The sequence below is a fragment of the Caenorhabditis remanei genome, chromosome X (genome assembly GCF_010183535.1).
Source record: "Caenorhabditis remanei strain PX506 chromosome X, whole genome shotgun sequence".
NCBI classification, from domain to species: Eukaryota; Metazoa; Nematoda; class Chromadorea; order Rhabditida; family Rhabditidae; genus Caenorhabditis; species Caenorhabditis remanei.
The window spans coordinates 9,154,163-9,207,049 of NC_071333.1; the positions used below are offsets into that span (position 1 = coordinate 9,154,163).

At 40.4% G+C, this 52,887-nt stretch overlaps 7 protein-coding genes across 7 annotated transcripts; 5 read left to right on the forward strand and 2 right to left on the reverse strand.

Moving 5' to 3' along the window:
* Positions 1-5,424: 5,424 nt before the first annotated feature.
* Positions 5,425-6,634, forward strand: GCK72_023794 (uncharacterized protein; the record flags this gene model as incomplete). Its single annotated transcript, XM_053735557.1, has 2 exons — positions 5,425-5,486; positions 6,469-6,634. The coding sequence occupies 2 exons, from the start codon at positions 5,425-5,427 to the stop codon at positions 6,632-6,634; spliced, it is 228 nt and encodes a 75-aa protein (XP_053579123.1).
* An 11,274-nt stretch (positions 6,635-17,908) lies between these two features.
* GCK72_023795 (uncharacterized protein) lies at positions 17,909-21,640 on the forward strand (the record flags this gene model as incomplete). Its single annotated transcript, XM_053735558.1, has 10 exons — positions 17,909-18,096; positions 18,208-18,431; positions 18,859-19,059; positions 19,936-20,015; positions 20,455-20,634; positions 20,684-20,792; positions 20,839-21,054; positions 21,105-21,270; positions 21,316-21,472; positions 21,521-21,640. 10 exons carry the CDS (start codon positions 17,909-17,911, stop codon positions 21,638-21,640), a joined length of 1,641 nt encoding a protein of 546 aa, XP_053579124.1.
* Positions 21,641-23,821: 2,181 nt separating this feature from the next.
* GCK72_023796 (uncharacterized protein) lies at positions 23,822-24,188 on the forward strand (the record flags this gene model as incomplete). Its single annotated transcript, XM_003109525.2, has 2 exons — positions 23,822-23,977; positions 24,027-24,188. The coding sequence occupies 2 exons, from the start codon at positions 23,822-23,824 to the stop codon at positions 24,186-24,188; spliced, it is 318 nt and encodes a 105-aa protein (XP_003109573.2).
* Positions 24,189-25,463: 1,275 nt separating this feature from the next.
* Positions 25,464-26,446, forward strand: GCK72_023797 (uncharacterized protein; the record flags this gene model as incomplete). Its single annotated transcript, XM_003109419.2, has 3 exons — positions 25,464-25,712; positions 25,783-26,208; positions 26,264-26,446. The coding sequence occupies 3 exons, from the start codon at positions 25,464-25,466 to the stop codon at positions 26,444-26,446; spliced, it is 858 nt and encodes a 285-aa protein (XP_003109467.2).
* Positions 26,447-28,139: 1,693 nt separating this feature from the next.
* Positions 28,140-36,130, reverse strand: GCK72_023798 (uncharacterized protein; the record flags this gene model as incomplete). The annotated part of the gene is made up of 31 exons (XM_003109767.2): positions 28,140-28,164; positions 28,214-28,411; positions 28,458-28,556; positions 28,604-28,797; positions 28,844-29,035; positions 29,083-29,255; positions 29,300-29,747; positions 29,795-29,905; positions 29,951-30,108; positions 30,153-30,269; positions 30,335-30,770; positions 30,820-31,037; positions 31,082-31,237; positions 31,287-31,455; positions 31,503-31,597; positions 31,641-31,793; positions 31,842-32,468; positions 32,517-32,714; positions 32,766-32,857; positions 32,912-33,014; positions 33,064-33,463; positions 33,511-33,789; positions 33,834-33,965; positions 34,014-34,672; positions 34,718-34,778; positions 34,826-34,895; positions 34,963-35,032; positions 35,085-35,220; positions 35,500-35,743; positions 35,786-36,020; positions 36,070-36,130. 31 exons carry the CDS (start codon positions 36,128-36,130, stop codon positions 28,140-28,142), a joined length of 6,309 nt encoding a protein of 2,102 aa, XP_003109815.2.
* A 2,703-nt stretch (positions 36,131-38,833) lies between these two features.
* Positions 38,834-43,220, forward strand: GCK72_023799 (uncharacterized protein; the record flags this gene model as incomplete). The annotated part of the gene is made up of 20 exons (XM_053735559.1): positions 38,834-38,973; positions 39,021-39,106; positions 39,155-39,357; positions 39,625-39,744; positions 39,794-39,850; positions 39,898-39,966; positions 40,029-40,151; positions 40,205-40,318; positions 40,365-40,583; positions 40,628-40,845; positions 40,891-41,111; positions 41,157-41,323; positions 41,377-41,549; positions 41,819-41,915; positions 41,959-42,202; positions 42,251-42,402; positions 42,471-42,556; positions 42,601-42,809; positions 42,852-43,007; positions 43,057-43,220. The coding sequence occupies 20 exons, from the start codon at positions 38,834-38,836 to the stop codon at positions 43,218-43,220; spliced, it is 3,018 nt and encodes a 1,005-aa protein (XP_053579125.1).
* A 2,039-nt stretch (positions 43,221-45,259) lies between these two features.
* Positions 45,260-52,557, reverse strand: GCK72_023800 (uncharacterized protein; the record flags this gene model as incomplete). The annotated part of the gene is made up of 18 exons (XM_053735560.1): positions 45,260-45,379; positions 45,435-45,476; positions 45,520-45,627; positions 45,676-45,944; positions 45,994-46,051; positions 46,102-46,239; positions 46,507-48,690; positions 48,739-50,471; positions 50,517-51,099; positions 51,147-51,254; positions 51,313-51,414; positions 51,465-51,599; positions 51,644-51,871; positions 51,915-51,980; positions 52,028-52,108; positions 52,285-52,338; positions 52,384-52,472; positions 52,530-52,557. 18 exons carry the CDS (start codon positions 52,555-52,557, stop codon positions 45,260-45,262), a joined length of 6,126 nt encoding a protein of 2,041 aa, XP_053579126.1.
* Between the last annotated feature and the right edge of the window lie 330 nt (positions 52,558-52,887).

Below are 52,887 nucleotides of genomic sequence, written 5' to 3' on the forward strand. Positions count from 1 at the left end.
GGCTCTGCGCGTCCCTCTCATCCTCATAGTTTTTCTTTTCCGCCGTCGCTTCTCGGTCTAACGAAACGAATGAATGTTAGAGTTTTGAGTCATAAAATGATGGATGTTTGAAACGTACACATGGTGAGCCACCGCCCAGAGTCTATACGCTCCTCCGTTTCTCCAGGGTGCAGCTTATGAGGGTGACATCGAGTTGTTCTTCTCGTTTTTCTTTATGACACTCGGACACCAACCACGAAAAGCAGAAAAACGAAGAAAACCCGAAGAAAATCTCTTGTGTGTACTTGGCGACGTGCCGAGAAAGAAGGGCGGCCGACGGTGTCGAAAATTTGAATGCGAATATGAATACCGTAAATGTTGCAAAGCAGAGTGTCTAGTTTTTCCGGTTTTGCTGAACGCTACGTCTACACATAACTATGTATTTTAGGACATCTGATGTTTTGGCCTGAAATAGAAAGGAAGGGTAAAACAGCTTAGTTACAACTTGTTCTTTCTTCACTGATTCTTTCATCTTTCATGACATGAGTGCGCCCTCCGGTCGGTCCCCCGACTTTTTCAAATGACACAATTCAAATTCATTCTAATTCACAATCAGCATCGAAACAGCTGACCGCGTAGGGGCGCGTGTTTCAAGTGAAGAAAACGCATTGCCGAGAAGTCGCTTTTTGTGCCCACCTCTCTAATTGAACACAGACAGACATTGAAACTGAGTGTAATGGATTAAAATGCAGTGGGGGATTGCAAAATGAATCGGTGTTGCGACGGGCGTCGATTGCACAATCTCCAGGATCTTGAAAGAGTCTCATGATGAACGGCTTGCGGGGAAGATGGACAACTGTTCTTCATCTTTTCAGAGAAGTACAAGTGTGTGGGATTGGCGAGAACATCTATCTCTCCATCATATATCGGAGCATCCGATGCATTCCATTCGGTGACTGGTCGTTCAGTTTTCTCGACGTCCTTTGGCTGTTTTTTCAATCTTCATTTTTGCTTCCCACAATTTTTTCCCCCGCTTTTCCTTCCTCCGGTTTGATTTTGTTCTACGATTCCCCAAGTCTCCCGCCTTATCAGGCCTGCGCTTTCGGTTCGATTTCTCGTTCAGGCTACGACGACTATCATCATGCAAGCTGTGCCGAAACGTAAAAAGAAGCGAGTCTCAATTAATATTATTATATGCAATTCTCTTTTCCAACACAATCACTCCTTTTTCAAATATTCTACAGTTCCAAACAGTTTCACATATGTAAAGTGCGTGAGACTGAGAGAAATGAGTGGGCGTTGAAGGACTGTCGTGAATTTTCTTGCCGAGCCAACTGCTTATCAGTTCTTAATTTGAATTTTGGCGAGTGTTACGTTTTCCCGCACTGATAAGTGCATTGTGTCGTTGAATCGGGTGAATCGAACTGAAATGGCGTCTTCGTTTTTCTTATCGGTCCCTCGTGTTGCGCGCCATTTCGAAGTGTAGGAAATTGAAGGAACTAGTGCAAATGTTCATCATCACATGGTTGGACAGCACAACAGAAAACAAGTGAGAGACAGACAAAAATAAATGGTCCTGTTTCTTGTCCCCCCATCTCCGTTTCTTTCTTCTCATCACCAAATGGCTCTAGAACCTCTTAAAAGCACATGCACACTTTCAATACTTTTCTTCATTTTCTTCTTCTGCTCCATTATTTCTTCTTCTCATCATCATCATTATTTTCTATCCTTTCTTCACACGTCCCCGCACCACTGACAAATGTTCTGGGAGGGAGGAAGAAGATCCAGAGAGAAAGAAGTCTCATTGTGAAAAGTGCGTCACAAGAACAAAATCATGGAGGCAAAATGAAACAGAATGAGAATGTGTAATGAAAAATTCGGATGAAGGAAATCTAGGAAGTGCAATGGGAGCTACCCATACGCATCCCATGACCTAACCCAGCAAAGGCTAATGTACACCTATATGTCCTTGAAAAGACGTTCTAGGGTTACGGTAGATAGATACCCACGACAGGTAATGGCAAACGTGTCCTTATTTCTTCCAAAGAAAGTAGTCCTCAAATCTAGATGAAGCTCCCTAGAGACAATGAAATGACAGCTTCTCGACAAGATATCCATCCGAAACTCGTAATTTTTTTGTCCGACGTCGGGTCTTTTTTATGTACGCACTTTTTTTTGAATGTGTGTTTGTATGTTTCTTTTTTCTCAGTGACGAGAAAAGGAATAGCAGCCGAAACGCAACATCGTGCCGATTGTCGTTGATCGGGGCTGGTTGAGGAGAAAAAAGAAGAAAAAGAATCGAAGAGGGAGCGGCGGCAAAAGATGCGACTGTCGTTTTTGTCTCTATCGCCTCCTGATCTAGCGTGATGTTTCAAACATTGCCCGCCGCGGTCCGTTCTATATGTTCTTTCTTTTTTATTTTTGACAGAGGCGCAGGCATGGGTGGCGAAAAATAGTATAAACAAACGGGGAGAGTTGCCCAACCTCGCGGCCGTTTCTCAAATTCTCCTTGAATTCAGCATTGGCTTCGGGCGCTGGGAGGTCTCTCCGTCTCTTCAGTTCATTGTATATTTGGCAAATAGCAATATATCTCTGCAGGGGAGTGCGTCTCGTCGTCGGGCGCCTCTCTCCGCTTCTATCGAAGTACCGCGTTCGTGCGCTTTCTGCAGTTAGTCGTCTATTCCACGCTGGTGTCCGCCGGGCATTCTTCCATTCCCAGATCTGACAAATCTGCAATTATTTTGGTAAGTACGGTATTCATGAAAAGTAATTGAATTATGAACATCGAATGAACGTTCTCAATTATCATACAGTATTCTTTTTTAAAATTCAAAAAAACTTGTAGTTCGAACATCAGAAGGTTTAGGTATACAGTTCAAAAGTTGAATATGAATTCCATGATTAAGAAACCGTAAAAGTTGAAGATATCATTTATGCCGAACATGATCTAGTTTTTCTTCGCACTCGCCCTTTTTTTCATTCTCACATGATTCCCCTCCGCATTCAATTTTTCCGAATTTGAAATATTTGCATCTTTCGTTTTACTATTTCTTTCTTCCTTCCACCATCCGTGTTTCTACTTTTTCTTCTAGTGATACCTTGCTCTCCGTTCTGTTTCTGATATTTGATTTCTCCTAATTCGTGAGAAAAAATTGCATTTCAATTGTTTAACAACTAGTGTTAGAATGATAAGTTGGTTGGCAAAGCAAATATTAAGTTTATGAAAAGGATGGTTTAATGTATATGAAGAACAGGCTTTTATCAGTATTTTGATGCACACAGACGCGTTTCGCTCGCTGGAATCATAAGAGTTCAGTTGTAAGTGCGCCGCGGAAACATTATCATTCTCCCGTACCGATCGTTAACTGCCACCGGGCTCGTCGTGCCATGCTCTTCATGTTACGTTTTTTCGATTTTCGTATGAATTTTTTTACAACTTTCGAAATTTTCTTCTTCGTCGTAAAAACGTCACATGCATTCCGATTTTTTGTACTTTTTTTAGCCTTTTTCAAAAATAATGCTCAACTTTGTCTCTTCATAGTTTCTTTTTGTTTAAATTTTTTAAATTCCGTATTCGACCTTTTCATATGTTCGTTTCTCCCAGTAAGATGCGTTTTTTCTCCGTTATTGTTTACAAACTAACCTAGCTGAGCAAATAAGGCCCACAAAATCGTTCGGACAACTCAAGAACATAAAAATTTGCGCAAGGGAACGTAAGGTACTTTTTTCTATTTTTCGACCTTTTTTTCCGTCCGAATCTAAGAATAGTTTTTTGATACTGTCAATACTATTAAATACAACTTCCTTCTTTATTTACAAACACGGGATTTGTTTTTTTTTTCCGAATGTGCTTGTACTCTCTACTCATCTCATTTCCTGAATTTCTATAAAAAAAGAGAAAAGTCGAAGTGCACTTTGCTCCGAACATTTTTAATGCTAGATTTTTCTTACGACAATCAGATCATTTTCACGTTTCGATCGAACTAATGTGACTTGACTGTCCAAATTTTATCGTTTCAACACAGTACTTTCAGTGCACTTACAATCAGGCGCCGTTGCGACGATTATATGTTCTGTTCAAAAGTTAATGACATAGTCTTCCCATCAAATTTGATAGTCAAACGTTTTCATTCATGTTCCGGAACTTTCCAGAACACGTCAGTTTTTTGATAACATTTCTCTTTTTTTGCTCTCTCTTTCTCTAAAAAAAGAACTATGCTCGGATAAGTTCGCCTGTCCTTTGAGCACTCAAAATTTTCCTCCGCTTCTCACCTTCTTCATGTTTATTCTTTTGAAACTTCCAACTATGGCATGTTCTGTGCCCAGGTCTCTATACCACCCATTTATTTAATGCATGCAAACTTGCATTCGCCCCGGCGCTGTCTGAATAGTACGAATAGCAATGGCAGCGTACGACTGCCGCCCGGAGAGGAGCGTGAGCAAAAGAGCACACTTTTCTTCGAAGCGTTTTCTCATTTTCTCTCATGCGGTCGCTTGCCCTTCCCCTTTTCTTCGGTTTTCTCTCATGCTCTATGTGTATGTGTTGCATTTTTGCTTTGGCACCCCACACGTTCTTCTCATTTCGAATGGTGCCGCAACAACATTGCGTTGCGCCATCGTGGAATTTGTGGAAATGGGAGAAAAGAAGAAGAAGAAAACGAAGAAGAAGAAAACGGGAAGCGACTGAGCAAAAATAGTGTGCAGTAGACGGGATGGCTACTACTACTGCTAGTGGCACTCGGCTATTAGGTTGCGCAACAACTCTGGATGTAGAAACATATGGAAATAAGAGAGTAAACGTATTAAAACATTCGGATGATGGGACGCGGAAGCAGACCGGAAAAGGGAATAGGAAAAAGTATCCGGAAGTTCATATATGTTGCACTCTTTGTCTTGAACTTTTGAACTTTTTCACATCTACAGTAAGCCAAGTAATAAGAACTCATATCTTATTTTCCTTTCATTCATTTCAAAAAACACAAATCAGTTTAACAGTTTTCTGATCTCCACTAATTCAGATTTCAAATTTTGAACTCATCAGCTGTTTTTTTTTCTTTCAGATTAGGAATTAAATGACCTCAGTGTAGAAAAAGGATTAGAGAGTCAGAGAATGTCAATCTCTCCTGAAACATAAATAATCCTAATCCTCGGATCAGCTGCAAGTTTCTATGTTAATATCCGTTATGCGAGAGGCGGACATGTTTCTATAATTAATTGAGAGCGTGTGAAAACGTCATAATATTAAAAAAAGCCAGATGTTCTTTTCCACGTGTTTTTTTAATGAAAAAAAGGGAACACCTGAAAAAAAAGCAAAGTATTTGAAACTACCGTAACCCGAGAGTGTCTCAAATAGGGTTTCTTCTTAACCTTAGTTCCGTTTGTCTATGTTTTTCGGGCTCTTAATGACCGTAGTCCTAATTGTACTTTTCCAGACTACCGTTGATTATGGGCAAAGGTCAACCAAAAGAGCCCAATATCGAACAGTCGTTGGTCGATTTGTGTAAAAGGTATCTTTAATTTTTTCTTCTTGTTATCATACTTCTATCTGCAAGCTCGTATAAGTATTCGCCAGCACCTCACGAAAAGGACATTTGGCAGTTGTTTTGAATCACTTCACATTTTCACAACCGCAAATTTTTATTCTGTTTATTTCAGCATTTTCACTTGCCATATGTCCTCTGTGATTGGGTTTCTTTTTTACTGATCATTGTTTACTTCAGTCCCTTGTATAGTTAATAGTGTGTTAGTCGCCAATCCCTTGTCTCATATTCTAAAAGTTCGGGCCACATATTCTTTTTTGCATGAGCCGTCCTGAAAAAGTCCCTCGAAACTTGGTTGAGCGACGAATGTTTTTGCGATTCTTTTAGACGTTACGTTGCTCATACTTCTGCTCCTCGAGCAGGAGCACGCGCTTTTTCCTTCTTCTGAATATTCACTCGTTGTTTCTTATTCTGTGTTCGTCGTACACTTTGCCAATCGTAAAGGTCCGTTGCTCGCGGAGTGGGCGTGTCCTAATACATACAAACATAGCAAAAAGAGAAGGAAAAAAGAGAGCAACTCTAGGAGAATTGCTTGAAAAAGCTTGAAAAAGAGGAAGAACGAATCAAATACATACCCAAACATACACATGTATACGTTTTGAACCTACATGACACAAATACGTGAAGGCATCTAGTCGAGAAAACATATGAACAACGAGGAGGAAATTTGATTATAGAATAGTGAAGAACCGGTGTGTATGAATGCTTTAAAGCCTAAATTGACGCTTCCGATATTCACAGATGCCGCGGCGCGTGAAGGTGACATAAATGGAGATGATGAATGAAAAAGGACTGTAACTTTGCATATGAACTGGCTGAATGAAAACAAATGTCGTTTTACTTACCGCTAGTCACAGCACTTGTCTGTTTCAATTTTTGCTTGACGAACAATACAACCTTTTTTTCTTCATTTCGAGACATTCAAATAATCTTATTTTCTTATTTTCAGAACTGTGGCAATGAACTTGCTACAGTGCTACCCTACACCAACGGTAGATGAAATGAGTTGCGAGGAATGGGGAAACGGAACGGAAAGAACGCAGTCTGTTACTGCGTGTCAAGGATGTGTTGAGCTAAGGAAGTACGTTTATTTTATTTGTTTGAATTTCAGATAAGAAAAATAGTTAATCTATGAAAATTGATAAATAAGAAGTGAGAACATCAAACTTCAAAACTATTGAACATCCGAAAGAATCAACTATGAAGAAGTTTTCTTACATTCTTGTTGTTTGTGATGTTCTTGTGTTCTGTTATGTTGTGTAGTCCCTTTTGCTCTCACGTGCAGTTGTCTATGTTGTTTTTTAAGTTTTCCTTTTTTTTGGACGCCCCTTTTCAGGTCTTGAGACGACCAGTCATATGAACTCAAATGTCTGGGCGCTATCAAGTTGTAATTCGAACTACTCTATGTATCTCTGACGAATAACAAACCAACATAGCATAACAAAAAAGCCAATTAAGCGAGTCCGTGTGCCGACACTTATGGGGGAGGCATTTCTTGAGACGTTTTAAGAATAGTACATCATTTTTCATTGCTCTATATAAAGTAGTACAATATAAAAGTCATATATATTTTATACTAAGAAAAAGATGAGAACTGAACACTTTGTAATATTCTATCTAAAACATAAGCTCCCTCATCTCATCGTCTTAGTTGGCTGAATTTTGAATTTTCGATGCTTTTTAGTTATTTTTAGAAATGCGATACTTTTGCCCTTTTCGTATATACTAGAACGCACTATCTAGCCTTTGCTCATGCTGTGAACCCCTATTTGTTTGTTTATTTTTCTCGGAAATGAATTGGGCGCTTGAGCCAACGGCACCTCTCCTTCCAATGTTTTTCTAATCACGTGATCCTTGAAATTCGAAACATATGATATTTGACTGGTGTTGACTGAAGCGTCCGTAAACATTCACATTATCCAGCATTCGTTCTGTTTAGTACAGCTCATCACGTTAAGCCCTCCTTCACTTTTTTCATCTCGTCTTGTTTTATTAGTTTCGTGTTCTTTTTGGTCTTATTTCTTGATCTCTTTTCTCGTTTTCTTCAAAACTCTTGTCCTTTCCTATAACAATGCCTAGGAACGAGCCACGCCATCTAGGAACTCACTATTCAGCACACACACGAAGAAAAGAGCTCTGAAGGGCAGTCGAAAATATTAGGGTGCCGGAAACGTGTCACTCTTCGGTTTTTACGTCCCTTTTTTCTGAAACTTTTTGGAAACATTCCGCTTTTCTGAGTCCCTGAATTTGTTATAGGCGCGTGTAGACCTTGAATCCTTATTTTGCTTCTTTTCTTTTTTCTTTTCAGTAGTATGCGGACATATGACGGACACCAGTCCAAAAACTGATTTGAAATTCTAAACCGCATTGTTGAAAATGAAACAGTAGTTATTTTCCCCCATATTTTTCTTCCGCTTGACTACTAGACAAAAAAGGGGACATGTTTAGAATTAGAGATTAGGTTTTCTGATATTCTTACGAAAGAACAGATTAACGGATTATGTAGTAGAGGAGATATGATAAGAAAATATTTTTGTATAGATGTGTTCTAGCAACGTAGTCCCTGCTCAAGCTCTTGAAAACATCCCGAAACACACTTGAAGAAAAACACAACTCGGCGCTATACGACTACTTAGGATAGGGCATTCTACTTTTAGACGTTCTTTTCTTCTTTTCTTCTTTTTTCCTTTTACATCTTTTTTTTGCTTTTTCTCTTCCCCTTCCATTTCCGGAATAAAGTTTGCATTTGCGGATGTGTGTAAGGCTTAGATTAGAAAAACTAATCTCATTTGCATCGTTCGTGAGCCCTTCTTTTCTTATTGCGTCAGGGTCCGTCGTATCTTCTCTGAAAAGGTTAGGGTGCTCCAAAACTTTATTTTTCTTCTTTTCATCCCGAACTTTCTTCGGAGAGTGCTCCCTCTTTTTACTTTTTTTTTCAATTTACTCACTCTCGTGATATCACTTTTAGTGAGTGTTCGGAACGTGACCATCATCAGACAAAAAAAGAAGAATTTAATTTGGTCTACAACGATAGGCGATCAACACCAGGAGGTTTCTGTATTATAGATGTATTGTCACATGACGAATTCACGTTTTGGCAATTTTCGTTTTCTTTTTTTTTCACTCCGAAAATGTAAACACTGAAAAAGTTCGCCGTTCGGCGATTTACCCTCCTCACCCCACACATCGTTTTTTTTTCTGTTCTTATTCTCTTTTTTTCCTTTTCTTCTCCTCCCACCGTCCCCTCCGAAAATTTTTGAGTGTTTGAATGTGAATGGCGTAGCGTCGCAAAAAAGTTCGTTGGAACGAGAGTTTATTATACATTATAATACATATTCGGAAAAGTGCGAATAAGGGAGAGGCTGCGCAAAAACTCGTTTGTTCTAGTGTTGCAACTAACCGCGACGTAAAACGCACTATAGTTGTCTTCTGAAGAACTACTACTATGTTCTCTTTTTTTTGTTGGAAAGTTGCCAGTAAATAGCCCCCCGACGTGTTGCTACGCCTGGTGGCCCACGTTGAGAGTAGGAGGAAAAAATTGAAGTGTATTTATGTGAGTGTATTTGTGTGCTTGGCAAAGTGTATGTTGCGGCGCGTGTTCCGTTGTTCAACTTGTCGTCACATGCCCACGGAGTTGTCACATGCCCTTCTAGTCCCCTCATCTTCCTCTTTTGACGCGGCGGCTGCTTTCTCCAGGATGAGCTAAAAGAGTGCATCATTGCTGAACACTGACGCTCACTTGAAAAAAAGAAAGGGAGAAAAAAGAAGGAGAAGAAGAACTCAACCTCATTCATCAAAAAGTTGTTCCCCAAGAAGACGAGCACGTTCCTCTGACAAATCCCTTTTGAATTCCCAAGTGTCAGTCAAGTCTGAACTTTTTGCCCGAGTTCCGTTCTGCAAACAAACCTCCGGACGCTCATCAATAATGGGAGAGTGAAATGTCGGAACGTTGGTCTATCTTTAACTTACTGTAGGTTTTTCGGGTTTGCCTTTCTTTCTTCAAATTGATGATTGAAACTGTCTTTCACTTTTTCCAGTTACGGTAGATTAGAAGGGAAATGTTGAAGGTCGTAAACGAGTAAACGAAAAAAAGTTCGGTCTTAAACTAAATGAAAAATCAGAAGAAAGTAAAAATAATGGGTGACTATTGATCATATGACCATTTTCTCTATGTTTCACTTCTTGTCCAATCGTAGTCAATTTTTACTATTGAGTCCCGCCTCTCCGACGAGAGACCATGATGCCATCGCATAGACGCAGAGACTCCGTTCGTTATGTCCACTCTTGGTTATGAGCTATTCTGTGGCTAATATTAATAGGGCAGGGTGTCGAGAAGATGTATTTTTGAATAATGCTACAACTACTATCGCGTTTGAAGATTGATGGAACCAATGAACTGAGCAGAAAGGAAATTGAGTCTTCAAACGCACAGAAATACTTCTCCCTCGTTTTAGTTTTACTGGTATCGTCGTATTTTAGATTCTTTCAAATCGGAACAAAAAGTGGGCGTCACAGTGTTTAAAGGCATTCCAAAGAAACGAGGCGTTCTCGCAATTAGTCCCTCTTTTTAGCCGAACTTTGTACGCACTACCATCCCGCGTGATGTTCGAATCATGGCTTTCACTTATGTTTCACTTCGAAATGGTGGCGTCATACCAACCATTCTTTCTGATTAAGTCTTTTTTTTAGTGCACTTATGCAAATCAGTGCTCGGGTTCACGCAGTTCCATACAGCCTGCGGGCAACTACTTTATGTATTCGTACAAGTGTGCCAAAAACTTTTTCGAGCAAGTGAGAGAGAGGGAGAAACAGAGTTTCTAGAAAAAGCACATATCCAAAAAGAGAGCGTACATAGGCAATTCAGTAAAAGTCTCTAGTGGACGTAGAAACTGAGCACAAGGGCATTCAACATTCCGCGCGATTTCGTCAACGTCGCCGCGGGTCCGTCATCTTTCTTCTTCCTTCTTCTTTCTTTTCTTTTTGCAACGAAGGGCACCAAAAGAGCCGGCCACTGGTCGCCATCGCCCTTCGTTCCAGAAGTGACTACTACGACGAGGACCAGCGAGCAAAAGCAAGACCGAGCGCCTAGTCTCTGGAGCGAGCGCAAAAGCAGTCGGGGGGCAAGAGTTGGTCGTAGGTCACATGCATTGGAGCCGCCCTCAAAGTGCTCGGCTTCTGAAGCGCCCTGGGGGTGAGGAGCGTTTGTGGGTGAGACAGAAGGAAAGAAGAAGAAGAAGGAAAAAAGAAGGGATAGAAAAAATAGACATACAACACAACATTCGCACTAGTGCCCTGGGGGAGAGGGACACGCACAGAAAAAAGAGCAATTCGCCTATAAACATTCCCCTCCCCCTCTATGTCACTTTCCGTCTTTTCCTGCTTTTTCTCACATGCATACATGTAGCCCACGACCCGTGGTCCCATTCAGCTGCTCGAACGTTTCAGAATTTTTTGTTCACCTGCTTTCGAACCGACCAAAAAACTTGGCTCAGAGCCAAACCAACATTTCCAGATGAATGACTACACTAATGATAGGTTGTGATATGGCAACCTATTCCCAATGGCTACCTAGGCACACCTTCTGATTTACAACTTCCACTATATAAAGTTAATGCTACCGTATCTATCAGGTGCGTCATTCTATCATCCATACTTCTTATAACTCTATCTCCTCCCCACTTGATCTTCTTGTCTATTTTTTGTGTCTGTCTGTCTTGGAAACTGTTCTCGAGTGAACTTCTCTCTCGCGCTTCCTTCCGAACAAGACCACCCGTGGCGGGGCGCCAAGTTTGCCGACATCGGGAGTCTCCTCGTTCAATCATTTTGCGGCAGAGGTCGCACTTTTTCTTTGCTTTTCATTTTTATGTTTTCCATGCGTCGAACCGAAAGATCACAACGATCGGAAGCGGTAAAAAGCATCGCGGCGTTCTTTTTCTACTGTCTCTTTTTGCCACCTTCTCATTTTTCTTCCTCCTCCCGCCTCTTGCTTCCTCATCTTCTCCAATTTCCAACCACCCATACTTCTGCCCTCTCCAGCCTCTCTTACAGTTTCCATCTGCGTTTCTGTACGAGATTGGCATCACTATGCTTTGCCGCAAAGCTCTCGATGATGATCGGCAACCGGTTGTCAATATGCTACCGAACTGGCCAAAAACGCAAATTTCGCGCGATGGTGTACATGGAAGGTGAATGGAAATTGTGAAAACAGTGCGGTATGGTGCGGTATAAGAATGAAAGCGCAGAGATAAAAATGAAAATTCATTTTGGAGAAACGAATCGAAAGCCGTCCTTTCCCTATACACCCCTGGCGGCCGAACAATAATAGCAGACAATGGCAAAGTTGATTCAAATCGGTTGGACCGCCACCAACGGCATCGGCAACCTTTTTTCTTCCTCTTCTTCTCGTTTTCGTTTCTTCTTTTTTCCACTCATTTCAATTTTGACGAGGGTCGAGTCTTGAGTAGAAAAGTCGTCGCAACATGAGAAATAAGACGGGAACATGTGATGTCTGCGATTCCACTATCGCCAGGATTCTTTTCCTGGGATCCCGACGTCGGAGGCGTACGTGAAGAGAACAACTGCTCAGTACCCGTCAATACGAGATTGCACTTTATCAGATAATCACTGCTCTCCTTCTAGTTTTTCTTCCCTTGAACCACGAAACACATTGATTTACACATAGAGACATCCACACATCCACATTACAATACCGTAATCTGTTCTCATTCATTCACACGTTTTTTCTAGAAAAATCTACTACTACTACTACTTCTACTTACAATCAGAATTGAGCTTGACCAATCTAAATAGAAACATGTTTACAAGTTTCTATTCAATTCTTCTCTATCTGTCCTTATTCAGGACAAGCAACTCCCTTTTTCTCATCTTTTTCTACTGCTCCTTATTCTCTACGAGGAGCTAATGAACACTCGAGTCCTCAACTTCTTTTTTCTTTTCTTCTTCTTTTTTTGCTGTGTACGTTTCTAGTGTTTCTAGGACTTGGCATCATTCCAAAACGTAATAGACAGAAAATAAAAACGGACGCAAACATTTTTTCGCAGTAAACAATGAAAATCGCTTAACAGAGTTCTAGTGTCCGTCTCTTGGAATGCGGTACTGTCTGAATTCGGTTTTTGAAACAAACAGCAGTTGCATTACCTGATGTTTCCGGTTTTGTCTTTTTTCGATTCTCTCCAATTTCTTTTCGTACACCAAACTTTTGTTGCAAACATGTGTAAGGTAATCAAACCTACTCTCCTGTGGCAACACCGAATTACTTCTCAGTATAACGGGCCAAATGCCATAAAACGTTAAACAGTTAATTGAAAAAGCAGCACACTTGAAAGCAAAGCTGATTAAGTTTTTGGGGGCGAAAGGAATTGGCAGGAAAGGGCGCATGGGTCCAGAGCCAAACATGCTCCATCCGGAGGAGACCCTTCACTCTTTTCAGCTTGACCACTTTTTGGTTTGGTTAAAACAAAAACGTGTCTGGACTCTAATATATTGAACCATCCGCGAATAAAGAGTGAGTTGACGGACTTGTCGACGCCACTCTCCTGGGAGTCAACTTCTTCGTCTTGGGTGGCTGACGTTGCGCAACCACTCCTGCCTTCATAGCTCAATGCCAATTTTTTCGCCCGTCTTTATTTTCGCCCTATATACTGGTGCGAATCGGTATTGAAGCGAATTTCCGGACTTGAATACACTAATGCGGATTTGTACTTTTCTTCGCGATTCGCCGAGAGAATCTGTTTCCTTCCTTCCGCCCCGTTCCCTAATTCGACATGCATGCTCGCAAAATTTTTTTCTCTTTTCCGTGATGAGTACATGTAAAAAGAAAATCCACCCCTAGGCTGCTACTATGAACTTATATACTGAATACGTCTTTTTTTCTAGCCAACGTCCGGCGCGTTTTTCGAATTGCCATGCTATCAAGTTTCAGTGATGTTGTCTAACTAATGAATGTCAAAGTGAACAAGGTTCCAGTTTCACAGCGCACTTTCTATGTATAGATCTTTTTGAACCCCCTAGAGAACATAGTAGTCCAAAGTAGTCATGTAGTTGTGTTGCTGTTCTTCTTTTCCTTTTTGTTGAACAGAACAACGCAATGGCAGTCGAGTCCCGCCCAGAGAGTTTTGCAATCTTTTTGCAAATAGACACACTGTTCGAAATCCGTTCTCTTATGTGCTCTGTCTAAGGTTTCGGACTCTGACTTTGACCTCATTCGCAACATTTTTTTCTGGATATTTTTATGTCTTCTGGTTTCTGAACACCTCGTTAGAACCTTTTTGTTGAGGCGAACTTTCGGAAATAGAAATAACCAATGATCAACATGTTTCTATATAGAGCCACTTTTTTCTCTTCCTCTCCTTCCTGAATAAAGAATAAAATAGAATGTTGGTCCTAGAAAAAAGTGGAACCCGTGTGCACATAGTGTATGCCAAGTGCGGTCCAATGAGCCTAAACCAATTGCTCTTTTTGTGTGCACGCGTGCGCATCTAGAGGAATGTTTCATCATCGTCATCATTTTATTCCAGAGAGCTTGATGGGAGCCCTTTTCTCCCGAAAACTGACATATCCACACACAGACACATACATAAAAACAAGTACATCCATAAACCCGGAATGTGTGCTACTATTTTAGCGCTCGTTTTTCTCATTCTTTATTTTATTCTCTTTCTTTTAATCCATTCCACCATGTTACATTTGAATTTGGGTCCCTCCTGTCTATAGTGGCGCAAGCGGTCCCACCACCCTCAGTCTTCCCAAATGCATTCATTTATTTTTTCTCCTCCCACCGCAAGTTATTCCATTTTCATTCCAATAGACTCTCGACAACGTCTATCCAATCTAGAAGTGCTCTTCGGAGCTCTATCCAAGAAAAGTGCAATGCACGTCTTTACGTTCGAATACCAGGAAAATATATGAACGTTCGTCATTCGGTGTCCACGTGATTTTTTATCAGAACCGGATGGATGCGTTGCTAGTTCACTGATATTCAATATGAGAGGGAATGAGAGAGACTCGTCTGGAAAAAGGGGGAAGAAAATAAAACCAAAATCCAAAAAAGAAAAGATCACGCGAGCCTGGCACATGCACTTTTCCGTCAATATCGGATTTCCGAACGCTATGCCGTTTTCAGTTTCTATTGCAGCTGTTAATCCTACCCACGGATCAGCAGAAAAAACATTTTCCGAACATAGGATTTGTCTGGAAGGATCAGAACAAAAGTTCATTGAAGATTTCTAGTTTCTCCTCTACAAAAGAATTATATCTCAGGAAATCGTAGTCAGAAAGCTCAAACATCCTAATTTGAGTCCAAATTCAGCATGCGTCTCTTGCTAAGAAGCCGATCACCTGCTAGGCTTGTCTGTTGTTGCTGTTCTCAATCATGAATCATTCAGGTTACATTTAATTTTGGCTAACCTTGTCTGAGAACTCTAATTTTGTTCTGCTTCTTAGAATACGTATTTAGTTGCCCTTATAGTAGTCGAGCCTGGGGGAGAGAACAATTAGAACAAAAAAGAGACAGAGACAAAAAGTGAAATGCACACAAAGAGCGAACATTTCCTCAATGTGGAGGGAGCTTCTCGCGGGCTCCGCGTAGCTCCCGTCGAGCATTAGAACAACATAAATTTTTTACGCAATTTTGCCAAGAGACGCTCATCTGTCCCTCTTAACCCTCTCTCTCTCTCTGTTTCTCATACAGTCCGCATAGGCATAAAAACCAGCTTTTTTATATTTTATGCCGTTTGTCTCGTTGCGCGCCTGGCGAGATGAAACAAAAAAGAACAGACAGGGCGAGCGTAAAGACTGTCGACAAAACACACAAAAATTGCGAGAGGAGCGCGAGATCAAGCAAAAAAAAAATTCACCCCTGGGAGCAGTCTGCAGAGCTTCTTTGCCCTCGTGCACTTTTTTTCGCGGCATATTAATAACCAATTTGTTCGTTCTGATCACTGTGTTCTCTTCGTTCCTTTTGCGACCTTGAAAGCACTTTGCCGATAATTGCAGGCGTGACCAGTAGAACACCACAAGTTTCAGAACCGAACCTCATTTGCAAAAAGTGCGTGTGTAGTTCTGTGAACCTCCTACTCATTCTTTCGCTTTTCTTATTCCTGCATTTGTTTTTCTCAGAACTAAGGCATATTTTAACTAAACCAATTTCTATGTTGAGAAAGGAAAAAATAGATGAAAAAGGTTCAGGATTCCGTGGTTTTCGGAGAGAGATTCAGAATCGTAAACTTTGAATTTCTTTTAGCCATCTTTTTTTCCCACCGGCTTCAGCGCTGCTTCCTCAAAATTAGTTTGATTTGAGCCAAGTTGATGAATAATCTAAGAAGACGTGAGGGTGCGTCGCGGCGCCTTCTGCGATCCATCCGCCTTTTTCTATTCAGAAAGTACATCCGTGCAAGAATGTGCTCGAGCTTTCAGTGCCAGTGTCTTGTGCCATTCTTTCTTCTTCTATTCGTTCGTTTGCCATCCTTTTCGTAAAGAACTTTGTGGTAAGCCTCTCTCAGTCATTTTCGGAAAAAGAGAACTCGAATAAACTTTTGATCAGATAAAGTAAAGAGTGTCTCGTCGTTCCGCCCAAAGAACTTGGTTTTCGATCCCGTGCGCGGCGACAGCAAACGGAGAGCGCTTATCTGAAAGTACGAGGAACGGCGAACGACGATGGCCTGTCACAGAGTGTGTCAGACGACGTGAGACATCGTTGAGAGTCTACTGAAGAGGGGACGACTCGTCCGAAATTCTGCCTTTTCGGCAATCGTGTTGCCTCATGATAGATCTTATGGCATAGTGCAGATGCACTTTTTCAACCAATCCGTTCGCACACACACACAGACTAACATACACATCGAGTCAGACGCACACCCGAACTTTTCCGATTACTCGTCTCACCCCCAGGTCCTCAACATGTAGTTGAGTCGCCATTTTTCCACTCTCTTTTTTTTCGTTTTCTTCAATCTCATAGTGCACGGAGGTTTTGTCAAGATGATCACCAAATGACGCGTCTCATGTTCGAAGGTTCTACTCTTTTTTTTCTCTTCTCGATATTCTTAGAACCTCTCATCTTTTCACATTCCTCTGTTATCCTTGTTCTTATTCTTCTGTCTGGCCATATCTAGACACTAAGGAAATCTACAACCAAAAAGGTGTGAGATCAAAGAGTCAATCTATAGTAGTGCACTTCTTATCAACCTTTTCCGTGTTCAGTCCTAAAATTGCCTCTCATTTCCTTCTTTCTTCTTGGCAATAAGTTTCTTTCTTGCCCTAACTAGTTTCAGTAAATGCGTCGGGAGCGCAGCATTCCAATCACGCTAGCGGTGGCCCTTTTCTCTTTTTTTCTTCTTCTGCCAACCTTTTGAAACAATCAAGGTAGTAAGTATTAGTGATCAAATATAGAGATACCTAACTGTCCGAGAAAAAACGTTTGTGTGTTCCCCGCGGCTACCGTATCTCACTTTCTATCTCTTCTTATCTATCAGTATCGCCACTTGAACTTCAGAATTCCGAATTCGTTTCTTCTTCATCGTTTTCGCGGAACTTTGCGAAAGCGAAAAAAATTGATAACGCTGTCGGCGACGAACTGCTTCAAGAAATGATGATATGCTTTTGTTGACCTTCAACAATTACCATCGCACAGCAATTTTTGCGGTGGTCTATATATTGAAACTTTCGTTTCGCATGACAAAGAAAAGTCTTCAAATTTAAAACATGGTCTGTAGGCATGGCGCCGCCAAGGTCTACTACGTTCGAGAAAGGAAAGAAATGCGCTTTACAACAAAGGTCTTTGAAACAAACCCTGAGGTTGAAGTTAGTTAGAAAACAGAAGAAGAATTGAGATATGCATCTGATATGCACTTGAGTTCCCATTCCACTGATTCTTCTTCTCGTTTTTCTTTTCTGTTCAAACAGTCATTTGTTATTCAAGTATCTCGCTTTACATCTCACTCCATCTCGTTATAATTCCTATGGTACATGTATCCGATGTCCGTAAAGCCCATTAATCTTTTTCCACTTACCATTTTTTTCTTGGGGGCACCGCTCCCGAGCATTCCATCTTTTCTTTTTCATTGTGCCCTTCTCTTTTTCTCTTGTGCACCGCGCCACCTGACATAAAATTCAGCTTGTGGTGGAAAGTGGGCGTGGCATCGCACAATTCGTTCTGATAAAGTTCTTTCCATAACGTTTTGTCGCCGTTCTTCTATTATTTTATCTATCAGTCTACCAACCGACCATTTTCCGGTATTACAACAAACCATTCAACTCCAACTCTGCACCACGTCACATTGACACCCATTCCGCTCCAGAATTATCTGGAACCTGAACAATCCTTCGATCTGCCAAGTTCGCTCTCCCTGCCCAGTCAAGCCTTTCTATTTGTTATGGATCTACCCGGAACGTCATCAAACGACGATCTCGTGCACCCCCTACAGACATTTTACCAGCCTCCAACTTCCCCATTGCTTCTACAACAGACTCCAGTCATCTCGGCACTCACAGCCATGTACCCACACCTCCTACAGATGCAGAAACCTGACTACCTAATCAGATCAGACCTGAGTGCTTTCAAGTTGGTTCTTTCGTATGTTCAGTAGTAATTTAGTTAAACAAATCAAACATCAAATCAATTTTGATAGTGTTCCAAAAACATACACCATCATCCTAATTAATTGATTTTCAGGGAGGTTCAAGATCTTCGAACAGCAGTGAACCTGATACTGCCGATGCTACCCTTGTATCCACCCATAGGAAATGGATTCAATACAGCAGCAGGATTAGCAGGCCAAACCACCCTACACCATGTAATGCAGCAGAGTTTGTTGCGAAACAAACGGCCTATAGCTCACACACCAACCGTTCCACAGCCCGAGTGCCCGGGCCAACTACGGACAGTTTTAAGCTCTCGTAAGTATCAATGTTCACTTCATTATACTGCACTTTGGCCCCATAATATGACGTAACATTGTATAGTCGCTGTTGAAATTGTGTGCCACCTTATCTTTACTGTTCCACAGAGTGTTCGAAGCCGGTGGCACCACGCGATTCTTCTGATATTAATGGTTTCAAAGTGTCATGAGTGACAGTTGCGTTGATGATAAGAAGTTTGAGCGCTAGAAGAGCAAACCGACAAGAACACTGAAAGTCGATGATAGGGTGTGATAGAGTTCTTGCGAGATGTTTAGTAGAGACCAACTGTTGACCTGACTGATGCGAAAAGCAAAAAAAGAAAGATAGGATGAGATTAGTTGCGAAGCGCACAAAAAGAGCACCACTTGTTCTTCAGCCATGCATCGATACATCCATTATCCGATCAAAAGTGTAAATCTTTCAGCCGCTTCAGCATTGCAAAACGCTATTTTGATGAACCACTTGATGATGCCAGGGAAGCCAGTCTCACCGACCTTGCCAAACGGACACATCCAACCGGCAGTTGGTGGTGAGGCATCGCTCCAGAATACAGATGAACAACCAGTGAAATGGAGCAGTCCATCCAGCGTGGATAGTAACGGACAGAAAACCGACAGTTCAGCAGGTGAGATACAGAACGGGAAGGAAAAGATTAAACACGGAAGAGAGCGGCGGCGCCGAAGTGCATGAACATTCGACGGCAAGTGCATGGATATGAAAAGTGCATTTCAGAGGCGAACTCTGCAAAAGAGAGTCGTTTTGTACTTTGGTCATAAACTTTGCCTCCTCTTTTTTTCTGCCTCACGTGATCTTAGCATCGGTTGAATTCAGGGGTTCTGGCATCTCAGTTAGACGGAAAGTAATTAATTACTGGACGAGAGAAGGACACCGGTACTGCCCTTTTTCTTGCCTATCCCTTCTTTTTTTTTCGAAATTTCCGTGGCAGTAAGTAGAACATTTTCTTGAGACGCAAGAAAGATTATTTCCGATATCTTTTCGTTTTTCTTACACAATTGGACTATGATGAATTCCTTTTAGTTGTTCAAGAATGGGGGCGTCTATTCATCATTAGAATGTGATTCAAATGAAGATAGAGATCCGACATAGTCACGCGCATTGCACTTTCATGTATAACTAGCAATTTCAATAAAATAGAGCACGCTAGAATTCATTATCCTGGGTGCCGGCTCGTTCCAGCAAAATACACATTTACAAAACCCATGGCTGTCCTTGAAAATGGCGCAGAATTCTGTTCCTCTCGCGCTCGCCTGGTTTCCGCTGCTCCAGGAAGCAGTGTGATTCGATTAGAATGTACGAGTCGGCACGACGGCTGAAAAAGTGCAAAGTAAGGACACGCGCTCGATTGGTCGACCAACATTCGGTCACAAGTTGCGAACGAAAGGATCAGAATTGTTCAGTTCAGGGGGCCTCCTTCTAATAGCCCTCATTTTTCATTGTGCTCCATTGTTCCCATTGCATTTATGAAATTTTTTACTTTCAGCATCTGCGGGCGACAACCAGAACATCGACGTGATTGGCGACGGCAGCGAATCACCAACTTCCTCGAATCACAGTGCACAGGTAAAGATGTTGACAGAAAGAAATGAAAAAGAGAAAGAGGCGAAAGTTGGCACACTTCCAAGAATTTTTTTTGGCCGTTCTATTTACTCTGAAATCAGAGGAGAGCAGCCGAGAGTTTTGTTTGCTTTGTTGAATTTTTCGTCACTTTTCTTTTCCTCACTGCGCTTTGTTCCAACACTCTCAGTCCAAGATTGAACGCGGCGCTCTATGCGATGCCACAGACAATTTTCGCTTATCGTTGTTTGATCATATGTAGTGAAGTAGCGAGAGGGAAAGAGCTAGCGAAAAAAAGTGAGGGGTTGAGAATTCGAAACTTTTTGTTTCCGTTTTTGTCATTAAAATGAAAACGAATCACTGATAACAGAAAGAAAAAAAGAATAACGACACACCAAACACTATGACGTTTTGTATTTGAAGTTCAAAAGTTGAACATTTTTAGGAACTTGCTCTCTTGACTACTCACCAAAGTATATTGAACGCTTTCAAGGACTCACAATTCATGTTCAATCAAGTCCAACCACAACAAGAAGGAGCAGCCCCACTCAGAGTTGCTCCAGTAGTCAACGGAAACAATGTCAACGGAGCTTCTAAAATCGGTGGTCCAGAAAGAAAACCAAGGGTAAGACTAACACCATCACACTCTCAAATCTTATGTCATCAATTTATAGAAGCCAGTTAATGATGATATTGTCAAAATCGTTCGTAATCAAGATCTAAGCGAAGAGAACATCAACACATTCGAAATTCCTGTGCCCAAAGCATTTACTGCTGATCCAAGTATGATTTCGATAACTGGTACAATTTTGAATTTATCGTTTTTCAGCATTCCGACCAGTCTCAGAACAGCAGATTATTCAGCAGATCATCCAAGGCAAGAAATACGAAGAAATGGAAGTTGGAGAATGCATGATTCAACTCTCCAAGAAATTGGCAGAGAAACGAGTATTCGGACCAAGACTTATGTCTCAAACGACAGTAGCTGGTCTCAATCATTCTAACTACTCTAATCTTCCAATCAAAGGAATCTGTTACATCCAACGTATGCATTCAAATGTTTAGAAGCTTGTAACAAACTGTCCCATTTTTCAGACGTCTGCAGAAAAGTTCTAGGAGACAAGTTCGAGAATGAAGAAGACTTCTGGGACAAGTTCCGTGAGGCAATGCGCAAGTTGGCTGCTCGATGCCGTAGAGTCCGACACGCCAAAAAGACAAAACACAACAGAGAAGAAGCTCAGGCTGAAATGTTGAGCAAACGGTATAGTGATTTTTTATTCTTACTCTGTATAACGTTCTCTTTCAGATTTGGAGAAGATATGCCATTCAATCTAAACGGAGCAAACGGTTTGTTGAAACCAAAGATTGAGCCACCACAAGAATCTCCAACACCAGCCAACGGAGACATGAGCATGATGACAATGGGTCAGCTAGGGAACTTGCTAACTAACTTACAACAAGACGTAAGTTCAGAGCATAATTGAAATAGTGTTCTATTTGTTTTATTTCAGCGAAAACCACTACAAGGCTCTGAATTTCTTCCTCAAGAGTTGATTACCAACTTTTTCAACTATTTGAGCACCAGAGCAAAGCAAGAAGTTCAGTCTCCTCCGCCACAAGCACAACAATAGAATGTCAACATGTCAGCCAATGAGCAGCAGTGTTTATGTCCCACCACCATCACCATCTTACTCTGTTGTACTTGAGCGTGTTTCAATTTCAATTTCGTCGGGTACAGCGTTGAAACGCAATTTCAACTTTCTGCTTGAGAGAGCTGAACCCAATTTGATTGGAATTGCAACATGCTGTCTTTTTTTAATTATAACGCTGCGCCAACTGGATTGACTTTTCTCTCTGTTTCATTGAATTCTGTAAAACGCACCCAAGCTCATTCCAAATTATCCCGTCCCATTCTGTCCCGGATCGAAATTTTCCCCAAATCACCGATGTATACTTCATTTTGCGTGCGGCATGTTTTTTAATTAACCCACCCAGCATTTAGCGCTTTCGGCTTCAGATTTCTAACCGCTGTTTCTTTTCTGCTTCGCTCCCGTTTTGCTAACCCCTAAATTTCGTTAATATGCAACAATTCTACCTCAAATTGTTTGATATCTCCCCTCTGTTTTAACTTTATTGACTTTTGATTGTTTTCCTAGATCTGAAATTCTACAACTAGGCGCCACTGAAATGTATCTCTTTCCCCTGTAGTATCTCTCAACTAGGGAACTATTCAATACCTCTATTGTTAGGATTGATGAGAGATATTGCTTTGTCCTGCACTCACTTTACCTCAGTCTCACCTCAAATTTTGCTCTCAGGAACATTCAAAACTCAGGAATTTGTCACCTTGGTCTCTCATCTATATCTTACCTCTTGTCACACCCCTCTCGTCCTCAAGTGTTTTTTCTTTTTATTGTTTTATATTCCAAATTGTCTTTTAAATTCCGATTAGTGTGCCCAATTCTCGTCATTTCGATTACTCTATCCAACTCAGGGAACTTTTCTTTTTTTCTCATTTGAACTCAGGAACTTTTTCTTCTACCTCAGGGAACTTACCTCATCCACTTTTCAGTTGTTTGGGGCCAAATTTATATATCCAAATGTGCTAGTGCACACTTCTAGTATTTTATTATTACCCAACCTTCTAGCTTTTATTGTCAATTCAGAAACTTTTGAAAATGATCACCTCCTTTCTACAGACGGTGGAATTCAGATGACATTTTCAAACGATTCTGAATACAAACACTTCTGTCAAAACTCACAACCAACTCAGGGACCTTCTTTTTTCTTCTGTATCACACAAATGATTATATTTCTGATGAATGTTGCTCTGTCATATGAATCTTTTATTTTTGAACCGAAAGCCGTAATGTGTTTCCGTATTTCATTATTCCTCTACACAAACCACCTCTCGCCAGACGTTTTCTCATGTAATCTACCTCAAAACTTCCTCCCTCACGTTTTTGTATTTTGATGTCATTGCGACGAGAACTTCAAATTGCCCTAAAATTCTGTTCTTTCCATATGTCTACGAAAGATGTTCCCCCCGCCCGCCCCCACTTTTTATGTATTGTCCCGTTTTTGCCCCAGTTTACTTTTTTGTACCCTGTGAGCGTTCAAATTACCTCAGCCTTCAACACTCTTTCCAACTACCATTCATCCAATTTTACCTCTAAATCTTGCTTCGCTGACCTCTATTTCAATCGGCTTGAAATTTAATAAATCATTTACCAGAAACATCATGTATATTGAAAAGAACATGACATAGTAACAACAAAGAAACTGAGAAGTAATTGCTGAAAAAATTGAAAAACTGTGTAATTAAAGTACTTTGTGATTGTATGTTCTACACAAAAACTAAAAATTAAAAGCAATGATCTGAAGTTTAATTTAGTGTTAACAAAGCAAAGAAAAAAATCATGAAGAACTTTTACAAAAAATTCAGTGACAGCCGGATTCAAATTGAAGAAACGACTTCCAATACCAAATGGCTCAAAAAAAAGATCAGACTGATTATTTTTACTCAAAACAGGAAATGAAGCACAGTTTCATACCAATAAATGATATCAGCGTAGGCTACATTTCCTGCTCCGCGTCCTGGTACGAGCACAAAATCGCGTCGAGCATTCTGATTTCTGTCGAGAGGTGAGACAGATTTTGTAGCCTCCGTGGTTAAGCGGAACTTCGGGCTGTATAAAAACTCGATTAGAAGAAAGTTTATGTCATTTAATTTTCATTCACACTTGTATAGTTTTTCATTTTTTAAGGCCTTTTACCAAATTTCTCTGGATTGTATTTTCATTAATTCAGAAATGAAAACCCTTCTTTGCGTTGTCGGTTTCCTTGCTATTGCTTCTGCTCTGGTCCTGCCAGAAAAGAGAGCAAGTTCATTGGATTGCTTCTTGTGCCGACTCGCTGTCAATGTCACCGACCCACCAGTTGACGGAGAAGTTCACAAAGCAGAGGATGTGAGTTGTTCAATTTCGATGTTTCAAGTGACGTCACGTTTGCTTTTAGAAATTCATCGCAGAGTGCAAGAAGGAACTCGCCGGCATCCCATTCTTAGAACAGGAATGCTTAAACTATGCCCACTCGGAATTGGATCCAATCATCAAGGAACTTGAATCGGGAACTGCTCCAGAAGACGTTTGCAAAGAAATTAAGCAATGCCCACAATAATTGAGCTTTTTATTGAATGTTCGAAATAAATAATTTCAATTAATCTACCCCATTGTTTGTTTTTGACAACATTTTTCTACAGTTTTTTTTTTTAAAGAACATGCATTTCAATTTTTGTTCAAGCTATTTCCGGTTTCAATTACGATACAGAACCTGTTCAGATTGTGAACAATCTAAAATAACAAAAAATCTTCGTAGGGCAATGATTGGAATAAGCTTCAAAGTTATTTAACAGTTTTTATGTAACATTATCATATGATTAAAACCGCGGTATATCTTCAAATTGACTATGAATTAAAGAGTAAATGACAAGAGTTTCATTCATGGTTCTATTCTTGTCGTGTTTTCACATTTTTTCTGTTGAATAATGAATCGGTAATCAATTGCTGGCATCAGTTGATAGAGGAAATACGGTATATCAAAAATGTATGCATTGGTCGATTTAAGCATACTTGCAACGGGCCGGGCCGGGCCGGGCCGGGCCGGGCCGATTTGAGAATTTTCACCGGCCCGGACCGGCCCGGCCCGGCCCGGCCCGGCCCGGCCTGGCCCGGCCCGGCCCGGTCGGCCCGGGTCACAGTACAAAAATTTGAAAATTTGAATTTTTTTGAAATTTTTTTGATTTTTTCGCAAAAAAGTCGAATTTTCGACTATGTTTTTACATATCGATAAAACTCAAGTGTACATAGGATTTTTGACTATTTTTGATGAAAATTTCAAAAAATTTCGAAAAATTTTGTGAAAAAATTGTGCTCATTTTTTGACTCCGGACCGACCGGGCCGGGCCGGGCCGGCAACTTTCTCTACCGGGCCGATATTTTGCAAGTCTGGATTTAAGCATGTCAAATTATCTTTTTTTTCAGAACACTGAATAACGTTGAATCTAATGGAAAAACCTTCCAACTATCTGGTTTGTCAATTTTTTCAAAGAAATCTTCCCTCCTCCCCTTTTATCAATGTCTATCTTCTTTTTGTTTCTGGTCAAAAATCATTCAGACCCTACACAAGGCCTTTTGAACGTTTCTCTTATTTCAACGCTATTAATCAATAGAATCACCCGAATATCATGTCATTTATTTTACTCTGATTTATTTTTGATTATTCACCAATTATTTATGTTACTTCATTATTGCAATACTCAAACTTTTTGAACCAGGAAAATGAGGTTACATTCGATATCATTTTTGAACATTCTTTGAATTATTTATATTATCTCTAAAGACTTTTTTTTGATTAGAATGGTTTCAAGAAAGAACAACTGCGTTTTCAGAAACAATGAACGAAAGCTACCCATCAGCACAAGAGAATTTCAACTATGAAAATCTCTCTGTATTAATTGCTTTTGAGTATAGAGAGAATGGAATACGTCAATTTTTGGAAACTCCTATCGAACAGCAGTCGAACGAGTGGCTTGAAGAAATATGGAATTCTGGATGGCTGAATGCTACAAAAATTTTGAAAAGTTTTGAGGCTAATAATAGTTTGAACGTTTCAGTGGATCATTATAAAAGTGTTTGTCAAATGGTGAGTAGGTTTCTATAAATTAAATGAAAATTAAATGTGTGTTGTTTTTTTTAACTTCAATTCATTTCAGGCTCGCAAATACATGGAGTCATTTCATGGGGAATTTGCGGAGTTTATGAGAGATAGCAAAACTTCTGTTCCGTTTGGACCCGAAATTCCATTTTCTATTGATAGAATTCTGACAGATCGTCCTCCAAATCCAAAAGTCATTCCAAGTAATCCTCAGAGACGTGTGAAATTCTTCCATCGTAGATTGACAAAAATAAGTCGTATTTCCAACTTGTTGGGAAATTCATTCGATGAGTTGTGTTATATGGATTTTACTCGGAAGCCTTTTCATGAACTGGACTTCAATTGGTTGAACAATTTGTTGTTGGCAGCAATCAATGTTGCAATCAAAACGATGAATTGGAATGAGATGAAACTCAGAAAACGTCTTTTGTTCAATATCGACAGTGAAGTCTATCTTCAACTGAACAATATGCTCCAACAGTCGGTATGATTCAAACAATTCTATTAATTATTTGAAGACAATGATGTTTTCTTTATAGATATTCTCAAAATACATGGATGTCTATATCAAGTTCTGCTGGAAGTTGATAAACACTCCGTTGAATGAAAATGTGCCAACATCGCTTGTTATCCCAAGGAACCAAAATAGGAACAAACGCAGGAGAGGAAAAATGAATTGCAAGAAAACTGTCAAGAAGATCAAGAAGTGCCACCGTTTATAATGAGCTGTTCAACTATTAGGTTGTCCCATAAGTTTTCGAACATTATTGAAATCAAATTTATTCAAAGCCAGAATATTACAAAAATCAAACATAGTGACCACCTTTATCCACGACTGTTTGCCATTTAGTAGGTAGAGACTCAATACCTTTCCGCCAAAACTCAGGCTGCTTCGAGTCAAAATACTTCTTCAACCATTTCTCGACCTCTGACTTTGTTTTGAAGTCCTGGCCTTCAAAGGATCGATGCATGTCGCTGAACAAATGGTAATCCGAAGGAGCGATATCAGGGCTGTACGGAGGGTGAGCAGGGACTCTCCAGTGGAATGTAGCCCGGAGAGACTTGATCGTCTTTGCGGTGTGTGGTCTTGCGTTGTCATGGAGGTAGTGGACTTTGTGACCGTGTAGAGGGGAGGTTTTCAGTTTGGGCTTCACCTTTTGTAATTGAGAAGAATAGTAGTCGGCGGTGATAGTTTTTGCTCTCGGAAGCAGTTCCCAATAAAGCACTCCATGAACAGACCACCAGACGGAGAGCACTATTTTCTTAGGGTGTAACTCCTGTTTGACGACATCCTCTTGCTGTTTATCAGCATCAACCCACTGGGCTCTCCTGTGGTGGTTTTCGTATAAGACCCACTTCTCGTCCGACGTAACCAAATGATCCAGCCAGTTGAAATTAGGATGGTGGGTTAGAAGATGCAGTGACATGTCCACTCGGCGCTCAAGGTCAAAGTTAGACAATTTGTGTGGTATCCATCTTCCTATTTTTTTAACTTGCCAAGAGCTCCCAGTCATCTTTCTACCGCAGAGTGAGTAGAGCACATTACTGTTTCCAGTTAACGAATGGATTGAAGTGGGTCACTTTCCACTACCTCCCGTAACTTGTCAATGTCGAACTCCACTGGTCTTCCAGAACGTGCTGCTTCGGTCAAAGAAAAATCATTATTTTTGAAACGATGGACCTAACGGCTAATTGTCTGCCGTTGAGGGGCAATATCCTTTTAAACTTCAACCATACGTTCTTCAATCTCAGTGGTTTTGGAGTTAGATAGAAACAAAAATAAAATGACATGACGAATATGAAGTCGGTCGGGGCCAAAGATTGGTGCCGCGTTCATTGAGAGAAGGCAGCCAGAAGAAATGAATGATATTGTCAATACACCCGACGTCTTATATAATGGAAAACATGCACTATTTGGTTTGATTCTCGCTCTCTGTCCTATAGCAGATTAACAAAACTATGTTCGAAAACTTTTGGGACAACCTAATAATTTTAATAAAATCTACTTTTCACATTTTGCAACTCCAATTCATGTTATTTTGGTATAGGGAAACATAATAGTTAATAAAGTTTTATTTTCCTAGGAAGCTACAGATTTCCAGAACTACTGATGCACTCTTTGTTGAGGTCGATTTTGTTACAATTAAACAAATTTATAATGATGGCTCTTGAACACAGGCAAATAAGAGAAACTCACAAAAGACATTAACTTTCAGGAGAATACTAGTGATATGGTTTTTTGTAAATTTTAAGTACTATTTCTCAGACTTTAATAATTGCGAAAATGTATTGATCTAGTTTATTTGTGCCCTGAATAGTTGTGTAGAAATCAAAAATATAATAGTCCATAGAATTTATAAAGATTTATTCGAAAGGAAAAACAGTTGAAAACATTTAAAAATCCAGTGTTTTCAGTTAGTAGTTGCAGAAGTTGAAACGCCTGAAAGTTATGAGATATAAGGGAATCTCGAAAGTCGGTCATTTCTTACATGCATGATTGTCCTTGAACGAGGTTCACTCCATAATTCATCAAATCATGGTAATCCTGAGCATAATAGTAACATCTTGAGCTAACCATATTGGTCAATTGCTCAGAAGGTTGCATATCAAGAGCAACAACAACAACGTCATACAATCCAGATCGTTTCATGGTGCGAATCAACTCTGATGGATCAGCATCGGTGGGGCTAAAAAGCTAGAAGTTATTAAGTTTCCTTATCTTAGAAGTTTTACTTTGTGTTAGTGACATAAACCAAAAGATGTTTGACATCAGGATCAGTTCTGTATCCTTGAGATGGCATGTCATAGTAGTCCAAAGCGTATTGGAGTCCTCTGTAAAAATGCTCTTATTTACCATTTTTATCAAGATAGACACATACGCAGTAACATTTTGACCAGGTTGAGCAATGTAAGTCAAATTGTTCAAAAGACCGGACACTCTGTCATATGAGTTCTCTCCAGCGTTGAAGGAGAATCCACCTTGAGCCTGACCATAGACAAGAATTGAAGCGACTTGAGCCAATCCGTTCATGTAGTTGTAGGGCTGCATGGCAGTCACGGCAAATTGTTTCAACTGCAATATCAAATTTGAATGAAGATCAAAAGAATCAAACTCTTACAATTGTGAAAGTGACGTTGGTATCCTTGAGAGAACTGTCAATAAGGAAAAGTGTATCTTGTTTCACTTGTTGGAGATCACAGCTTGCTGGTGGTGGTGGGAGTGGAGGCCTTGAACCGACGGTGCTGACATAGAAGTTTCTCTTCCAGTTACTTCCGAACTCGCTGCTTCCGTAGACAATAACATAGTAGCTCTGTAATTATGTCTAACCATTATTAGAAATGTAGATAGACAACTAACGTCATAGTCAAATGAGAATGGAGTTGTGGCGTACCACTCATAACTACATTCTGCATCACGTCTTCTCATTTCAGTAGTGTGCATCAATCCGAATCCAGGCATAACAATTTGAACGTATCTGACGATTCCTTGACCGAGGCCATTGGCGTGAACAACGATGGTGTTGTTTTCAACTAAAATCATAAAACTTTAAATACTAAAAAAAATTACTACTAACGATTGATTGGTGCATGATGAGCGGCATCGATAGTAGCTCCGTTGTTGCTATCAGCTGCAGAGTCAACAAATCCAAGGAAAATTTCAAGGTTTGATCTTCCACGGACTGTGGCAAAACAGTTGTTTCCTCCGGTTCCTGTCAAAAGGATTCTGTATGTTCCAGCACGGGTGGCTCCAGTTTCATTGACAGGAAAAACTCCGATATAGTTGGTGTCAGAAGCAATAACACTGTCTGGTTTAGTCAGTTCGTCACCAGATGGGTCAAAGACCCTGATGTTCTCCATGAGTGGATGGTAGAAATCAATGGAAAATTCATACATCTCGTGTTCAACTTGGAAGATGATTTCGTCATTGTTGCAGTTTCCACTCGAAGCAGCGATTCCTCCGGAAGAATAGAGAGTTGGAATGTACTGGGTGAGGAAGTTCTTAGACAAGTCTACCGCATTCATCTGTAAATTCATATTGAAATGCAATCATTAAAACAGTGTTTAAATACGGTGAAAGTGTTTCCTTGAGAATAACTGATGATCTGGTAAAGTGAGTCAACATTTGGTGTGTTCCATCCTTCACCACATGGAGAGTCAATAGCCGGGAAGGCAAAGTTGATCTGAAATTCAGATAAGGTTTGCTGAAAGATAATAGTGAAACATACATAAGCCTTCTTGTCCTGAAGTTTCTGTGCAATTTGTCCAACTTGAAGATAATCTTCTGGAGAAGATCTGGTGATAACAAGAATGACAGAGTTGGGTGAAGCAAGAGCATCCATGTCAAGAACGTTCTTGAGAACACTGACGATTGGGCGTGGACACTCTGAAATCATAAATTGTGCTTTTGTATTCCGTATGCCGGTTTACGCGATGAGCATGGTGCACTTCCAGGGCAAGACATGGTACTAATGTTTTTGACAGCAGCAACAATGTCATCGGAGTTACGGGAAATAGTTGGTGGATACCAGGAAGCTTGATTGCTGGCTGAAAATTAAAACATTGAAATGGTTGTTGCATTGATATGTATGAAATGTGAGTTTAGATCTTACTAGAATCGAATGGATAGAGAACAAAGTTGTTGAACCATCCTTGAAGAGTTGCGTCGTTGTTGATGCTGTCCAATGAAGCCTTCAAATTCCTCTTCAACTGGAAGATGGATGATCCCATGTTGTAGGAAGTCTCAAGAACAATGGCAAGTGTTCTTCCCTTGTCATTGAATGATGTTGGGTATGGTGGTTCACAATGAGCAAGTTGACAGAATTGTCCAGTGAACTGTGGAACAGAGGAACAATCACAGGCACCATTCTTCTCAATTCCTCCATTTTGACAGACTGGAGTACTGCAAGTGGTTCCAACCCATCCGGCACGACAGACACAAACTCCGTTGTTTACAAATCCACCATTAGCACAACTGATGACAGTCTTGGTGCAAAGTGCATCACCATAACGTTCGAATGCATAACCGTATTGATCAATACCAGTGAACTGAAAACGTCCGAGTGTTTTGTAGAAAGTAACTGTAAAGGGTGTTTACCTTAATAGAGAACTCTGAGATAGATCCGTCGGTTACTGGACAACTGAATGGTGCTGAAATGGTAGCATAAGTACAAACTCTGTTTCCGAGTGGCAATGAGTTTGTGATAGTTCTGTTGCTAGAAAGAACAGCGTAGTTCAGTTTTCCTTCCATTGATGGTTTGGTGTCTGGGGTGTATGGAAGAACTCCAGTTGGATAAGCAATAAGGTAGTTGTTGCCTGAAAATTCAATCTGTCTTCTGGAACTTTTTCAATCTTTTTACTTGATTGAATGTTGGCATAGGTGCTTGGCTTGTCGTTTCTTGGATCAGTAACAAATCCAAAGAATACTTGAATGTCAGATTGAGAACGAGCTTGAATCTCGCAACTTCCGGAGTTGGATTGAACAGTTACCTTCCAGAGACCGGCGGGGACAATGTCTGTGATAAATACAATGGTCATTCAATTTCTCGCAGAACATCTACTTACTGACTCCTTCTCCAGGATAGTATCCTTGTCCATATCTGTGCTTCATGCAAGCTCCGAAGTTCTCCTCATTTGGATCAGCTGGCTCCCAAAATCCGTTAGAATTCATTACAGCGTGATTGTATTTTGGATTAGCGGGATCAACATCTGGAGCCCAGTTGGTGTATCCAGTCTGCAAGTGTTTACAATAATGTGCACTCTATTGGATATTGTTTTTACCAATGGCTGAGGAAAGTTTCCATCAGGAACATCCCAATACCATTGTCCAGCATTGAATGCAAGTCCGATCCAAGCACGATAACCATTAACTTGTGCTAAAAACCAGTGAGGTTAAAGAATAAACTGAAAAATACATACAAAAAACGAATTTGTTGACATCAGCATTATCGATGTGAATCAAATAAGCCTTTTGAGAGTGACAGAAGTCCCAACCGTCGAGCCAAGCATATTTAGTAGCGGTGAACTCGAAACAGTTTTGTTGTTGATGGTTCCAGAATGATCCTTCGCAAGCTGCAAAAACGAGTTTTTAATGGTTCTGAATTTTCGAATTTTCATTACCAGCGACGTATTGGTTCAATTTCAGTTCTGGATCATTAATGGAAACAAGTTCATAATCAGAGTTCTGTCCTTTAGTTCCATCTGGGAACATGACTTCAACATTGTAGAGATCAGATCCAATAACAGAAAGAGTGAGAGATTGAGTCCATCCATCAACTGGCATGTAGTAGGATGTAGCCTTGGTACAATCAGGAACATAGTATCTGTGAGACACTGCTGACTTGTACATGCTGACAATGAACAACATGACTTGGTCGAGTTTATCAGTCATGTAAACTGATCCTAGAGTTGTTTCAGTTAGGCTCTTGAGGTAGTATGGGAACTGTCCATTGTTTTCAGCGGCAGTACAGATGGATGATCCGACACCGACAAGATTTAGAACAATTTGGTATTCTTGAGCAACATCGAACAGTTGAATGTAAGATGAGTCATTTGGACCATCAGAATCAGCGAATATCCAAACAGATGATCGTTTTTCGGAGAGAAGAGCGGCTCCAAGCATGGCTTGTTCTATTTGAATTTGGCAGGAAGTCTCGTCTGCTGCGTAATTGGAGAAGTTTGCGGAAAGATTGACTACTCCGGCTACAAAATCTTCGGGTCTGTTGGATTTGACAAGGAGGCTTGAAGCTAAAAATTAAATTATGAATAAAAATGACTCTTGACTGAGTATCGTACTATTCGAGTTGACAGCAATAAGGATCCATGTGTTGATCCATTTGTCAGATGCTATTTGCATATCACGAGTCATGGTTTGCACATTTGCTGCAATCTTGGCAACAGAGTCCTTCATGGTGGATCTGGTAGAGATGACGAAGGCAATCGACTGTCCATCGAAGGAAACATCTGGGTTGTTGTTTATCGTAGTGCACATATCTGAAAATGGGATCCCTAGTTATTACACATTCTTCCCTATAGTAATTGTACATTGTTCGCAGAACGTTCCAGCAGTTCCGACTGGGCAAACACATTGTCCTCCTCTGGCAGTTCCTCCATTCGTACATTGAATGTTCTCGCAGCTAAACGGTTTTTGAAATAAATGTCAATCATATTAATGTTATTTCTAAACTCACTATTTTCCGTAGAATCCTGGTGGACAGATGCAGGTAGCGTTATTAGTTGGATCGGTCACTCCTCCGTTCTGGCAACTGTTTGGTGGGTACGGAGTAGTTGGAGCTGAAAAAAGAACGTGAATGAAGACATAATGATCATTATAGGTACTAACTTCCTGAACAGAATCCGGTAGTAGTTCTCTGAATAGTGTATCCATTTCCATCATCAGCATAGACTGTAGCATAGAATGGTTGTGAAATGAAGTCACAGAAACTGGCTGCTCCAAAATACATATGGAATCCACATCCATCACGGTACTTTCCACTGGAATAGTACATTGGCTTCTGGTAGGTGTTATCCAAATTCACGTTGCTAGTGATTGAGATTTCAGAGAAAAGACGGAATGGATCAGCAACCTTTCCCTTCAGTCCAGTGAGTTGAGCAACAATGTGGGTGGATTGACCGACGACTGGTTCAGAATCACTGGCATCGTCATTGACTCCGGTACTGGTTCCAATGAAGAGGTCATACTCGGAACGAGCTTGCACGCGGTAGGAACACGGCGTGTTTTGCTGGAAAGTTTTTTGTAAAAATGTGTTGGCACATTAAGAATACTTACAACATTGGACACAACAGTGATCAAGTGTTCTCCGATGACTGGATTAGAAATCTCATACAATTGAGTTGTTCCACTGTCAACAATCTTCAAAGCGGTGTTTGTGTTTCCATTTGGATCAGTGACGGAAACCGTCAAAGACTGTCCGATAGCAAGAATCATAAGTTCAGTTGTCGAAGAGTCAACGAAAAACACTCTGGTTGGAGTAGAGCAGCTTGCAAGATCATCGATAAGAACTGAGTTCATCTTATAAGCAGTAGCCTTGATGACGTTTTGGAAAATCTAAGAAAAAATATTTGTTAGTTTTCTGTTTTTCGAGTGTTTACAAATTCCAATGCGTCTGGAGTTGGTTGAAGAATGAGACCACCACTGTAATAGGAAGCGTACTCAATTGCTTGGAATCCTTGACTCATATCATCAAATCCACAGTTGTCTTGAACGAAGTAATGAGTGTAAATCTAAAAAGTATATAATTAACATCATCAAATGAATTCTATTTCACGTACCGGGAACTTTTGACGGGTGTTCATTTCAATAACGGTCTGCCATTTTTCAACATCGCTGGCAATAGCGTCAGTGAAGAAATAGATGGGAGACTTCTGGTAGATTGCGACCTCAGTAAAGATAGAAGCAATAGAATCAAAAGTGGCATCCGAGCACTGGCCAACAGTTGTTGAGGCAATTTTGATGTCACTAAGCAGTTTATCTTGAGAATATGCTGGGTAGTAGGTGTTGGTGTAGACTCCGTTTCCGAACTTGACAAGAACGAATCCTTTGTAGACTTCATAGTTGTTTCCTGCTTGGCTAGTGAGCTCCTTGTAGATGGCTGTAGAGATAGCATCCAAATATTTGTTCATGGAAACGGTGTTTCTGATGACAACGACCAACGTCTTGTAGTTGGTAAGGAAAGACTCCCAGTTTAATGGACAAGTGACATCTTGGCAGTTGGTTCCGTGATATCCAGCAGCGCACACACATTCATTCATGTCTGGATCTGGGAATCCGGCGTTCATACAGTTGACACTTTCACATTGTCTTCCAGAGAAAAGCTCTGGACAGAAGCAAGTTTGTCCTTGATCGGCAACGTTCAGGAGGGTTCCGTTGTTGAAACAACTAGTCAATGGGGCTTGTGTTGTGGTTGGAGGCACGGGTGAAGTGAGGTGTTCTAGAAAATGATACTTTAAGAAAGACGTCTAGAACTAGTACTCACCCATGCATTGAATTCTTCCGGTTCTTCTGAAGTTAAATCCGTTTGAGTCCACTCCATCAATCTATAAAACAAAATAATCATATGTATTCTTCCTAGATTTTTTCGTACATGGTAATAATAAGAGTTTTTGAGTTGACATTGCCACTGTCCGGCATAGAATTCATATCCGCATTGATATCTGCAAACTTTTGCTGATAAGAAGTGTAATGCGATTATTTTAAAAACAAAACGCCTTTCCAAACTACCTTCTTGTAAGAGCGGCACGATAGATTGGTTCGAGAGAGTTTCCTTGACGGATAGTGATCGAGTGAACTTCTGAAAAAGACGACGGTTAAAACTGTCTGGTTTCTGAGTTTGAGATACTCACGAGCTGGAGCTTGTTGACTAGCAATGTGAACCACAGCATACATTGGAACTCCATCAATACCAGATTCTCCCTGTGGAGTATAATCGGATTGTGGAGAGTACACAAATCCTTGGGAAACTTTGAGAGAAGTACCAGCCTGTAATATGACATGTTTAACACTTGACTCATTGATACATTATTTTATAGTTTAGTTCAAACAAATTTCTTCATTTTTACGACACGCCATTTTCCCATTTCAATGCCACGTTTTGATTGGTTTTTCAATGCGCCTTTGATAGGCAGAGCTCATAAAAATGTAGGCACGACGCAACTCGCGGTTATCAGTTTTCATCTTGTTACGATGGCAAATTTTCGAATTTGCAATGTGTGATGTTGTGAGGAATGTGACTAAAACTCAGATTTTCTAGTCACTTACGTTAACTTCGATGATACATTCAGTGGTTGGAACATTCTGGTTGTCGACGGTCAAGGAGTATCCACCAGATGGAAGATCGCCGAAGACTGTCAGAGCATATCCATCACCATTGTTAGTATACGTTGGAGTAAAGACCATTCCTTTGGAATCAGTGAGGTTCACATATGGAACTCCAGAAGCGGAAACATGGATTTGGATAGTTTGAGTTGTCTTTCCAACATCTGAATCAACCGGGATGTAGTATCTGAAAACATATATTAGTTGGAGAAAACAAAACTAAACTAACGATCCAGCACAGCTTCCTTTCAAGAACAGCAGCTCAATAAGTTCAGATTGTCCGGAAGAAGGAGCAGGTCTTGGGTCAGTACAAATTGGGTTTTTGCAACCATCTCCAGTCCATCCATCTTCACAAGTGTTTGAGATCCCGATAGCAGCAAAAATTGCTCTCTTGGCTCTGATATGAATAGGTTCTTGATGCTTTAGTTCCGGGTAGTAATTCGGCAAGTTTTGGAATGCAGAGTCTGAAAAACGGAAGTTTAGTTTTTACTAAAACAAGGAAAACCTGAATACCATGATTTGGGGCAGCTGCAACTGCAGTTACCAGTAGAAATAGAGCCAGTAAGAGCCGCATTGCGAGCTGTGACGACTGGGCAGCAGCGAACTGAAACTGTCCTATCGCAGATGTTAGACCGTGAAAAATTTTTATTGTTTGATAAGCCAATTTTGATATTTGCCCCGTCGTTTCCCGATTGCCACACTTTTTCCCTTTTTCGTCAGAATTATATGACTATCATTGATGATTGCACATGCCGCCACGACGCCAGTGACTTTCATAATCACTTTTGGAACATGGGTGTGGTCGAGTTCGGGAGTTATGTAGCGGTTGATGAAAAAGTATGCGCTTCATGAAAACTCAAATTTGGCATGACGTTGTCAGTGATGGATTCTGAAAAAGTTTGTAACCGAAAAAATGTCTGACGGTTTGAGAAACTGTCAGCAGGAAACACCCATGGAATGTTGTACAACTAGACGGAACTATTTCATTCCCAGAGAATGAAAGTGCAAAGTTCTTATTTGAAGCATACTGTATCTTTCGTGAACAGTATTTCAACTAAAAAATTTTTTTAAAGACAATCTCTGACTGACTCGAGCACAGGCCTACATGCCACATTGCACACGCGCGAAACTGATCCGTTTTGGGCGATTTTTTGATATTTCAGTACCCTGAGTATTCTAAGAACTGTACGTTATATCCCATAAGGCTCCGATCCCTTCGACTTACCGAAACGATCGATAGAAGTAAAAAACTGAAAATGAAGCATAACTTTCCTAGACACTGAAATTTGGACTAGGTGTTTATGTATATATTTTGAATAACCATAACAAGTATATATCTTATCATCATAAATTTGCTCCGGCACGCAGTACTTCGACTAGCCGAAAAACCAAAAGAAATAAACAAAGTGATTTTTCTACATGATGCAGAAGAGTTAGTTATTAGTTGATAACTAAAAAAAGGCACAAAATTGGGCGGAATATTGAGTCCTGAAAGAACTGATCCAATCTTTCGGAAGAAAAAAAATTCATTTTTCAACTTTAATCGATATTTTCGGTGGGACAAAGGAGACGGAGCCTAATGAGATATAGCTTGAAATTTTCAAAATACCAAAGTTACTAACATATTTTTTAAAAAACCATCCAGAAAAAATCAGTTTGGCTGAAGTGCAACATGAACAGGTGGCTTTATCATGACGTTGTCTTTTAATATCAAAATCAAATTCCAATTTTTGTTGTTTTTTAAAACTGGAACTTTTTCCACTTTTACCACATAAATAAAATAATAGCGCGATTATGTAACTTACAATAAATACATTTGTATCTTCAGAATTATGCGGCAAATTTCTCTTCAAGAGTGTTTTGACATCTTCAAACGGCAGAGAACATTGCGGTAGGTATAATACATATTATGTTCATCTCCTTATCTCACTTATCTTATCAGAATTACACCGTAACGGAAGCTGGAAGATCTCCCTCCCCTCAAAAGTCAAATCGATGCTATCTCTGAACGCTATGAGTGTCGGTTTTCAAAGTTTTCATAGTGTAATCTCAATAAATCAGCTGTTCGATCTCAGCGAAAGCTCGTCACATCCTTTCCCTTTTACGCACCCGTCAACCTCTCATTTTCTCGACGTAAGACCAAGAAAAAAACGAGGGGAGGAGTTACTGACGATATGACGATGAGTGAAGAGAACTTGCCTTTTCGCAAGTTGACGGCCTCCAGTGGCGGCGCACGCATTCGACGTTAACCCTTGTTTGCAAAGTCTACGGAATCCCTCCCGTCACAAGAAGTACCTCTACCTTCTAACGCCTTCTTCTGATTCCTCCAGATTTTTAATCACTGATCATTTTTAATCATCTTCATGTGGAACGCCGGCAAGCATGCTTATCCGTAGAAACGTGTTTCTTTCTATCCTATTTCTCCTACTATTTTTCGTCGATAGCAGGTGTGAGGAGGAAGAAAACCAAAAAGGTACAGATACATTACTAGCGACCTCCCGATCAGAAATCTTACTTCCTTCCTCAATTCCACATTCACATTATTTTAATCTACTTATTTACCGGACTGTGTGTTCTTCCCCATCCCTTTTGAAGGTTATCTTGAACTTCATTTAATTTGACTATGTCTTTTGATAGAAAAAAGATGAGACAAGTGCGAACATTTACATCCGGACATCATGTCTTCCATTCCTTTTTGGTGGCTAATGGCCATGGTAATGCGATGAATGCTAGATATGATGTTTATGAGTGAAAATAGATGCGAGAAAAACGAAAATGCAAATTTTGCGTCCATTCAGGATCAACACAGCCACCACTACCACCGAATTGTGATTGTCCAAGTGTGATACGTCCTGTTTGTGGGACCGACAACATTACTTACAACAACCTATGCGTCTTGCGTTGTGTTCAACGCACCAATCAAGGTACTAGCTTCATTTGACCCTGTGCCTAGTCTCACTTCAGATTAATGATGTTTTTCACAGATCTTCTCTTTTTTTACAACGACACCTGCTGCGAACAGAAGGAGTGTGAGAATGGGGGAACACCGTTATGTGACAATTTTGGTTAGTGTTAAAGTACTGACAGAACTGTGTATGAAAATGATTTTTTTTTCTGGAAGTATTTGAGAAAGAATTTGATTTCCCAGTGTGTAATAAATAGAATTGATTGGGCTATGAGCTTTATCTCAATCATACAATAAACAATGTTAGTTAAAATAGCAATTTTAGGTAAAACTCATGCCAACAAATGTCATTTCTCATTATTTCAATGTATTATGGAGAGGAGTATGGGTCTCTTTGCTGTAAAACTACACGATGGGCCTTGCTCAGCTAAAGATTGTAACCATAACTGCACACATACTGAGTTCGATCCGGTATGTGACAGCAATGGATCAGTCTACCGAAATCTTTGTGTGTGAGTGGTCAGTTTTGTGATCATTGATAAACATGTTCCGTTTCAAGGTTCGAAATGCGAAGATGCGAATTACAATTAGAGAGTCAACGAATTCAACTGGCAGAGGATAGAAAGTTCTGTTTGAAGAATCGAGGTAAGCAGTGGAATGTTTGGAACGACAAACATCTGTTTACTTCTATAGGAAGCCAACGATTCAAACTGGCGGGAGTGGAATCGTATTCCTCCTACGCAGAAGAACCGTATGAACAGAGTACTGAAACGACTACAAGCACAACTACAGTAATCACAACTTCAATGAAACCAGAAGAAGGGTTTCTCAACAAAGTTATAGCCAAAACAAATGCTCAAAAACCTTCATATCAAAACAACCAATCCCCGTTGACAGTAAGTTTTTTTTTCTAGAAGCGGTAAAATCTGCCAGTAATCGGCGTGGCAGCGGGAACGATAAAATCTAAGCCATTATTCAAAATGTACTGATGCTATCTCCGATTACAGCATTCTTTTTGTGAAAAAAGACCAACTTGACAAAAGGTAAATTATAACCTTTCATGTTTTTTTTTGAGATTTGACTAGGAAACAAACAAGTTGGAAAGACAAAAAATGTGAAGAATGTGGGTGGGACGACTGAATCTCAACAGTTTCTTTTTCCAGAGAAATGATCTTAATCGGGTATGCAGCATAACTGAATGTGATAAAGCATGGGATCCTGTATGTGACACCAGGAATCGGACACATAAAAATGTCTGTCAGTTCAAATTTTTTGCTTGCAAGGTGAATGAATTCGGTTAATTGCTAAAATCCAAAACGATTGGAATTTCAGATAAACAAAATTGACGGCAGTATAATAGACATTGCACATACCGGTGCTTGTAAAGCGGTAGGTCCTTGAGAAAGACTTGTAAAGGTGCTAGAAAATGTTTTCAGAGAAAGAGCACATGTATTATCTGTCCCAAAGATGAGAAAAGAATTCCGATTTGTGACAATCAAAATATGGTTGGTTCAATTTATTTTTATTGCTGATCGTCTACTAGTTGATGTTTACCTGCAATTTTCAGACCCATTCCGACCTATGTTCATTCATCCAATACAACTGTGAAGCTCGAAACAACGACGAGGAAGAAAGAGTCTTAGTTCACATCAAATCATGTCATGCAAGAAGTCCACAGTTTACCCTTAAAGTAGGTCAATTAAATTTTGAGAATAGTTAGATAATTAGGTAAGCAATTTTTAGGACGAAATGTGTCCAAGGACATGTAGCCGTGACGTGAAGCCTGTTTGTGATGAAGCCAATAACACTCATCAAAACCTGTGCCATTTCCAACAGTACAATTGCAATATGCGGAAGGTTGAGTGTTTTAGAAGAACAATTTCCTTATGTTTTTTTTTTGCAGCTAGGGATTAGATCCCCGTACTTGAGATACCTGAGACCATGTGTGAAAAACAGAAAAATAGATACAGCTGTGGAAAATGTTGAAATGAGAGCTTCGGTATCTAATATTGAAATACAAACTACCAAGTCTCGGGAATCAACTCCAGCATCTCCAACTATACCAAAACCTGGATCGTCAGAAAAGACTACATTCATTGTAAGCGCCTTTGAGAAAGTTATGGTGAGAAATTAATGTTTCTTCCAAACTATATAGAATCTTAACAGAAAAGCACAACAAGCACTGAGAGGCCAACAACTACGATTACATCAATAACTACCCTTTCTACTACTCCATTATCTACAGAACCTGCAATTACTTTCACATCAACTGAACCATTCGCAGAAACAACCACGTTACCAGATGTTGCATTTTTTGACTGTCCAAAACCAAACTGTCCAACAGATGGTCAACCGGTCTGTGATTCAGCTGGAAATTTGCATGGGTCTGTCGAAATGTCCCGAGTCGTATAAATTAAATTTTGTTTCAGAAACCTTTGCGAATTCACGTATTCCCGATGCATAGCTGCCAGCAAAGGTCATCAAATTCACATCGCAACAGAAGAAAACTGTATTTCGAAAGAAGCATGTGAGATGCCATGTACGGAAGATAAACACCCTATATGCGCTTCTGATTTTTCAACGTACGAGAATCTCTGTCAGTTCAGAAAACAAAAATGTTTGGATTCAGAGCTTGAAGTTTTGTTCAAAGGTACTTTTCCAGTTCAGTACAATAATTTATTCAATTAACTTTTAGGGAAATGCAACGAATGCCTCGATTCTCCATGTGCACTACCCGCGGAGAACTCTCCAGACGAATCCTTTGTCTGCTTGGAAGACCAATCCACAAAATCTCTCTGTGAATATCAAATGCTCTCATGTATATTCGAACGTGGTTATGGAGTGAACTTGACTGTCCAATATGTAAGTGATATCATATTACTTCGTTCATTTTAACACTTTTTTTCTAAATGCAGATAGGGACGTGCTGTCCTCCAGTTGAATCCTGTGACAATGAAAAACCAGATCCAGTGTGCACGGACAGTGGAGCCACTTTCTTGACAGAATGCGAATTGAATATTGAAAATTGCAAATTGAAGAAGCAGGACCAGCCAAAATTAGTCGTTGTTTCGAAGGGCGTCTGTGAAAAGTTAGTTCACTCTTGAATAGTTGCTTCTAAAGTGCTTTCAGAGACATGTTAACTGATGACTTCTCGAGTAACCGTAATTTTCAAAAACCAAATATTGAGTTCAAAAGAGAAAACTCATTCAATTGTTCAATGGAATGTGACAATTCTTATGATCCCTTGTGTGGAACTAATGGACTGACTTATACAAATGCGTGCTCGTTACAAAAAGAGATTTGTGATACAGCGAAGTGAGTTCTCTAATCTTTCAACTGACTGAAATTGAGTTTTAGCTCTACCATTGAAGTAGCATACACCGGAATGTGTTGTGATACCAATTGTCCGTCGGATTTCAGTCCAGTTTGTGATAGCAAAGGCAGCACTCATCAGGTTGGAAAATAAGCTAAAAACGTCAAAAATGCATGTTGTTCAGAACATTTGTCACTTTGGTATCAAGAGATGCATCGCTGAAAGAACATTTGGAGACGTTCTGACAATTGAAAAGTTTGAAGTTTGCAACCAAATTGCAGCTTGTAACGCTCAATGTCCCAAAGAGTACTCTCCAGTTTGTGCATCTAATCAACAGAACATTGTAAACGAATGTGAACTCAATAAAATCAGATGTTTGGTAGAAAACAATGTGACCACCGGAGAAAAACTTGTCAAGGAATATGATGGTAGATCTCTGTATTTTATTGTTTTCTGAAACATATTTATTTATTTAGGAGAATGTTGTCGACTAGAAAACTGTGACTTCTCAACATTCTCCCCAGTATGCGATACGGAAGGGGTAACTCATGCGAACATGTGCTTGATGAATCATAATGCATGCATTCAAATAAAAAAGTTCAAGAAAACCATTCAAGTCTCTTATCAGGTAAGTTTCAAAAGCAGCTGGCTATTGAAGTTATCATTATAAGTAGCCACTGTTTAATTTTAATTCAGGGACAATGCTGCAATCAACCATGTGACGAAGACGATGCGCCAGTTTGTGATGGGGACACAACTCATCCGAATACTTGCAAATTCCGGTAATGATTATAATTCTGGAAACATCAAATTTGCATGACTTTAGAATTGCTCAATGTGAAGCTGAACGCGTGAATAAAACTATATCCATCGCTTATTCCGGCGACTGCTGCATTCTGCCCAAGGGTGAATGTGAAACTTCAGGAGCTGTATGTGATTCGGAAGGGCAGACTCATTCTAATCATTGTGTATATCAACAAAAACGATGCATTGCCGAACGTATATCCAAGAAAACTCTTAATATAGTACATACAGGTAAGTTTTTGAAACGCAACGTCAAGAAACTATAAGTTTCAGGAGAATGCTGTGCGTTGGCGTCTTGTCCGAAAACGGGACAACCAGTATGTGATTCTAGAGGAAGAACTCATGATTCACTATGTCACTTTCATAATTCCAAGTGTATATTTGACAAAATACATACTCAAAACACAACTTTGACTTTGGATTATCAAGGTATTTTTATTTTCTAAAAATCATCCGGAACCAAAAAACCATATTTCAGGAAAGTGTTGCCCTGCTGGATGTACAGATGAGCTGTCAGTGATATGTGACCAACATGAAAACATCTACCGGAACTCGTGTTACTTTAATTTGAAAGCATGTGAAACATGGAGGAGAACACAAGACGTGCTACTTGCTACACCCTGCCCGCTATTACGAACATGATGATTCTCAACACTCATAATTTAACGTTTTTTTGTTTCATAGTTGTTTTCTGATTTTTGTAAATATATAGTAATTTTTTATTTACATGTTGTTCACATTCGTTACATGCTTGATGTACTTGCTGCGTTTGGAACCACGAGTTCAATTTCCCGATCTGTATCATGCCTCGGACTTGAACTTCTGGACTTTACATCTAACACAGCGAGTTTTGACTCAACCTCGTGCAGTCGCATTCCCAACACTCTGAAATTATAAAAGGCATGTTTGTAGATGATAGGAAACTACGACTTGTTAGCTCGTCGAGAGTGCGCCAACGCCATTTGCTTATCATTACACAAGTCGAGCAGAATAGTTGTTATCGCTCGATAGTCAGACTCGTCCAATTCAATTGCGTGTGAAGCCAACAACTCTCGAACTGAAAAGTATGACAGTAGAAAAAAAGTGAAACGCAAAAAGAATGGATTACTTTGCTTCATGTTAATAACTGCAACACTTGGTTTTTCCTCACTGTCGCCTGCTTTTGGAGATCGATTCATCATTGTCTGAAGACAAAAATAAGAAATTTGTTTGTTACAAAATGTTGCCAGTTACCTGCACGTTTACGGCTTCGGCCATCTGTTTGTATTTCGCTAGAGTCATTTTTATGGACTCACTCTCCTCTTCTGCCGTGTTCAGTTTGGCTTTCAAAAACCGGTTCTCAGCCACTAAACTGTCCAAATCTTCAGCCACCTTAAATACGCCAATTAGAAAGTTGTCAACTCAATGAGATGAAGAAAAAGATGGGATGAAATACTTACTCGACGGGGATCTCCATTCAACAAATAACTGAGTTCATTGCTCAGACGGACCACTTTTTTCTGCATTTCGTCCCGTTCAATAAGCAGTTCTTCTTTGATTCCAAGCATTGATCGGAGATCGGATTCCAATTCTTTACACTAAACACTTATACTGTAAATTTGAAATTTAGCTAGAAAAATATTACCTTCTTCTGTAACTTTTCATGAGCTCCCAATCTCAGGAGTTCATCTTCATCGGTGGAAAAACTGCTTCGAATGGAACCACCCATTTTTTCAACCTGATAAAAGCAATTGATGAGTCATAAATACTAAAATTGGATAATTACTTCAAACTGGGCAATGGTCTGCCGGAAAGTTTTGCAATCTTTCTTCAAATCTGCTTTTTCATCCAACAATTCTTGCCTTTCACTTTTCAGCTTTTGATTTTCTCTCTTGAATTTGTTGACATCCTCTATCAAGTCTTGGGTTTCAATGCCAAACTTTATTTTCATATCGTTTTGGCACTGAAATAAATCAAACACAATCATTAATTGTTCAAATTCTTAAGCAAGCAAACTTACAGAACACACCAACTGCAGTTCTCTTTCTGTTCTTTCCAAGTTCCGTTCTAATGTTTCAATTCTAGCAGCAAACGCTTTTTTCTCAGTCTCAGATTTCTCCAAATCCTGCCCAAGACGAACGATGGTGTCAGTTTTCGCACTACATTTTTGTTGGAGAGCCGCCACCTACAATTATTTTTTCAGTGAATACACCAAAGAAAAAATTAAAGGAACATTACCTGCTTCTTTAATTCTAGAACTTCAACTTCTTTATTTTCTTTCATCAAGATGACACCGCGTGGCAAGCATTAGTGGGAGCCTAGGCGGTAAAATCGATATGGAGTGGAGGGCAGAGGAGGACCCGCTGCCTTGCACACTCTTTTATGACCGCGTCAGCAGAGAAGGAAACGCATGAAAAGAGTTGTGTGAACATATACTTCCGGAAATCAGACGTATTATTTTTGTTTGCTTTTCTGTACATGTACTTTTATAGGACAGAAATTGAGAAAATTAATTTATTTTTCAGATAAAATTTAACACACACACATAGACTTTAAATAAATTCCCAACTATCCCAGAATAAGTACAATAAATGACAAAGATTAACAGAAAAGGACTACACAAAGACTAACGTGTTTTAAAATAAAATAGAACGGAGAAGTTAGAATAAAAAATTAAAAGAAAAAACAAAATCTGAAAAGAATTAATGAATGTAAGCATATGGAGAAGAGGCGTATTCCGGAAGATGAGCTGGTCCATAGTTTTCGAAAAGTCTACGCATATCAGCAACATGAATCAAATCGGTGTGTTCGCCATCGTAGTGCTGAAAAATTTCGTCGTTTAGAGTCGAAATCAAAATTAATTGCAACGAAACTTACATCATGAACATTTTCTTGAGTAAGAGTACCATTACGGGATCTCTGAAAATTAAAAATTAGTATAGCACTAAATACGTTCAATTACCGGTGCCGGACACACAACGTTTCCTCCAACAATAACTGGGCCTTTGACAGTAGAAACGGAAGATTTACGAGAAGATTGAACGGAAGAACAGGTAGATTTACGGGCAGCCTGAAATTAGTTATTCATTTATTAAACTATTCTCTTGGCAAAACGTACATTGTGGATTTGAACTCCATTTCCGATGGAAGCCACAGAGCTCTTGCGTGAAGATTTCACAGATTCGCATTCCTGGTGTGGTTGGAAAGTTTCATGAGAAATTGGGCTTCTTGGTGGGAGACGTGGAACACCGGCAAGTGGAGTTGGTGGTGGGACAACATGAGTGGCACCGAAAACGTTGACGAATTCACGAACATTCTTGACGACACGAACGGATTGATGGTCTCCGTATGGATTATGAACGACAGGTTGAATAGTTGGTTGGACACCTGAAATTTTAATTTAATTGAACAGAAATGTCCTGTATTATGAACTTACGTTGAATTGGAGCTCCGCGGACAGTGCTCACCGTCGAGGTTCGAGAATGTGGTTGGTGCTGGAAATGAGTTTTTAGAATATGCCAAAACTTTTATACGAAGAACATACCTTGATAGAGCTAGCAACACTGGATGGTCTCGAAGGAACATCATTGTGATTCTCGTGATGGTGATGATGGTGATGATGATGTCCACTTTGAATAGTTGATTTTCGGGAGCCGCCCAACTGCACATGATCACTCACTTTCTGCAAGTATTTGTGTATTAATAACAACGGAAGTAGGGTGGTTGTACCTAATCAAATTTGTCACGCAGGAACTATATTTCAAAATTGAAAGGAAAAAGAGTTGGAAACAGGAGAAATAGGGTGTGGTAGAGGAATTAGAGAAAGTTATCATGATAAAACTGTGTTGATTGATAAATATGAAAAATTTAAAGACTAGAGAGTAGAAATGAAAGTCAAAGTCTAATAATAATCTGGTTGAGGAGAAGTGAAAGAGCGGGGCTTAGGGACTGGGAAGTGGGGTTCCTCCGACACTCCATTCTGACGAGATTTTCCGTTTTTGAGCATATAATTCGAAGGTTCATCAGGGATTGTCTTGTACGGCTTCAGGTTTGCATTGGTGTAGACCGGTCTGGACACTGGTTGGTTTTCTTGGTCTTCATCGTCATCAGTGCTTTTCAAGATCTTCTTTCTCTGTTGTCTTATCATGTCGGTAGTTGTGCTGGTCTTGGTTTTCTTCACAGATGGAATATAGTGATGATGGTAGTCGACAGCTGGCACTAGCTCTTTGTGTTGGACTGGTGGAACATAGTGGTGATGGTGATCGTAATCAGGAGCCATCTCCTTCAACGGAACTTGGGGCACATAGTGATGATCAAGTGGGGCATAAACTGTCTGCTCTTTTTTCGGAATGTGAGGAAGGAATCCGTGATGAGTATTGATTTCTTCGTGAACATTCACTGGGGTTTGATGAGAAGGAACAAAGTGGTGTTGGGTGTTAACATACACTTTCGGATCTGTAGTTCTAACAACCGATGGAGTGTATTGATGCTCACGTTCAATTTGGTTAGCCACACTCTTTTCGACCACAGTTGGAACATAATGATGCCTGTCATAATCTACTAGTCTCACGTCTGCTGGTTTTGCAATTTGGGGAACATAATGATGCTGATCAAATTGGTCACGATGGTCCTGTTGCTTGACCAATGTTGGAACATAATTGTGATGACGGATGTCCACTCGATGATTCTCTGCAGTCTTTGGATGAGTTGGAACATAACTATGCTTCTCCACATTAAACTTTTGTTGTTGTTGAGACGTCTTTTGTACTGTTGGGACATAGTGATGGTTCTCCGGAAGTTTTGGAGTGACGGCTTTCTCTGGAATCTTCTCAACAAAGTTGTGACGATGCTCGATTTCTGAAGTGATTCCAGTGTTCTTTCTCACGGATGGCACATAGTGGTGGTCATTCACTTCTTGCTTCTCTCCTGGCTTTGGTTTTGCAACTGATGGGATAAAATGATGCTCACGGTGAATTTGTTTGATTTTGTCCTTCTTCAAAGTGTCCGGAACATAGTGGTGCTCATGCTCGAATCCCCAGAAATCGTTGTTGGCTTTCTTCGTCGGTGGAACATATCCATGTTTGGTGTGATCAGATTGTTGTTGATTTTCCTGGTGCTTGATGGATGGAAGATAACCATGATGGGAATGGTCAGCGTTGACTTTCTCTTCTGAGTGCTTTACTGAAGGAAGATATGCATGTTTTGAGAAATCCTTCTGGTTGGTTTCCTCTGTACGAGGGACAGAAGGAAGGTAAGCATGTTTGGTGTGATCGGCATGCTCGGCGCTTTTGGATCTCTTTGTTGAAGGAAGATATCCATGTTTTGTGTGATCAGCTGATTTCTGATTTTCTGCTTTCTTCAAAGGCGGCATGTAGTTGTGCTTCGAGTGATCACTGCGTTCCGAACGTTGCGAATTGTGCACCGATGGAAGATATCCGTGTTTGGAATGATCAGTTTCACGTTTGTTGTCAGCACGTGGAACAGAAGGCATGTATTCGTGTTTGGAGTGATCGGTTGGTTGATGACCATCAGTTTTCTGCACTGGTGGCACGTACTGATGCTCATGGATGACTTGTGCATCCTTGGTTTTGAGTGGAACCTGAGGGACAAAAGAATGGTGATTGATGATCTTGGGTGGTGATTTGTGACTAACAGACTGTTGGGACGGGGGGAAATAAGAATGAGAATGTTGTTGCTCATGCCGGGACAAGTGCTCTTTAGATGGAAGGGCTGGAATATAATTGTGAGAGCGATTCACCTCCGAAACATGTTTCCTTGGGCTGGCTTGTGGCACGTAGTGATGATCTTGTTGCACATGGACTCCAGTTGTTGACTTCACGTTTTGACCAACTGGAATGAAGTGATGAGTTCTATCATATCCATTGACTTGCTCAGATTTTCTGACTGCTGGCAGATATTGATGCTCATGGACCACTTCTTTCTTTAACTCTTGTTTTCTAGCTGCTGGAACAAATCCATGTTGACGGTCCAACTGCGGATGTCTTTCATGATGATGAACAGCAGGAATATAATGATGTTCAGAAGTATGCTGCTGATGTTTTTCCTCTGCACGAACTGGAAGCGGATAGTAGTGGTGCTCCCTGGGCAAGTGTGGTGCTTTGGGGTCGTAAGTCTGGACAAGTGGAACGTAATGATGCTCTTTACCCTCAAGTTTTCTCACCACATGAGTTTCCTGTTTTGGCGGAAGTGGAACATACTGATGCTCATAGAGCTTCACAACCTCTTTCTTCTCAGCATGACTCACTGGTGGCAAATACTGATGGTTGACCAAATCAACCTTCTGATTCGAATTAGCTTGCGCTGCTAGAGGAATATAGTTGTGCTCCCGAGGAAGTCTTGGAATACTGTCGTGTTGCATAGTAAGCGGAATATACTGATGCTGACTAGCAACTTTGGCGCCGTGACTTTCCGTTGTTTTAGACACTAGAGGCACGTAATGATGCTCTTGTCCAGTGTGAACCGCAACTTGTTCAGTTTTCGGTGCCAACGGGTAATAGTGATGTTCGTGGCCGACCTTATCACCACTTGCCGTCTTTTCCATGTTTCGTTTCGCTGGCAGTGGCATATATTGATGATGACTTAGATCGTTGGAGTGACGCGGCGCCTCGGCAGTTTTGTTTGCAAGCGGCACAAAACTGTGATCATGGCTTATCGAGACTTTATCGGAAATAGCCACATTTGAATGAGCTGGCACATAATTATGGCGTTGATTGATTGTTGCGACAGTTTGATCTTTTTTCTCAACAAGAGGAAGGTAGTTGTGCTCGCGGTGAATTTCAGTTTTCGAATGCTCAATGTTTCCTCCTAGGGGAATGTAAGAATGGCTTTTTCCAGAATCAAAAGACTTTGTCTCCTTATGAGTTGTGAGGGGAACGTACTGGTTGTGCCATTCCACTTCATCTCGTTGTTGCACAGTTTCCATTTTTAGGGGAATGTAGTTGTGCTCTCTAACAACGTGACAAGAAATGTCTTCGGTTCTTTGCGTTTGAGCCAACGGAATATAGTGGTGCTCATGAGCCACATTTTGGATCACTTTGTTTTTCTTTTCCAGGGGAATGTATTGATGCTGACGGCTAACATGCTGCTGATGATTTTCCGTTGTTCTAGTAACAAGTGGCACATATTGATGCTCACGATGCAAAGTATGTTTTGACTCCGTGGAATGAGAACGTTTCTCTAGAGGAACATATTGGTGCTCATGAATGATTTGTCTGTGCTCATTTGTTCTAGCTGGAGAATCTGGAAGGTAGTGATGCGTTCTTTCAACACTACGACTCTCTCGCTTGGTTTCCAAGCTGTTTGGTACGTAGTTGTGATGATGGAAAGGGTGACGCACTTCTTTCAACGGCGATGTTGGAGTAGACGGAACAAAGTGGTGAACGCGATCAATTTCCTTGAAATAGTCAATCGACTGTACTTGTGGACTCTGTGCAATCTCATGTCCATCAGCTTTTTTGATTCGTGTGTCCACGTAATGGTGACGTGGGTTAATGTGTCGGTACTCTGTTATCACTTTGATTTGCGGAACATAGTGATGGCGCTGATCATCAGTATAGAAAGCTGGCGAATGTGAGAAGTTTTCAACTACTGGCGTATCATAGACATGGTGTTCAACTGGAGGAGGTTGATGATATGAGGAGGAAGATGAGGAAGAGGAGGAAGAGGATTTTTCACGAGATTCAAAAGGAACGTCATAATGATTCTCTACAGAAGAAGAAGAGATGAAGCTATCGCCGACCTGAGTTTGAGTTTGCTCAACAACGACGACGTTCTCATGATGATGATGGTGGTGTTGGTGATGATGCTCTTGGTGCTCATACTTCTTTAGGTCAAGAACTGGCGACATTGGTGGTGGAGCGCCATGCTCAAATTTCCTGCGAAGGGCGCTTACACCTATAAGATCAACAGATGAAGGTCTATCCGCTCGGATATGAATACCTTCAGATCCGTAGCGGACGTCTTCCTGAACAACAGTGGTCGACTTGACGACATCCTTGTGATGATGAACCTCCGGCTCGTACGCGTTATACATATGACTCTCTTCATGAGTACGGGGTGGCTTTGTTGGGAATGGAGCCACGTAAGCCATGACTGGCTGCCTAACCTCAACCTCTTCCTCCTCCAGCACAGCAGCTGGACGCAACTCCTCAGTTATTTTAGGTCCGATAGTATGAGCGTAAATTTGACGACTTTGGTAGGTGGAGGCGGTGTTAGAACGGGACTGTTTCACATCGGAGGTGAAGGTATGGGAAACATGGGAATCATGGTGGTGATGGTGGTCATGGTCATGGTGGTGGTGCTCGGAAACGGAATGCTGATCCTCGTCGAACACGACTGATGGCACATGATGGTTCTCGTGAACGATTTGGTAGGGCTCGTATGTCTGTTGTTGCTCAATAACATGATCATGAACAACTTGCTTGACTTGCTCCTCTGGCTCATAGTAGTGGTGATCGACGGTGTCAACATACTCGACCTTCTCGAATCCGAAGGAGTCCTCGCTTCTTGCGTCAAAACCTCCCTGAACATAGCAGCACTAATATAAATAAGCATAATGGATAGGGTTACCTGTACAGATGGTGGTTGATAGTACTCAGGAGCGATGAGGTCAGAATACTCGAGTTCGTGACTTCTTTGTAAAACATTGATTCCGTTTTGAGAGCCAACAACTCCTCCCTGCAAATGAAAAAAATGAGACCTTCAAACAACATAATATTTATTTGTTACAACTTACGACAGCGATGGAATGAGTTAGTTTGGATGGAGCAATTGAGTCTTCGCTGTCACTTTGCATGTGAACAGATGCTGGAACAATGCTGGAAACAACAGATTCATCCTGAAAATTGTTTGTTTAACATTCTTCTCTTTTGGTATCGATATAATTACCCGTCCGTGCAAGTTCTTGAACTGCTCAATCACAGCATCATGCTCAAAAGATTGACCAACAGCAAGTGGAGTTGGAGCTTCAGATCCAACAACGCCTCCAACAACTGCTCCTCCTCCGACAGCTCCTCCAGCAATCTAAAATTTTAATTTTTGTTGTATTCTATTGTGAGAAAACGCACAATTGGTTGATTAACCAAAGTTCCTTCTGTTATTGTTGACTCGCTGTCATGGGTCAGAGCGGAATGATGAGAATGTTGAGAATGTTGAGAATGACGAGAATGGTGCGAAGCAGCAGAATGATGTGATCCTGATTTGGAAGAAGCAGTGGAGTGCGCCTTTCCAATTACAGCTTCTCCAACAACAATTGGTGGCATATCGTATTGTGGAATTGGTGGCAAGTCATAGTGCTGAAATAATCACCATCAATGTATATTGTATTGTCAATCATACCTGAGCAGATTTCTGCGAAACGCTGGAGTGGACTGACACCGATGTTGCCTTGGACAATGCCGAAACCTGAATAAGAAAAAATTCAATTTCTTCCTTTCTAGTTGTTCTGATACCTCCGAACGTTGGTCTTCGGTGTCAACAGTTGGACGGCGATTGTTCTCAATCTGGTGTCCAACGACGTTACCAACGGTTACCTAAAAATTCTCATTTTCCTATTTGCGGAACTCATAATCTGTTGTTTTCCACATTGTCTAATTTTGATTTATACACAATCAGAGAGCAAAAAATGGTTTTCAGTTTCAATGCGATAAGAAAACATTAAGAAGTCAAACACATTTAAAAAGTGAACGATGACGTATAACACACTTACCCCAGATGAAGTATACTCAAAGTGCTCGTTATGGGATTCGACATGATGGGATTCCTAAAAAAAGGAAAGTTGAATGTGAAGAATTAAAAATAAGCTTACATTATGGTAAACGGTGTGAGATTCTTCATGAATAGTCGTTTGACCAACTGTCGGCAGAGTAACAGCAGAGAATACCTGATCCATTAAACCTGTAAAACAAGAGATGAGATGCCACAATAAAAAAATTTTGAATATTCAAAACTTACTGTCACTCTTGTTTCTAGACGCCATCATTTTCCGGTCTTCTTTTTCCAATTAACGAACAGTAAATTAACCTTAATAAAATAATTTTAGTGGATTGTGTTTGATGTTTTTGTTGCGAAAGAAAGTAAAAAGCGAAGATTGGTTTCAAAAGGCAATCGGCGCTCTTAACACTGTTATAAACGGCAAACAGGGCGCAGATGATAACTGCCATTTGATGTAAGATGATAAAACGTTGAGGCAAGAAAGTGGGAGAAAGTTTGGAGCGGTTGCGATAGTATGTGACACGCAGCACACTTTTTGGAGCAGTGTAAAGTATAATAAACGCAGAGAAATTGGAATTGGTGACTCGATGCGGACACA